This window comes from Bos grunniens, chromosome 24 (assembly GCF_055505025.1).
Source record: "Bos grunniens cultivar Pamir isolate PY7600 chromosome 24, Bosgru_T2T1.0, whole genome shotgun sequence".
In the NCBI taxonomy this organism is placed as follows: Eukaryota; Metazoa; Chordata; class Mammalia; order Artiodactyla; family Bovidae; genus Bos; species Bos grunniens.
This window is the reverse complement of record NC_141188.1, coordinates 20,468,768-20,540,856: the sequence shown is the minus strand read 5'-3', so window position 1 is coordinate 20,540,856 and position 72,089 is coordinate 20,468,768.

Below are 72,089 nucleotides of genomic sequence, written 5' to 3'. Positions count from 1 at the left end.
GCAGATTCCACCATCTGAGCTACTAGGGAAACCCCTTTGAATCTTTAGGAAGGAGCTACAGCACTTGATATTTACCAATTATTTGACCTAGAAATCTTTTAGGAAGAAGCATATATTGCAACTCTGGTCTCTGGGGCGTACTTTGGGAAGTGCCAACTTAGGAAACACCGGTGTATCTCATCTCTCATCCTGAGGCTGACTCTTCGTTGGCCCCAAGGCCCCACGGATGGGAAATGCCATCTCGGAAGACTGTGCACTGCCTTCTGGTTAGGTTCGTGCAAGAGTTAGCCATGATGTTCAATATTTTCTGTTTCATACGGTTATGTCTGTCTGCTCTCTCTCTTCTAGTAGCAACATGATAACTTTCTGAGCATTCTTAGTTTTGTATTTATTTTCAGAGCTCAGGTGATAGGCATGTCCAGAAGTCAAAGAATAATCTATCCCTCCCAACCTTTCCCTTCTCTCCTGATACGGGATACTCTTTGAGTCCTTGCTAAAACTGGGGAACTTTACACCCACTCCCATTCCTTCCCTTCCTTCCAGGGGAAGATATTTTATAGTCTCAAAAAGTTTTAAGTGTATGGAATCTGCAATGAACTCAATCTTCCAAAATGGAAATAAAGAATTGTATTCTTACTGAGAAAGTTTCTTTCTCCTGCTCTACAGTAAAATTCTACTAGTCATCAGCAAATGAGTTTGAAAGACATGGTTTGGCTTCCTCAAGAAGAAAAAAACTGAGATTAGTTAGTAACTGATTAGTTAGTAATTTAGATTAGTTAAATGTTCTGATATTTAGTGTAGAAAATAAAGTGACTACAAATGCCACACAAAATTAAGATAACAGTTTAGTAATAGGGAAGAGGTACAATATACAGGGGCTTCCTTAATGGCTCAGGCGGTAAAGAATCCTCCTGCAGTGCAGGAGACCTGGGTTCATTCCCTGGGTTGGGAAGATCCCCTGGAGGAGGGCATGGCAACCCACTCCAGTATTCTTGCCTGGAGAATCCTCATGGATGGAGGAGCCTGGTGGGCTACTGTACATGGGGTGGCGAAGAGTCAGACATGACTGAGCAACTAAGCACACACATCATGAGATTAGGGGGCAGAGACTCAAGATGTAGACTAGACTCAGCTGTACTTGTTGAATCATTTTGAAAATTCAGTTTATTTATTTGTGCTTGAGTCTGCTGTTTACCGAAGTCATAAAATCTACCCTGCCATACTTCATACTGTTGACCAAATGAGAGAAAATATTTTGAAAGGCCTGAAATGTTGTTGAACAAAATTGGAGCAGATGCTTACCATTAACATTTCTTTTTTTTTAATTAAAATTTTATTTATTTTAATTGGAGGCTAATCACTTTACAATATTGTATTGGTTTTGCCATACATCAACATGAATCCGCCACGGGTGTACATGTGTTCCCCATCCTGAAACCCCCTCCCACCTCCCTCCCCGTACCATCCCTCTGGGTCATCCCAGTGCACCAGCCCCAAGCATCCTGTATCATGCATTGAACCTGGACTGGCGACTCGTTTCATATATGATATTATACATGTTTCAAAGCCATTCTCCCAAATCATCCCACCCTCTCCCTCTCCCACAGAGTCCAAAAGACTGTTCTATACATCTGTGTCTCTTTTGCTGTCTCGCATACTGGGTTATTGTTACCATCTTTCTAAATTCCATATATATGCGTTAGTATACTGTATTGGTGTTTTTCTTTCTGGCTTACTTCACTCTGTATAATCAGCTCCAGTTTTATCCACCTCATTAGAACTGATTTAAATGTATTCTTTTTAATGGCTGAGTAATACTCCATTGTGTAGACAATTAAGTTGAGTAGCTGACCTAAATTGGTGGACTGAATATTCCCATAATAAAAGGGAGGGTAATAAAACTCTGGGAAAAGACCTTTGCTTGGTCCACAGTTTACTGGAGTAAGACACGTTTGAGAGGCCAGTAACAGAGGGAGAGTCAGTGTACTCTTTAGTAAAACAGTTTGTGAGGTTAGGTCTTGAACCATGTGTGATGTGATTCTAAGTGAAGATCTCTCTTCAAGTTAGTTGCTAAGTTAACTAAATCTTGCTTTTCTGCATCTCTAAAAGAACTTAGGAGAGCCAGTCAAAAACAATTCTGTGTTTACCATTGAATGCCTAGTTGATTTGCATAGTCAGGGGTCAATGGAGTCAGCTTTTGTGTCAGAATCTATGAAAGCAAGTTGAGGATGAAAGGTAAGGAGGTGAAAATGTTTCTCCACACACCCTCCCTCCATTGCATTTGATACCAAACTGAGCAGTGGCTGCGATATCAATACAATAGTTGTATTCCATTTATAAATATAGACAATAAGGACATTTGTATCTTGACAAACAGAGTACAAAATAAAACATTACGAGGAATGAAGATTAAAGGGGAGAAGAAAGGTAAGAAAATTTGGGAGGTTACAGGAAAAAGAAAAAGGTGGAACAAATTCTATAGAGATTTATGCTAAAGGTGGCCTTTAGGAGGCATTATGTTAAATGGGTCATGAACAGACATGGAGGACATGGACGTTCACAAAGCTCCACATGGAGTTAAGGAGTTAGTTTTGGGCTCTTCCATGATTTTGGAATTCTATTTTAGAGGACCCGTTGCTGTAGGAATGGCACTGAACGCCCTGTGGGAGTCCTAGAACTTGGGCCATTGCAGACCACATAATTTCTCTAGCGTCAGGTCTCCAAAAACTATCGAATATTGTTTTGTTTTTCTCAATTTATTTTCTCACCGTATGCTCACAACTACCAAGGAACCCCAGTGTTATCGCCTATGATAAGGAATTAATCTTGGTGGTCTAAATTGACTTGGGGCTCATTTCAGATGCAGCCATCTGGATCATTTATTCAATTTGTATATAGGTCCTCAAGCCCAACATCACACATATGGCTTTCTATATCTGTCCCGATCTCACCCTAATTTGCCTTTCATTTTCCTAAAGTTTGTCTCCCCCAGACTGGTTCTCTGTGTCCACAGCACTAGTCTGTAGTTGTTCATTAAACTCAGTTGAATAATATTTCTATCAGCAACAGTGCTTTAACTTTGTAGGTTGACATATGCATTTTTAAAGGAAATAAAAACATTTGTTCTTGACAATCTTGTAATCAAAAGCTTTTCTATCGAGAGTGTATTCTCTCAACTCATTTGGAAGCAGTGAGGTTTCACGGAATTACCTTGAGTCCTTGTTCTGCCAGGATCCTCACCAATATTTAAACCCCATTTAGGGAAACAATTGGAATCTTCTGAGTGTGAAAAGTATAATAAAAAATAAATACATTTCTATTCTTTCTATAGTTTACCTTATGGTCTATATGTTAATCACCCCCAAATGTCCACAAGCATATAGGAAAACAAGTACTTATTTAAAATCAAAACTGCTTGAATTCCAGATGGTTCAAAGTATATCTTAATCTATCTTGAGCAAGTCCCCTAATTCTGCAGGAACAAATGGTGGAATGTTATTAAAATGTTAATTAGTTAAATTTAGTCCCTAAAGTATAAAGAAAACAAAATTGCACCTACATGATTTTATTTTTACTAATGGGGGAAAGAAATTCTGATATATAAAGAAATGAGGTTATTTTAGAGGAAGAAGAAATACACGATGTGAGTTTTAGATTAAAATATCCAGGAGTGTAAAGCAAGTCTGAACAAAATTATTGGGGTATGTTTCCAACTTATTATATGATGCTATTTTCAAAATCAGCTATTTTTATTTGTATCATGAGTTCTTTCTTTATTCACATGGAAATTGGAGAAATAGAGATGCCAGCCAATGACAGCTATTGGATTTGCACAATTCAATTTTTTTCTATTGTTTAAGCTACTGGAATTGGAAAGGCCTCAAAAGATTCTTGGAATCTTCAGATTATTCCTAAATCCCTGCTTATATGAGGAAGACAGTATTTCTAATACTCTCCAAAGAAAAGACAGGATAATTTTCCTAATTTAAGTATCTGTACATTAATCTTGAAATTGTGTAATTTCAAGATAGTTGATTAAAAAAGACATATATCAAGAAACAACAAAAAGTATTGATGAGAGCCTTGAGGGTACATCAGTTTGTTGAAAACTCATGTTTTCTGCTAGTCATTTTAAAGCTATTAAATTTCATTTATATTTGTAATTGGTTTAACTACTTCATTTTAACCATATGTTTATACCTGGTTCCATTAAAAAAAATAGTAAGATACTTACTGGGCTAAATCATATAGTTTTTTTTTGAAAGTTTTAGTAAGGGGGATCCATAAAGTGTTTCTGAGCAGATATTTGATGCTGTTGGATTTTAGGAAGATTAATATAAGTAATCTACCTAGTGCATAGATTGCCTGTATTAATCTAATCAAAGTGGCAGTAGCCATGGGGCTTTCAGAGCTACTGACTTTGATCAGGACATAATTTCCAGTGCTACTTAAGTTATCCTGTATTATATAATACTGACTGTCCTTCCATACAGAATGGCTTTCTGAGTACACTTGGAGCCTTGGGTAACACTGGGTACAACTTATGAATGACAAAACCAAAGAGAGAGACAACAGCAGGTAGACTCCAAGCCTGTGGGTCTTATCCGAAGAATGCAAACTGCTGCTGCTGCTGCTAAGTTGCTTCAGTCGTGTCTGACTCTGTGCGACCCCATAGACGGCAGCCCACCAGGCTCCCCTGTCTCTGGGATTCTCCAGGCAAGAACACTAAAGTGGGTTGCCATTTCCTTCTCCAATGCATGAAAGTGAAAAGTAAAAGTGAAGTCGCTGAGTCTTGTCCGACTCTTAGCGACCCCGTGGACTGCGGCCCACCAGACTCCTCCGTCTATGGGATTTTCCAGGCAAGAGTGCTGGGGTGGGGTGCCATTGCCTTCTCTGGCAATTCTACCTTAAAGTGATTAGTCACATCTTTGACTCAGCTGAATAGGAGAGGCAGCAGTTGGTGAATCTTAAGTATGGGTCACCCATTAGAGATGGTTCTCAAAGTGAGGTGTGAAAGCACGTTTCATTGTTATGAGTTTTATGAGCAGCAGAATGAGGTGGATTCAGCTCTGTCTTTAGGCATTAAATAGGGAAAGGTGGATGCATTGTAACATTCCTTTTATACTTTATATTGTGTACAAAATTATTAAGCTGAAGTTAAGACACATTTAGAAAAAGAAAAAATACTGGGAATAGAAAAACCAGTCTCTGACGTATAGGGTGTTGGACTTTGGGAAAGAGAGAAGAGAGGGAGTAAAATTATTTTCACATATTTCTTCCCCCCTTATATATAGAAAAAACATTAAAATATCTTCCCAAAGATTTTAGGTGACTGAAATATATCCCTGAATACGGGTGAGCAGTGGTTTCTGGAATTCGTGTACAGAAGAAAGATCAGTTTATTATCTGCTGAACAATAGGTTGACTTGAGTCATTTTTATTAGTTATTCAGACAGCCTTAGAAAGGGCTACAGTCCTCGACAGAACAGACAAGTCTCTGCCTGCTAGGAGTGATGGCAAGTGGTCGAACTTGTGTGTGTGTGCTAAGTCGCTTCAGTTGTGTCCGACTGTTTGTGACCCCATGGAGTGTAGCCAGTCAGGCTCCTCTGTTCATGGATTTTCCAGGCAAGGCTACTGGAGTGGGTTGTCGTGCCCTTCTCCAGGGGATCTCCCCAACCCAGCAATCAAACCTGAGTCTCCTGTGGCTCCGGAATTGCAGTCAGATTCTTTACTGCTAAGGCACCGGGGAAGCTCAAGTGCCTTAGCTTAGCCCTGAAAAATGTAAGCTAACCAAGGAAACAGAGATAAGGGCTGGGTTTATCAGAGAGACAGTGAGTCTTGGAAAGGTGGATCGAAGAAGCAAAGTCTGAGAAAATATTTAAAGAAGGAGGACGGATTTGTCCCTATTTGTAGACAGGCTAAATAAAGCAGATGGTTGCTTGTGAAGTGTGAATTTCGGCAGGGCTCATGGCCCCAAATTGTCTTTAATGCTGGCCAATCATTGTATCAGACACCCTTATCACCAGGAAGTTCTAAGTTGAACCACTGGTCACCAGCAAAGCCTAACTGGAAAGGGAAGTGCCTAAACCTATTGCATGAATACTGTTGTCAGTTCATACATAGGGCCTCCCCCTTCCTTGCTAACAATACCCCAGTTTTGTTCAGGTACTTCGTAAATACTATTGAATTTCTGAGAAGATGGGCCATCAGTTCATTTATGTGTAGACAGGTTACTGAGTTCTGGCCAGAGATATAAAAAGACTTCCCTCTGCTGGAGGAAGTCCTTAGAAAGATTTCTCTCTTTGCTGAGGGAAAGACAAAGAAGGTGACAGATATGTCCAATTCTTAACTTTTATGAGGTCTTGAAAGGAAATGATGCCTATAATGCTGCATTCATCTTGTGACCATGAAAGGGCTAGGGACCAGCAGAAATCCTGATTCCCAACTTTGACACCCACATGGCAACCATCAACCACTGGACTTTCTTCTGGATGAGAAAATAAATCTCATTAGTATTAAGGAACTGTGGTTTAGTTGCTAAGTCGTGTCTGACTCTTTGTGAGCCCTGTCACTCCTCTGTCCATGGGATTTTCCAGGTAAGAATATTGGAATGGGTTGCCATCTCCTTCTCCAGGGGATCTTCCTGACCCAGGGATCAAACGCAGGTCTCCTGTATTGCAGGCAGATTCTTTACAGTCTGAGCCACCTATTGTATTAGACATCTGCATTGACAACCCACTATTAAAAGTTATCTTTAATACCTTAACAAGTACTCTCTGAATCTCTCCCAGCTGAGAGCAGGAGTATGTGTGTTTGAATGACCTCTATTTCCTCTGATATTCCTCCACATTTTTAGCCTACTCAGGTGGCATTATTTGCTCATGTTTTACATTATTATCTTTTTATATGTGAATAATGAAGATGTGAATATACGAGGTGTGTTTAAGGACGTCTCCCAAATGGAAAGTTGTATAGAGCATTTGGCATTTGGTTAGACAGGTAGGTAGCCATCAACATATGAAATATTCCCCTTAGAAAGTGTTGCACAAAATAGAATTTTAAGATTTGGTCCTCAGTTAAATTTAGCTTCACCATTCTGAACTCCTAAAATATAACCATGCTCTCCAGACCCATAGTTCTGCAGCCTGAGAAACCAATGGAATGCTAGTGTTTCCCCCACCAAAGTTTTCCTCACTCCTATCTGATGTTTCAATCATTTTCAGAAATATAAAGTCATATCTCAAAATGTCTATGAAAATGCTCAGTTGCCTAAGTGGCCTGAAATCATGTCACTCTCGGTGACCTTCTTTTGGTCCATTTCTTCACACTGGAATTCTATTTAAATCCTCCGTGCATACTCTTTCTGATTGATCTGCTGATATCCCTAGACACTGCATAATGTGGGACTCTACTGACAGCAAGGAGATCAAACCAGTCAATCTTAAAGGCAATCAACCCTGAATATTCATTGGAAGGACTGATGTTGAAGCTGAAGCTCTAATACGCTGGCCACCTGAGGTGAAGAGCTGACTCATTGAAGAAGACCTTGATGCTGGGAAAGATTGAGGGCAGGAGGAGAAGGGGGTGACAGAGGATGAGATGGTTGGATGGCATCACTGATCCAAAGGAGATGAGTTCAAGCAAACTCCAGAACATAGTGAAAGACAGGGAAGCCAGGTATGTTGCAGTCTGTAGGGTCAAAAAGACTCAGACACAACTTAGCAACTGAACAACAACAAATATTAGGGGATTTGAAACCCAGTCTGGCTTGTGGAAAGTTACCTTTTTCAGGTCTGGATATTGGTTACTATACCTCAGAAGACTGTTATGAAATTTCTTGTTGTGTATGGGTAGGTCTTGTGACACAGGACACTTCTATAAGATAACTAACTCTATCCCTGTTAGTATTGGGCTTGCTGGGTAGCTCAAATGGTAAAGAATCCACCTGCAATGCAGGAGACCTGGGTTGGATCCCTGGGTTGGGAAGATCCCCTGGAGGAGGGCACAGCAACCCACTCCAGTATTCTTGCCTGGAGAATCCCCATGGATAAAGGGGCCTGGTGGGCTAAAGTTCATGGGGTCACAAAGAGCTGGACATGATGACTTAGCACAGCGTTGTTCTGTTTGTATTACTCTGGTCCCATGCACATAATTGCACTAGTCCAGTTTGAGCTTAATATGCTCTTTGAATACTATGCATTAAAACATCCATGGACCTTGTTTTAGCATCTGTAACATGGAGGTTCTCTTAAACCTGTTGCTTTCTCCTCCGGACTTTATGTTCTCAAAGTGTCCATGGTCTTTCTTGTAACCACCCCCATTCTGGCCTTCTCACTACCAGTCAGCACACGGTTGTCTGATTCATCTTCCTGAAGCATGTATGGGATTGTGTCACTTTCCTAGGCAAAGTTTTTAAAATGAGTTCCTGTTGCCCATAGGTTAAAATCCAAATGTTCTCATCTGAAATGTATGACCTTCAACATCCTGCTTCTCAGATAATATCTCCTGCAGTTCCCATGAATGCATGTTTTAGTTTCTATCCAACAGCTTACCTTTTCCTATATTCATGAGATTTTCCCAAGTTGTGGTTATAGTACAGAAATGAAATGGTCCACCATCCCACCAAGTTTGATTTGAAAGTCAGAGCTGATAATACTATGTGTATACACATCAATAAGCCGTGAAATGGTTTAATTCTCACATAATGAGCCTTTCTGGGGACAGCAGAATAGACTCACAAGCAGATATTAAAATAGTTTTAGAGAGCAGAGAATAAAGGAGAGATCACCTGGGCTTTCTTATCAACCCTCCCAGATGTGGGGCAGAAGGGGAAGGAGGAATTAAGCTCCCAACAATAAAATATGGAGTAAGAATCTTTCTTATACCTTTCTTTACTTTGTATTTACAGGTTAACTTTTAAAAGAAGATTGTATTCCTTTTGGCCATATATATACAAGACTAAATTACCTTAATAAATACAAGAGTAATGAGGGAGCCCAGAATGTACATGTTGGGACCACTGTTACCACTTCCTCTGTCTCCTGTTATTTTGACATCTAGATATAGAGGAACAGAAGAAATTCTCAAACATCACAGAAAAAATTCTTAAAATAGTGATGAACATGGGCCCTTAGTGAGGATTTATTATGGCAAACCAAATACTTCATGCATGATGCTTTGTTACAAATGGACTTACTGTAAAGCTACTGAAGCTAACTAAAGCTTTAGGGTTTGTAACTGGCATAGGTCTTCCAAGCTGCTCTATGTAACTTGTGGATTTTTGTATTCTTTAGAGGTTAAAGGAATTTCATAAGAATTTAAACCCATCATCCCTGTGTTTGTCATAACATAGGGATAAAAATGATGAGTCATTGTCCTTTCTAAACTCTAAAATGTTAGTGAAGAGAGATGTATTCTCAAATGCATGAAAGGGAACCTCTTCATTGCTATGGGAAAGTCAAGGAAGTGGTGAGTGAATATAGTAAGGCTACTTCATTTGGATGCTATCTTGACTTCATGGAGGAAATAACTTTGGAGTTTAAAGAATGAAAGTATTTTGTTATGTGGTGAACAAATTAGCATTGGACATTCCAGGCAAACAGTAAATAATGTTCAAGGATCAATGAACAATAGGAGATGGTGTTGAAAAGGCAAGGTTAGGTGACATTTATGGCAAGGTTTTTTGTTTGCTTTCCTATTTGTTTTTATTTTATATAACATGGGCTTCCCTGGTGGCTCAGATGGTAAAGAATTTGCCTGCAATGCAGGAGAACCAGGTTTGATCCCTGAGTCGGGAAGATCCCCTGTTGAAAGAAATGGCAACCCACTTCAGTATTCTTGCCTGGAGAATACCATGGACAGAGGAGCCTAGTGGGCTACAGTCCAAAGATTTGGACACAGCCAAGCGGTCATCACTTTCACTTATGGAACATAAAAAATTCCAGTACATACAAAAGTAGAAAGAATAGTATTGGACAGCTTCTCAGTTGCCTCTTTTAACATCAGAAGAACTTTATAAGGAAAAAGCAGGGTCATATGTTGTTCTAATTTTTCTGAATTACTCTCCCAATATTTGGGCTGTAAATGTCCACTTCATTATAACTATATAATATCCTAAAGCAGAAAAAAATGTCCAGCTTTTCTAATTGCTCTATGAGTTGTTTTCAATTATTAAAAGCATAAATCTGGGAGATTTAATTTTTATGTGAAAAAATCAAACTCCATATATGCTTCACCTGGGCTCATGCCTTGGAAAACAATCAAAGCAGATGGGGGACAGTATGGTAACTAACTTAGTAATTGGAAATGACATGGTTTTAATCCCATCACAAATTTTTAATAACTGTGAGTCCTTATGGAAATTACTTTATTTCTCCAAGTATGAAAATAAAATGATTCAAGTGATGTTTGCTTTTGCACATCGTGATAGCCTGTTAACAGAAACTTACATGTTTTGAACATTTACCATGAGCCATGTATTATTAAACACTGTTCATGCATTATCTTATTCACTTATTGCAAACTTTCTGAGATAAGTAACATTTTTAATGTAATATTTTAGATGAAGTGTCTTACGAAAGACACCTAATAATGAGTAAAACTGGCACAAACAAGACCAAAGATCAAACTAAAGTCACCTGGTTCAGCTGGAACTCTTCACCACCATGCTAGACTGCCTTATCATACAAGAGTTTATACATCCTAATTTTCTCGCTTTCACTCCAAGTCATGCATTTATGACCAGTTTGCTCCACATACTTCACAAAATAGTGTACTATGAGTAAAACTATTACACTCGTCACCTAACTCTAATTATTAACCTTCTAAACTTACTTTTAGACAGTCCTTGTAGAATTGTCACATGATTTAATCTGTCCTCTGAGAAACTGAAAAACACAGAAATGACCAATATAGGCTTTTTAAAAGAAACTTAAGTTGCTAACAGATAGATTTACAATACCTTTGTGCTATTTTACTCATTTTGAACCCTTTCTCATACCAAGCCAAGTATCCTTATAATGAAATTCTAGTCTTATGGGTTTTCCGACTTTCCTCAATACAAGCTGCTTTTTTTATTTTTTATTTTTAACCTTAAAACTGACATTAGCTGGGACTGACTCAGTTTTGTATTTTTACTGACAAATCCATATTAATAACAACATCAATACTGTATTAAACCTGAACTATGGGAATAATTTGTAATCACGCCAAAATTAATAACATTGTGTATCACCCAGAGAGGCTCTCAGGGAGGAAAGTGAAATGGTTATTAACTTAGGTTATTATTGCAGCATTATGGACATTTAAATAGGCTATAATTCTAGAAATTTAAAGGTCAGTTTGATTTATTCAATTTAGTTTGTCATATGTTTGGAAAACTAATTAAAATCACAAACAACATGGTTATAACATTTTTGACGGCAAGCCAGAAGCCAGTATTTTGAGACACAATAAGTAATCTTTTTTTGCTGGGCATGTCAGGCTTTCTTTGCAGGTTAAAGGGACAGTTTCTTTGATTCCTCTGGTTGAGTCTAGGAAGCAGATTCTGTGGGAGCCTTTTTTTCTGGAGGCATGAACTTCCTTGTCATGGATTTCTTGCATCCAAGCACTATTCCTCAAATCCTATTGTGACTGGGTGCTGCTTCTTTTAATATGACCCAAAGATCTAAAATAATCTCTCAGAACAAAAGATTTTCTTCCGCTTCTGTCTCAGAGTGTCACATTTCTTTTTACTGTGTATATATCCTTTTGTCTTAACTAATTTTAGTGTGAAGGAGACGAATATAGCAAATGCCTCTGGTGGGGTAACAGCATCTTAGGTTGTGCTTATTTTATAACAAATTTTATAGGAAAAGGAAATAGTATGGGACGATGAAGCCTGGAAACATGGAGCATGAAAGATGAGTGTAAGAGTTTGGAAGACAGAAGACGGAAAAAAAAATGTAATAAGTGACTCATGCCAGAGTGAATCAGTGATGAAAACAGGGAGTGTCCTTTTTCCAACTAATATTAAAATGGAACTATTACATGTGCCTCTTTTTTTTTTCATGTAGTATCTAACTACAGTTTTAGAAAGAACAATTAACAAATAGTTATTAGTATCAACAGCAAAAAGAAATATGGGAGATGACATATCACTATAATTAAAGGGCAACACATAAATAAAATGTGAATAGTCTTTGGACAATCCTGATGCATATGATTAGAAGGAAATGAAATAATAGATTTGAGACCAACTTTCATGGTACTCTCAGTATTTAGCTGTCTTACATGACTGCAATTATCAAGCTATATTGTATAGGCAAAGAGCTTCCAAGTAATCCTTAAATTATTTGAATGACAACTTTATGAGCCCCAAAGCAGAGACTTCAGCCATAGAAATATCCACTTTATGTTGACTACCTAATGACAAGAAAGAACTAATAGAGAATGAAGAAGCTGAAGGAGATAAAGACAGAAAAGGAATAGACTAATGAGCTGTTCACCACTGGGCCAGATTTTAGTAAACATAGTATCTCCAGAATCGACCCCAGCTGAAAATCAGCCCGGAACTGCTTTCTTTGGAACTGTTCTGTGTCCCATTTGATATGACTGAAGGGTTCCTATGCAATTATGGAAAGTACTTTCAATTCACCTGTATATTTAAGCATATAATATATGAGTAGAAAGGGTAGTGTAAAAGAAGATGACCCAGTTCTTAGAGTTAGAGCTCATAATCTATTAAAAAAGAATCACATAGAAATATTAGGAAGTTGAATTAGGCATTCTTTAGTAAAATTTTGGGTTTCATATATTCAGAAGTGAAAACAGGAACTAAAAGTCATTTTGTTATGAGCAAGAGTTAGGGTCACCTGGAAAGGGTAAAATAGGAGAAAGGATGAGTTTGTTTCAAAATATCTTCTGAAATATGAAGTAAAGAAAATAAGATTTATAACTGGCAAATAAGTGGTAAATTATATAAAAGCATAAAGCCATACACTGTATTAAGTGAAAGTGAAGTTGCTCAGTCACATCCAACTCTTTGAGACCCAACGGACTGTAGCCTATCATGCTCCTCCATTCATGGGATTTTCCAGGCAAGAGTACTGGAGTGGGTTGACATTTCCTTCTCCAGAGAATCTTCCCGACCTGGGGATCAAACCCGGGTCTCCTGCATTGTAGGCAGATGCTTTACCATCTCAGCCACCACACTGTACTAAAGTTATACGTAAATAAATATTTACTTTATGAGAATACTTTGGGGAAAATAACCTATTGTCCAAGAAAATCTGGAGTAGAAGATGCTACTATCAACAAACAAAAAGGTAAGAGAGGGAAATAGCTATCCATCAGTTCTTCACCACACATTTGTGTGCTTGCAATGCACACACCATCATGTCAGCCATATCTGCTCCTCAGAAGGTTCGATGCATGATGCTGGATGCTTGGGGCTGGTGCACTGGGACGGCCCAGAGGGATGGTATGGGGAGGGAGGAGGGAGGAGGGTTCGGGATGGGGAACACATGTATACCTGTGGCGGATTCATTTTGATATTTGGCAAAACTAATACAATTATGTAAAGTTTAAAAATAAAATAAAATTAGAGAAAAAAAATAAAAAAATTAAAAAAAAAAAGAAGTTTATGATGAAAGCACACTGATGTCAAAATGTACAAAAATGGTGGGAATTTTATAGGGTTGGCATACTAAAGGAATGAAGCAGGAGAAAAATTGGGCATAAGGAAAAGGACAAGATGGTTGTTGTGTACTAGTCAGAGATGAATGCATGAGAGAAAAAGAGTTTTGAATCGGGTCTTGAAGGATAGTTAGGATTAAGGCAACTCAAAGGAGTGTGCTCACTGGAAAGTCATAATGCATTGGCCACTTGTGGGATTCCACAGTGCAGGGTATTGTAAGGTGAGATTGTCTTTTGCAGCACAGAATGGTTTGAACCTATTCGGACAATGTGACCCACATTGATGGAATATCCTTTGATTTGCCTGTTGTTAATATCTACCTTCAGGTTTTATGGCTGAGTGTTTTGTGTAGCCATGTCATAATTTATGTATTTTAGGATCAATGTCATGACTATAAGAAACACTCTATCAATCAAAAACAGGCTATCAGTGTTACAGATCTGAAATGGATAAGGGTGATCCCTGGGTCAGGAAGATACCCTGGAGGAGGAAATGGAAACCCACTCCAGTATTCGTGGGCTTGACTGAACAACTAACACTTTCATATTTACACTTTGTTGTATTTTTGATACCACACACATAAGTGATATCACATAGTATTGTCTTTCTCTGTCTGACTTATTTCACTTAGCATTATACCTTCCGAGTCTATCCATGTTGCTGAAAATGGCAACATTTCCTCCTTTTTATGGCTGAGTAATATTCCATTGTGTGTGTATACACACACCCGCACACGCATATAAACATACCACATCTTCTTTATTCATTCATCCAAATCGTATTTTGAGCCAATACTTTTCCTCTAGATAGATATACTCCCCCATAAACATGAACTGCATATATAAGCAAGTGAAGAAAAGTGAGACGTTGAACAGTTTACGAGTCCTTCCTATTATAGGATTCCCATTTCCCAATTAAAGACTTTTCACTATATTGCAAATTTATTAGAATATTAGTAGCAATTAGAACATCTGTATCTAGATGGCAGGTTGAGAATATATTGAAAAATACCTGTTAAATATGGACTTCATAGAAATGAAAGAAAATGTGTAATTGAATATTTATCCATGAAGAAAACTGAAAAGAAAGGACTTTCTGTGGAAGCAAACTGATATCATATCAATGAGAAAGAGTCACAGCATCTCTTTTTTGGAGGGACTCTAACTAATAAGAATTATTAGTACCCAGTAGTCATGTATGGATATGAGAGTTGGACTATAAAGAAAGCTGAGCGCCAAAGAATTGATGCTTTTGAACTGTGGTGTTGGAGAAGACTCTTGAGAGTCCCTTGGACTTCAAGGAGATCCAACCAGTCCATCCTAAAGGAAATCAGTCCTGAATATTCGTTGGAAAGACTGATGCTGAAGCTGAAACTCTAATACTTTGGCCACCTGATGCAAAGAACTGACTCATTGGAAAAGACCCTGATGCTGGGAAAGATGAAGGTGGGAGGAGAAGGGGACGACAGAGGATGAGATGGTTGGATGGCATCACTGACTCAATGGACATGAGTTTGAGTAAACTCTGGCAGTTGGTGGTGGACAGGGAGGCCTGGTGTGCTGCAGTCCATGGGGTCACAAAGAGTTGGACATGACTGAGTGACTGAAATGCACTGAACTGAACTGAAATCATACCCCTATATATTAAATAATGGAATTCTAGAACAAAATTGCTCATATTTATAAACACAATTCATCTCCCTGAGGGCAATGATAATCTATGTAATCTCTGCTTACACTTATTGATATGATCACTGGTGAAGAGATAATGAATGGTGGAAGGCACAGTAAAGGGAGACCAACAGGTTGAGGTACTTAATTACCATGGTGACAGTGGTAATTACATAGGATGTATGTAATGGCGGGGTAACTGATTTGAACTGTTCTAAAAAGCTACAAAAAGAATACAAGAAAGAAGCTTAAGGATTTAACCACTTACCTCAAAGCTTGGAGGGCATGACAAAGAATCATAAGCTTTAAAGGCGGTCTTACACGAAATCTTTCATTTATCAGCTATGGACAAAGCATGGATAAAAATTAGATGTAAGATTTGGATATACACATTTCTTAGTTGAAGTAGAAACCACATCAACTCATATGCTGAGTAAATTTATTGACTAAGGGGAAAGTATTATGTGTAATCTTGGAAGAAAATATTTGAGCAAACAAAGATGACTGTGAGAACTTGAATTCTTATGTCCATTTGGAAAGAGATCTTCTCATAATCTGAATGATCTAGGTTTCCTTTACACGGTGAAGGAAATGTTTAAAAAGTGGTGCAATTATGAGGAACAGTTGATTTATATACAGATGTTTCTGTTTTTCTTTTTTTTTCCTGCCAGAGCCCTACTCCAACACTTTCCATCTCTTACAGTATCTTAATTGAAAGTCATTCAGTCATGTCTGACTCTTTGCAACCCCATGGACTATACAGTCTGTGGAATTCTCCAAGCCAGAATACTGGAGTGTGTAGCCTTTCCCTTCTCCAGGGGATATTCCCAACCCAGGGATAGGACCCAAGTCTCCTGCATTGCAGATGGATTCTTTACCAGCAGAGCCACAGGAGAAGCCCAAGAATACTGGGGTGGGTAGCCTATCCCTTCTCCAGGGGATCTTCCTGACCCAGGAATCAAACCAGGGTCTTCTGCTTTGCAGTCAGGTTCTTTACCAACTGAGCTATTTAAGAAGTTAAATTCTGAAAAGAGAAATAAAAGAGGAAATACATGGACCAAAAGAATTTCAGGATCTTGCCAAATGAGATGCAAAGGGATAAATCAGGCAAATACATAAAGATAGGAAGCACATCCTTCATTCAGTTCAGTTCAGTTGCTCAGTCCTGTCTGATTCTTTGCAACCCCATGGACTGCAGCATGCCAGGCTTCCCTATCCATCACCAACTCCTGGAGCTTACTTAAACTCATATCCATCAAGTTGGGGATGCCATCCAACCATTTCATCCTCTGTCATCTCCTTCTCCTCCTGCCTTCAATCTTTCCCAGCATCAGGGTCTTTTCCAATGAGTCAGTTCTTCACATCAGGTGGCCAAATTACTGGAGCTTCAGCTTCAACATCAGTCCTTCCAATTCAGTACTGATTTCCTTTAGGATGGACTAGTTGGCTTTCCATGCAGTCCAAGGGACTCTCAAGAGTATTCTCCAACACCACAGTTCAAAAGCATCAATTCTTCAGTGTTCAGCTTTCTTTATGGTCCAACACTCACATCCATATATGACAAGTAGAAAAACCATAGCTTTGACTAGATGGACCTTTGTTGGTAAAGTAATGTCTCTGCTTTTAAATAAGGTGTCTAGGTTGGTCATAGCTTTTCTTTCAAGGAGCAAGCATCTTTTAATTTCATGGCTGCAGTCACCATATCCAGTGATTTTGGAGCCCTCAAATCACTGTTTCCATTGTTTCCTCATCTATTTGCCATAAAGTGATGGTACCAGATGCCATGATCTTTGTTTTTTGAATGTTGGATTTTAAGCCAGCTTTTTCACTCTCCTCTTTCTCCTTCATCAAGAGTCTCTTTAGTTCTTCTCTTCTTTCTGCCATAAGGGTGCATATCTGAGGTTATTGATATTTCTCCTGGCAATCTTGATTCCAGCTTGTGCTTCCTCCAATCCATCATTTTGTAAGATGCACTCTGCATATAAGTTAAATAAGCAGGGTGACAATATACAGCCTTGGAGTATTCCTTTCCCGATTTGAAACCAGTCTATTGTTCCATGTCCAGTTCTAACTATTGCTTCTTGACCTGCATACAGGTTTCTTAGGAGCAGATCAGGTGGTCTGGTATCCCATCTCTTGAAGAATTTTCCACAGCTTGTTGTGATCCACATAGTCAAAGGCTTTGGTGTAGTCAATAGAACAGAGGTAGATGTCTTTCTGGATTTCTCTTGCTTTTCCTATGATCCGATGGTTGTTGGTAATTTGATTTCTGGTTCCTCTGCCTTTTGTAAATCCAGCTTGATCATCTGAAACTTGTCAGTTCACGAACTGTTGAAGACTCACTTGGAGAATTTTGAGCACTACTTTGTTAGCGTGTGTGATGAGTGCAGTTGTGGGGTAGTTTGAACATTCTTTGTCATTGCCTTTCTTTGGGATTGGAATGGAAACTGAACTTTTCCAGTCATGTGGCCACTGCTGAGTTTTCCAAATTTGCTGGCATATTGAGTGCCGCACTTCCACAGCACCATCTTTCAGGATTTGAAATAGCTCAGCTGGAATTCCATCATCTCCACTAGCTTTGTCCATTGAGATGTGTCCTGAGGGCCACTTGGCTTCACGTTCCAGGATGTCTGGCTCTAGGTGAGTGATCACACCCTCATGGTTATCTGGGTCATTAAGATCTGTTTTGTATAGTTCTTCTGTGTATTCTTGCCACCTCTTCTTAATATCTTCTGCTTCTGTTAGGTCCATACCATTTCTGTCCTTATTGTGCCCATCTTTGCATGAAATGTTTCTTTGGTATCTCTAATTTTCTTGAAGAAATTTCTAGTCTTTCCCATTCTATTGTTTACCTCTATTTCTTTGCACTGATCACTGAAGGTTTTTTTTTGTTTGTTTGTTTTTTTTAATCTCTCCTTGCTCTTCTTTTGAACTCTGCATTCAGATGCGAATATCTTTCCTTTTCCTCTTTGTCTTCCACTTCTCTGCTTTCTCAGCTATTTTTAATGCCTCCTTAGACAACTGTTTTGCCTTTTTGCATTTCTTTTTCTTATAGATGGTTTTGATCTGATGTGTGTAGAGAAGGCTTAATGGGATGGCATGTTGAAATGGAATTTTCACTACTCCTTTCTGTTGTTTTTAATCAAATGTCTGATGGTTCTAAATGTTCCATCATGTTTTTATTTGACATTTCTTGTTGAGTATGGATCAGGATGAGTTTTGAGAGAAAATGCATGTCACACTCAAAAAGGATTTACCTGAAAGAAAGGATAATTTTTTTTGCAGGCATTTGGACAAATGTAGGGACATCAACAATGGTTGGTGAGCCACCCAGGCACCAATAACCACAGGCAGGAATTAATGCCCTTAGCCTGAGGAATCGGTAAGAGAAAATGGTGTGTCTGGTCACCAATGATGAGTGATGTCAAGGGGAAGCTATTCAGAAGTTGTGGCCCTAGAAGAGTGAAAACATTACAACCGTAGCAAAGCAGGGAAGAAATGGGGGATAAACACTCTTACTTCTTTCTGCAACTTCACTCTAGGCTTTTGCTAATATGTCCCATCTGACAAACCTAAACAGAAACTGGAAGCCAGGTATCTTGAGTGACTTAGTCCACAGAGGTGAACCTCTCAAGGCACACAGTAGTCAAAAAGTAAAGACCAGATGTGAGGAAGGAAACAGAAAAACCAGGACAGTCCACCTCTTTTCTCACTCAAATCTAAAGAAATTTTTAGAAGTTAATGTCATTCACTCTGAGTTTTCTGACATAAACTTAAAAGTAATTATCTCAGATTGTTGGCCTAATAAAAATCTATACATCTGGAAAACAAAATACCCAGACATCTGTAAACACATGTGCACACACACATATTCTCAGGCACACCTTTAAATAATATATTACAGTATAAGTAAAAATGGAATTTAAAAGCTATTCATAACTAATGACATGAATTAAATATATTAAAGCATGGAAAAAGTAGGTGAAAGAATTCCTGAGGAAAATGAAAAGATTTAAATGAATTTATTGGAAGGAAATCAGGGGAAAATTAAAATTATCCTCATTTTCAGATAAGATGCTTGTCATTCTGAAAAATCAATAAAACTATTGATATTTTTTAGAAAGTCCAGCAATGTTTATCATATACATACATATATGATAAACTTTAAATTTTAATTTTAACAAAGTAGCTTCTTAACTAGATAAGTAGTAAAAATTTGACATCTGCAATGATCACCTAGAAATTATAAGTAAAAAGTAAAATGCAATTCACAAAAAATCAATATTAACCATAAGAATTAATAAAAGTAGCACCTCTTATTTAAAAAGTTCAGAATGTGAAGAAAGCACCCAGAAGTTAACTTGAGAAAATGAAAAATCCATATTCTTGGATAATTAAATATTTGTATGTAAACTATGTCTCAATTTAGTCTATAATTAAAGTGTGATTCCACTAAAATATTTGGTTAGACTTACTGTTTAACTCAGTAAACTTAATATAAAATATACATCAAAGAACAAAAGTCCAAGAAGAACTCGTAAGTTCATAAAACAAAATTAAGGTTTGTGAGAGGGAGTACCTAATCACACAAGAGAGGAAGAAAAAATAAAAGCTATAGTAAAATAGTGAAACAAAGCAGTATTGGTTTCTTATAAGGACTAAAAAATGTTTCAGTGAAACATAATAAATGACAGATGCATATATTTGGAAGCATAATGTACAATAAAGTTGGCAAAACAATCAATAGGGAGGAGCAAAAATTCTTGAACTCATTTCAGAAAACTCATTTATGTAGTGGAGAATGACAACCCTGGATCACTCTGTAACACCAAATACAAAAGTGGATTACAAACTAATTTATATATAAAATAAAAATATTGCAATATTAGAAATGTGTAGGAATTCAATGTCTCTGTGATATGTAATTGTTAGAGACTTCGAAAATAAAAATTTAAAAGCAGAAATCATAGGTGATGGAAAGACAAAGCAAAATAGATAAAGGATATTACATTTAACAAAATGAAGTTTGTTCTGTGAGTATAATGCTAATTTAATATTTAAAAATCAAACAACATGATTCAATATTAATGGAATAAAAGAGATAAAATGATCTTTTTAATAGATACAGAAAAAAAAAAAAAACATTTGACAAATTTCAACAGATATTCATTCTAAAAACTCTTGGTAAAGTAGGATTAGAAAGGAGTTTCCCCTATCTGATAAAATCTACAGGTGACAGTTAACAGTGAATCTGAATGGTTCACTCCCTAGGATGAAGACAAATTAAGTCTGTTCTCACCACTTGAATTTTACATTGTACAGAAAGTGCTAATCAGTGCAATAAAGCAAGCCAAAGAAAGACAGGCACATTATAAAGGAACAAGTAAGCTGTCTTTATTCACAGATGATATGATTGCTTATTTAGACAGCCCTAGGTATACCAAATCCAATGAGAATTTAAATAGGTCTCAGGATACAAAGTCAATATAAACATCAACTGGATTTCTATATTTGTGCAAAGAACTATTGGAAAGTAAACTTTAAAAATGATATTTACTAAAAGCATTGAAAGGAGCAAATAATTAAGGATCAAATTAACAAAATATGTGCAAAGCCAGTACACCAAGAACCATACGACATCACAAAAAGATGTCAAAGAAGACTTTTAAAAATTCTCTCCAGATTTATTTATAGGCTCAACATAATTCTAATCAAAATCTCAGAAAGTTTTTTTTTTCATAAACTGATATGCTGGTTCTATAATTTATGTGCTGTACAAAGAATAAACAACAGCCAAAAAACTTAAAAAAAAAATAGAACAAATTTGGAAGACCTACCCTATCTGATTTCAAGTTTATTAAAAAGCTACATTGATCAAAACTTTCCTTTTGCTTAAGGGCTACTATATAGATCAATAGATCAATGTAGAGTCTGGAAAAAATAAATATGAGATTGTTGACCAAATGGTCCTAGGACAACTGAATATCCTCTGGTAAATAATGAATCTTGAGCTTGATTTCACACAATTTATAAGAATTTACTTGAAATATTTCATAAATTTAAACTTAAAAGCTAAAACTATAAAACTATTGGAAGAAAATATAGGGGCCACCTTCTGAAGGTGTGATAGGGGAGTAACTACAAGAAAATAAAACCAACAATTAAAAATGTATAAGTCTATCTTCCAAAAGATAGCACTAAAGTATTCAAAGACAAGTCACAGATTGGAAGACAGTTTGCAAAATAAATCTATAAAAGAAATTTTGTGCAGAATATATAAAGAACCACTCACTAGGTTAGAAGAAAATCAGTCCAGTAAAGGGCGGGGGGTGGGGGGAGGGTGGTGAAGTGGGTGGGTAACAATTTGCATAAACAAAAGAAGATATAAGATAATCATAAGCACATGAAAATATTCTCGGCACCATCAGTCTTCAGGATAATTCAAGTTAAAAATCACAATGAGATGGTAATACATACTTAACATATACGTGTGCTTGTGAGTATGCTACATCACTTCAATGGTGTTCGACTCTTTGTGATCCTATGGACTATAGCTTGCCAGATTCCTCTGTCCTAGGGATTCTCCAGGCAAGAATACTAGAGTGAGTTGCCATGCCCTTCTCCAAGGGATCTTCCCACCCCAGGGACTGAACCTGGATCTCTCATGTCTCCTGCATTGGCAGGTGGGTTCTTTACCGCTAGTGCCATCTGAGAAGCCCAGTATCATTTGAAAAGTCTAATCGTATCATATCTTGGCAAGAATCTGGGGAAACTAATACCTTTTACTTTGTCAACAGGAGTTAAAGTGGTACAACCATTTTGGAAAACATTCTGATAGCCTCTTATAAAGTTACACATATTACTATATGTAAAATTGGGAAAGGAGTACGTCAAGACTGTATATTGTCATCCTGTTTATTTAACTTATATGCAGAGTACATCATGTGAAATGCTGGGCTGGATGAAGCACAAGCTGGAATCAAGATTGCCAAGAGAAATACCAACAGCCTCAGATATGCAGATGATACCACTTTAAAGGCAGAAAATGAAGAGGAACTAAAGAGCCTCTTGATGAAAGTGAAAGAGGAGAGTGAAAAGGGTGGCTTAAAACTCAACATTCAAAAAACTAAGACCATAGCATCTGGCCATCACTTCATGGCAAATAGATGCAGAAAAAGTGGAAACAGTGGCAGATTTTATTTTCCTGGGTTCCAAAATCACTGCAGATGGTGACTGCAGCCATGAAATTAAAAGATGCTTGCTCCTTGAAAGAAAAGCTATGACAAACCTAGACAGGGTATTAAGAAGCAGAGACATCACTTTATCGACAAAAGTCTATATAGTCAAAGCTACGTTTTTTCCAGTAGTCATGTACGAGTGTGAGAGTTGGATCATAAACAAGGTTGAACGCCGAAGAACTGATGCTTTCGAAATGTGGCCCTAGAGAAGACTTTTGAGAGTCCCTTTAACTGCAAAGAGATCAAACCAGTCGATCCTAAAGCAAATCAACCCTGAATATTTATTGAAAGGGCTGATGCTGAAGCTCCAGTACTCTGCCCATGTGATGTGAAGTGCCAACTCTTTGGAAAAGACTCTAATGCTGGGAAAGATAGAAGGCAAAGGGAGAACGGGTTGCCAGAGAATGAGATGGTTGGATGGCATCACTGACTCAATGGACATGAGTTTGAGCAAGCTCCAGGAGATGGTGAAGGACAGGGAGGCTGGCATGCTGCAGTTCATGGGGTTGCAAAGAGTTGGACACGACTTTGCAACTGAACAACAGAAACAAAAAAATTTACCTGATCCTAATAAAAATCAAAACTTATTTTTAATAAAATAAAACTTTATATTAAAACACTAAATAAACAAAGCTGTCTATAAAGTATCTCCTTAAAAAAAGGAATAATGTTTATAATAAATGTCACCTGCCCTGGCCTATCCTCCTTAATCCCCCAGTTTTGCTCTCCAAATGTAACCAATTTTTGTTTTTTTGGGGTGGCATGTTTCTTGTAAGCTCCCAGTCTCAAAGAACACACAATTACCATTTTTATGTATTATTTTCGACATTATAAACAATCTCCTGCTTTTTGGAGTAGAAATTTAATTCTTTTATATTACCTTTCTCTAGCCTCTCCATCCTCTAGCCAGGAAGTGGGCTCTCACCAGACCCTGAATCTTCTGCTGATTTGATCTTGTATTTTTTAGCCTCCAGTATATGAGAAATTAATTTCTCTTGTTTATAAGCCACCCAGTCCATGGTATTTCCTTCTAGGAGATTGAATGGACTGAGATACCACTACATCAATTATTCTATCAATTACCTTTTTTTTTTTTTCCAAATTGCCTTTGCCTCAGTACTCTTGGTCTATCAGGCTGGGTTTTCTCTAGGCCAGCTTAAAAGGCTGGCCTAAGATGTGTCTTAGATGGTCTCTTAGGTGCCACAGTTTTTTGCTTTGTACCCTTATTTTCCTAGAGCTTTTATTCTCCTTTGGGGTTTTTCTTATGCTAAAAAGACCTTGTGGTGGCCGTGGTGGTTTAGTCACCATGTCATGTCTGACTCTCGCAACCCTATGGATTGTAGCCTACAAGGCTCCTCTGTCCATGGGATTTCCCAGGCAATAATACTGGAATGGGTTGCCACTTCCTTCTCCAAGAGAAACCTTATATATTAGCATTAGATGTTTTTATCTGTTGGGCTATTTAATTTCTCTTGATAACTTTCTTCTAATTTCCCCCAAATGACATGATACTTAATCTAAGGTTAAGGGTCCCCAAATGTCAGAAAGGAAGGATTTACTCCAAGATTTCAACATCATCACTCTAAGTGTCTTCAGTTATTCACTTAATTTCTGTTGAGAATAACATTCCATTGTTGTGTTTAGGGACACATGTTGGGCTGCCTTTTTTTTTTTTTTTTTTGTCAGCCCCATCTTTTACACCTGCTGTCTAGCATGTGTTCCTCCACTGAGCCCGAAGACCCTCCATGCAGGATTCTGAAAGGCAGACCATATTCCATGTGGTCCACAGCCCTATCTGGGTTCTACCAGGTCATGTCAATTTCATTCCTCTCATTTTGTCTGCTAACATGTTCCCATTCACTTTCATCTTCCCCAAAGTTCTGTGCTCTCTCATACTTGCTGTTGCCCTGCCTCATCAATATTATTGGTTTATTCCTTGTCATACCTTAAAGATTCATTTCAATATTTCAGTGGGGATTTTAGAGAAATGAGAAGTGAGAACCTACTGGGTATGCAATCTTGTGCTAGAAATCTATAATGTTTTATTATATAGTGAGGCAAGTTCCCCTTAATACTCTTCTTTTTCTAATTTGTCTTGGCTATTATTTTCTATTATTCATTCACATGAAGTTTAGAATCATTTTGTCAAGTTCAAAGAAAAAAAAATCCAATTGGAATTTTAATTGGAAATGCATTAAATTGATTAACTTGGGAATGATTGCTTTTTATTTTTAATTAAATTTCCAGGCATTGTTTTTTTAGCATTGCTAATTATAAATTTCTAAATTTATTGCATTTTTGTCAGAACATGGTCTTTGTGATGTCTCCTTTTTTCAAAGAAGTATAGTGACAAATAAATTGTCCTTAGCATCACCTGGCCCAATACTTCTCCACGTGTAGGGCATTTGACCAGCATCATCAGCAACAGCATCAACTAAGAACCATTGGAAATGCAAATTATAGGACCCTGAACCAGACTCAGTGAATCAGAAGCTCTGTGCCTGGGGCTCAGCAAACTCACCAGTGGACTCATACATACTGATCTGACTAGCCATGTAACCTTGGGAAAAATACTAAATCTAAGATCCTTATATGTAAGCTGGAGATGTAAGCTGGAAATATAACTGCCTAAACTTCATAGCATTGTTATTAGGAATCAATGAAACAATATACATGAAGGCTTTAACATATTTTCTGACATGTTGTGAATATAGAATGTTACTAGAGATCCTCATTAACTATATTATCATAACTCTATTTTTGTCCAATATAAATCTGAAATTTTCTTTGTCATGAACAATACTGGCAAATGGTCAAAGCTTGTTGAAAAAATGAGCATATTCCTCTGTGTGTATGAAATACTTGCTGTCTTTATAAAGCAGAGGTTATAATTTTGTATTTTCTGTATACTTATTTACAATTCTTTATTATTTTACTTACTGGAAATATGAAACATTCATTCATAAAATTTTCCTAATACTTTTAGAAATGTTTGCATCTAGAGATATATAGAAAGAGGTTTATTATGAGGGATTGGTTCATGTAATCATGGAGCCAGAGAAGCTCCATGATCTGCCATCTGTAAACTGGAGGCCCAGAAAAGTCAAACACAAAGGCCTGAGAACCACTGCAGTCATGCCCAAGGGCAAGAGAAGGTAGATGTACCTGAACAAGCAAACAGCAAATCTGTTCTTTCTCTGCTTATTGTTCTGTTCAGGCCACCAACAGATTGGATGATGCTGACATGCATGCAATGATGGTCTTTGCTCATCTACCAATTCAAATGTTAATCTCTTCCAGAAACGCCCACACAGAGAAATAATGTTTATCACCTACCTTGGACTCCATTAATATAGAATTCACCACCACACCATTCAGTTCAGTTCAGTCACTCAGTTGTGTCCAACTCTTTGCGACCCCATGGACCGCAGCACGCCAGGCTCCCCCGTCCATCACCAACACCCAGAGTTTACCCAAACTCAGGTCCCTTCAGTCGGTGATGCCATCCAGCCATCTCATCCTCTGTTTTTCCCTTCTCCTCCTGCCTTCAATCTTTCCCAGCATCAAGGTCTTTTCAAATGAGTCAGCTCTTTACATCAGGTGGCCAAAGTATTGGAGTTTCAGCCTCAAAATCAGTCCTTCCAATGAACACTCAGGACTGATCTTTAGGATGGACTGGTTGGATCTCCTTTCAGTCCAAAGGACTCTCAGGAGTCTTCTCCAACACCACAGTTCAAAAGCATCAATTCTTCGGCCCTCAGCTTTCTTAATTGTCCAACTCTCACATCCATACATGACTACTGGAAAAACCATAGCCTTGACTAGATGGACCTTTGTTGGCAAAGTAATGCCTCTGCTTTTTAATATGTTGTCTAGGTTAGTCATAATTTTCCTTCCAAGGAGTAAGTGTCTTTTAATTTCATGACTGCAATCACCATCTGCAGTGATTTTGGAGCCCCCAAAAATAAAGTTTGACATTATTTCCCCATCTATTTACCATGAAGTGATGGGACTGGATGCCATGATCTTAGTTTTCTGAATGTTGAGCTTTAAGCCAACTTTTTCACTCTTTTCACTTTCATCAGGAGACTCATTAGTTCTTCTTCTTCTTCATTCCACTTTCTGCCATAACGGTGGTGTCATCTGCATATCCAAGGCTATTGATATTTCTCCTAGCAATCTTGATTCCAGCTTGTGCTTCATCCAGCCCAGCGTTTCTCATGGATGTACTTCTCATGATGTAATAGAAGTTAAATAAGCAGGGTACAGTATACAGCCTTGATGTACTCCTTTTCCTATTTGGAACCAGTCTGTTGTTCCATGTCCAGTTCTAACTGTTGCTTCCTGACCTGCATACAGATTTCTCAAGAGGCAGGTCAGGTGGTCTGGTATTCCCAACTCTCAGAATTTTCCACAGTTTACTGTGATCCATACAGTCAAAGGCTTTGGGATAGTCAATAAAGCAGAAATAGATGTTTTTCTGGAACTCTTTTTCTTTTTCGATGATCCAGCGGATGCTGGCAATTTGATCTCTGGCTCCTCTGCCTATTCTAAAACCTGCTTGAACATCTGGAATTTCACAGTTCACATAATGCTGAAGCCTGATTTGAGAATTTTGAGCATTACTTTGCTAGCGTGTGAGATGAGTGCAACTGTGGTAGTTTGAATATTCTTTGGCATTGCTTTTCTTTGGGATTGGAATGAAAACTGACCTTTTCCAGTCCTGTGGCCACTGCTGAGTTTTCCAAATTTGCTGGCATAGTGAGTGCAGCACTTTCACAGGATTTGAAATAGCTCAACTGGAATTCCATCACCTCCACTAACTTTGTTTGTAACGATGCTTCCTAAGGCCTACCTGACTTCACATTCCAGGATGTCTGGCTCTAGGTGAGTGATCACACCATTGTGATTATCTGGGTTGTGAAGCTCTTTTTTGTACAGTTCTTCTGTGTATTTTTGCTACCTCTTCTTAATATCTTCTGCTTCTATTAGGTCCATTCAACTTCTGTCCTTTATTGTGCCCATCTTTGCATGAAATGTTCCCTTGGTATCTCTAATTTTCTTAAAGAGATCTCTAGTCTTTCCCATTCTGTTTTTTCCCTCTATTTCTTTGCACTGATCCCTGAGGAAGCCTTTCTTATCTCTCCTTGCTAATTTTTGGGACTTTGAATTCAAATGGGTATATCTTTCCTTTTCTCCTTGCTTTTCGCTTCTCTTCTTTTCACAGCTATGTGTAAGGCCTCCTCACACAGTCTCTATGCTTTTTTGCATTTCTTTTTCTTGGGGATGGTCTGGATCCCTGTCTCCTGCACAATGTCATGAACCTCTATCCATAGTTCATCAGGCACTCTGTCTATCAGATATAGCCCCTTAAATCTATTTGTTACATCCACCACATGATCATAAGGGAGTTGATTTAGATCATACCTGAATGGTCTAGTGTTTTCCCTACTTTCTTCAATTTAAGTCTGAATTTATTTTCTTTTTTACTTTTTCTTTATTATCTTTGTAGGTGGTATTATATTTCCACTTTTTTTTTCTCCTGAAAGATGGTACATGCATATCTTGCTGCTGCTGCTGCTGCTGCTGCTGCTGCTGCATTGCTTCAGTTGTGTCCGACTTTGTGCGACCCCAGAGACAGCAGCCCACCAGGCTCACCTGTCCCTGGGATTCTCCAGGGACACTGGAGTGGGTTCCATTTCCTTCTCCAATGCATGAAAGTGAAAAGTGAAAGTGAAAGTGAAGTCTCTCAGTCGTGTCCGACTCCTAGCAACCCTATGGACTGCAGCCTACCAGGCTCCTCTGCCCATGGGATTTTCCAGGCAAGAGTACTGGAGTGGAGTGCCATTGCCTTCTCCGGCGTATCTTGAGAAGACCTTAACAAATGAAAGACAACTTGGACAATATAAAGTTCATGTTTCTCAAAAATGTTCTCATCCAAACTGTGTTGTACAGTTGTACTCTTCGTTCCCTCAGTATTTTGCTTTGCAAATACAAGTTTGGATGACAACATAAATTTTATACCTTTGAACATTGCCTGCTTAATTTCCAGTGTGATATTTTTCTTAGTTTTGTAATTACAATAAAAATTGCCAGATGTGGATTCAAATGTGATTCTCTTTTCATTGTTTTTTCCATAAAACCTGTGAACCTTTCAGTCTGTATATACTTTCTGTGCTTAGTCTCTCAGTCATGTCTGACTCTTTGAGACCCCATAGATTGTAGCTTGCCAGGCTCCTCTGTTCACGGGGATTCTCCAAGCAAGAGCACTGGAATGGGTTGCCATTTCCTCCTCCAGGGACTGAACCCAGGTCTAATGCATTGAAGGTAGATTCTTTACTATCTGAGCCATCAAGGAAGCCCATATATACTTTCTAGAACTAAAGGAAGACTTACCTTCTAGTATATCTTTGATGCTTTCCTCTGTTTTATTTCTTTTCTCTTTTTTAGAAATACTTCTTATCTGTACATTTCATGTTCATTTTTGGTTCTGAACATGACTTCTGATTTTTTTTTTTAAAATTTTGATTTTTGCTGTCTGTATTAGTTTCTCAAGTTTGTCCTTCAAATCAGTGATTGAATCTTAGTTATTTAAAATCGATTCTTTTTTTCATATGTTCCTTCAGGCTTTGGAATTTTATTTTTATTTTCTTCTCTACACTAGTATTTTATCAATCTTCCTTTTATTTTCTAGAATTTGCATCTTAGAAGAGGCCAAACATTCTTGTATCCTATTAATAAAAACCAATCTCTTGATTGTATAGGAAATAATTTCCAGAGATTTTTCTTCTTTAGTTTTTTAATATTTTTTCTAGTTGTGCATCTTTGAATAGGTGGACTTCAGCACATAGAACTAACTACAAATATGTATTATTTCAGATTTCTCTTGGTTTACTGTAAACAGTTCTGATCTCAGTTCCTACTTTCCATTAGGCAAGAATTTACTGCAGGTTACTACTACAGGATCTGAATGTGCTCTTATGCCTATTGTCTTAGGGATAATCCAAATGGAAAGAAGAATGAAGGATGGGACTACTAATGTATCCCTTAATGCAGGTTCCTCTGACATTCTCCCTGGAACCACTCCCTTGTGACATGTGAGATCCTGCTTGTGGAGAACCATGTTCCTCATACCAAAATCTGTACGCATAAACACTTGAATGTGTTCTAAGAATTTCTGACTTCCAAATGAAGAAAAAAAATTGAGCGGTGGGAGACCTGAATGCCCGAAATGCCTGAAAAATCAGAACCTGTGCAGAATAGCAGCAATTGCACGGCTCTTTCACTTTTCATCTGAGATTTGCCCCATAAAGGTTAAAATATGAGGCTACTTCCTGTCTTTATACAAGTGATTTTTCTTTCACAGCTTAAAGCTTGTCATGCCCGAGGGTGAAGTCTGGGCAGGTTTTTCTGATGTCAACATTTTAAAACAGGAAAGTGGGGTCCAGAGAGGTTAACTAACTTTATCAAGGTCACACAGCTAACAGTAGATTTGAGAGAGAGCATCAAGGTCTTTCAGCTCATCGCGCCTTTCCTTAGCAGAATACAACACTAACTTTTTGAAGACAAGTTTGTTCACTGATAAACCTAAAGAAAACCTGATGATCTGAGGATTCTCCAACAGTACTGAAGAGTATTTTCTTTGCAAGAAATAATGTCTAACATTCCCATCTTGAATCTTCTATAAAATAGCTGCATGATTCAATTAATGCTCACCCACATCATTTTTCAACTGAAACTTCGTTGCACTGCATTTTTACCTTCTTCTAATGCTTTCCTGATAGCACTGGCTTGTGTAATTTTCTCTTATTCTGACCTCCTTTGATCCTCATTATACTCCCCTGCATACTTTGGGGTTTTTTCTTGAACCTTTTTTCCCCAGATGGTACCCAACATTTTTGCTGCAGAAGCCATGTATTATTCCATTTTCCTCCCATGCCACCTACTATAAAAGTAGGCCCACAGGAAGTGTTTACACAGTAGCCTAGCCTAGGGTACAATTCTAACATAGCATGTTCCTCTGGAGACTACTTACAGGGAAATTAAAATTTAATTAATTATCTAATAGTATCTGCGTTTTTCTTAAGTTGGCTCAAAATAGCTTCCATTTGCCTTCTTTTGTTTCCTCCCTTACATAGGCAATTTTTTCATGGATATTAAGATGTCTTCTTGTTCAGCAAACATTTCTTGAGGGTGTCCTATGTGCTGGGCATTATGCCACTCTATTAGAAAAAAAAAATGAATGGGATACAGTCTCTGATGCCAACATTCACTGTCTGTTAAGCGAAATAGACATGTATGTAAATAATCACAGCTCAATTTGGGAAATGCTCCAATAAAGTTATGCACTAGAGGAGAAGAGATCAAGTAAAATCACTTGCAAGCGTGTCAAGCTCTCTGGCTCATTCTTCTCAGAATGAAACACAGCAAGAGAGCCCACTCCCAAAGTACCAATAAAACCATAGTTCTCTGAAGCCTTAAATGTATTGAACAAACCTCACCTAATCCTGTCAATGGTGCTATTTGGGATTCTAAGGGCACTGGGACCTCAAAAGGACACCAGTAGACCATGACCAACAGCATAAGAAATAATGAACATTTTTACAATGATGAAAAAATAAATCCCTTTCCTGTGTCCTTCTAAATTTACTTTGACTAGCTATTGAACAGGCGTTTCATAGATTCAATACATCACAACATATTAAGTGCGGCTCAGCTCCCGCCACCCGCGCTGCCCTGCTGTGGACCGTCTCTTTCTGTTTGCATCTTGGCCGTCCTCTGTGCATATAAACTAAGCGTCTCCATTTCTGCTCTCAGAGTGTACCACGCCATACAACCGAGATTTCAAGAACAAATATCAACAGTGGCTAAGCCAAACATATCTTGTCAAGAGAGTGCCACTGCAGTGTAAAGATTGATTTGTTGAGGGAGGTCTTGCATATAAGTAGATGTGAAGGCAAAGACTGAGGTTAACAAGTTTCCACTGTGGGAGTTGATTTATAACAAAATAACAAAGGGACAGTTCTGCCTCTGCCAATTACTTTCCATCTCTTCTCGTATCCATCGCCACAGCAGCTTTATTCATCACCAGAAATCCAGTTTCTCCAGTGCAGATCCATGTAAAACTCTGTGGACAAAATGACTGCCCTCAGAACTTATGCTTTCGTGTAGACTAGGATAATTTCATGCCAGTCAATACTGTTTGGAGGAGCTCTCTGTGCCCAGATAGTGCTTGGATACACAAAAGGGATAAAAGAGAAAGAGAAGAGGAGGACCTTACATGGGAGGTGTTCACAGACACCAGATCTACAGACAAAAGTGTGTCAAGAGTGAATTGCATATTCTGAGTCCTTTTGTGGACCACCTGAAACTATCACAACATTGTTAATCAGCTATACCCCAATACAGAAGGAAATGGCAACCCGCTCCAGTGTTCTTGCCTGGAGAATCCCAGGGACGGGGGAGCCTGGTGGGATTCGGTCTATGGGGTTGCACAGAGTCAGACACGACTGAAGCGACTTAGCAGCAGCAGCAGCAGCGTACCCCAATACAAAATAAACAGTTGAAAAAAAGAGTTAACTGCATAAATTCCAAACACTGAGTACTGGAGGTCAGAGACGGGAGACTTCGTTTGGCCTGGAGCAGTTGGGCATGGCTCAATAGAAGAGGTGGTGATTGAGTTGATACTTAAGGAAGGAGTAGGTTGAGAGAAGGGGTCGGTGACACATGGCTGGTGACAAAGTCATCATCCTCAAGCCCAGCCCAGTAGCCTGACAGCATCAGGACCAGGTGGCTGGATGTATATAGAGACTAGGCAGCCGTGGAAATGGTTTGATATAGGTACCCACACACTCAACAAACATTTATTGTATAACTTAGGTGCTAAGGACTCAATATTGTTTTGGTGTTTTTTTTTTTTGGACACCTCCCCCTTACTCCTGTTCCTCCCAAACCTCCCCTGGCCCACAGATCAGCCCAGTTTCTCCAGGGCAGCCTCTGTGTTTCTGCAGCTGCACTGTACTTATGCTGGCTTAGAGCTCACCTTGCCTGGAAGGCATGAATTGTGGCCCCAGGGACCGTGTCTTACTGTTCTTGGCTGTATACCAAGTCTGGTGTCCCCTCCCATGACAGCAGACAGGATCCGGGGCCAGGCGTGGACTCAGGGCCCCTGTACAGTCCTACACACCTACATCGGGTAGTGGGAGGAGGGGAGATGGCTAGGACAGAAGGGCCAGTGAAATCAATCAGTTCAGTCCTTGTTTGTCAGATGGGGTAACGGTACCAGTTTGCTGGATCTGCCAAACAAAGTACCATAAGCAGGATGGTTTGGATAAACTATTGTCTCATAGTTCTGGACCTAGAAGTCCAAGATCTATCAGAGTGTTCGTGGCTCTGGTTCCTAGCCAGGCCATGAGGGGAGGATCTGTTCCTTGCCTCTCTCCCAGATTCTGGAATTTGTGGGCAGTTTTTGGCTTGTAGACAAATCTGATTTCTGCCTTCATGTTCATATGGTCTTCTCCATGGGGACCCAATATTGTTAAGAAGCCAGTTTCTATCAAAAGGAAGTTCATATCTTAATGGAAAATGCAGATAGTGAGAAGCACTTAGGTAATTGTAAGAGGGCATCAAAACCACTGTAATGTCATGAGAGCACAGAGGGGGACATCTAAAGTGGACTTGGACATAATGGAAAGCTTTTCACAGGAACTGATATCTGAGCTTAGAGAATGTGGACAGCCGGAGGAAGGGCTCAGTTCAGTTCAGTTCAGTGGCTCAGTTGTGTCCAACTCTTTGTGACCCCATGAATGGCAGCAGGCCAGGCCTCCCCATCCATTACCAACTCCCGGAGTCTACCCAAAATCATGTCCATCGAGTCGGTGATGCCATCCAGCTATCTCATCTTCTGTCATCCCCTTCTCCTCCTGCCCCCTATCCTTCCCAGCATCAGGGTCTTTTCCAAGGAGTCAACTCTTCGGTGGCCAAAGTATTTGAGTTTCAGCTTCAGCATCAGTCCTTCCAGTGAACACCCAGGACTGATCTCCTTTAGGATGGACTGGTTGGATCTCCTTGCAGTCCAAGGGACTCTCAAGAGTCTTCTCCAACACCACAGTTCAAAAGCATCAGTTCTTCAGCGATCAGCTTTCTTCACAGTCCAACTCTCACATCCATACATGACCACAGGAAAAACCATAGCCTTGACTAAACGGACCTTTGTTGGTAAAGTAATGTCTCTGCTTTTTAATATGCTGTCTAGGTTGGTCATAACTTTCCTTCCAAGGAGTAAGTGTCTTTTAATTTCATGGCTGCAATCACCATCTGCAGTGATTTTAGAGCCCCCAAAAGTAAAGTCTGACACTGTTTTCACTGTTTCCCCAAATAGGAGGAAGGGCTTCACTGACTCAATTCTTTGACTTCTAGAAGCCACTCTCTTAATCCCACAATTATACATGCTTTCTCTTATAAATATGCTGTTGTCAGCAATATTCTATTCTAAAGCTGCTCTCCCCTAAATGGAAGCAGATCTGACCAGGTCTAGATAAGCCAAACCTCAAACAGCCATTGGTCTATTCTACTCAAGAGTAAGATGCCAGTGCATTCCAGAATAAACTTGTAAGTTGTTAGGGGAAAAAAAAATCTGAGACCAGCTCATAGCCAATTAACTCAGAATATCAAAATCATTGTTGGTGGCTAGACACTTTCGTACTGTTCCCTAGGAACAAAGCAATCTCCTAACTCTGGGAAAAGGAAAAGGTGGTACCCTAAACTTGAAAGAAAGTGAAAGTCACTCATTTGTGTCCAACTCTTTACAACCCCATGGACTGTAGCCCACTAGGTTCTTCTGTCCATGGAATTCTCCAGGCAAGAATACTGGAGTGGGTAGCCATTCCCTTCGCCAGGGGATCTTCCCAAACCAGGGATCAAACTCAGGTCTCCTGCATTGCAGGCAGAGTCTTTACCATCTGAACCACCAGGGAAGCCCACGAATACTGGAGTAGGCAGCCTATCCTTTCTGCAGGGGATCTTCCTGACCCAGGAATTGAACCAGAGTCTCCTGCATTGCAGGCACATTCTTTACCAGCTGAGCTACCAGGAAAAACCCATACCCGAAACTTAGTCCCAGCTAATTTTCTCCTGTACCTAAAGTCTGACCTTAATCACAGTCAATTAATCTAAGGCTATTGGTGGCATCTTCTGCTTAGAATGTGGTTTCACTGAGCTGCCTTTTTCTTTCAGGTTGATAATTTTAATCTGCTTTGGGATTGCAGAGTTAAATGTTATCTTTGTAAGATTTAGTTATAAAATAAGTGCCAATGAGTCATAATGACCATGCGTAGGAGTTAGAATTTGATATCTCATTGTCACTGTTTAAACCAATGAGCTAACTTTTATTTAATTCCAGGCTTTTATTCCTGTTATTAAAGTTCTAAATTGCCATAAGATCGATACAGAACAATGGGTCATTACTATTTTAAATGTTATAACATAAAGATTTATTGATGTATAAGGGAGGCAAAGTTATAAAACCTAGAGCCAGAAAGGACCTGTGGCCTAAGAAATCACCCACCCTCCTGGAGTTCAGTTATCCTCAGAATATAAAATGAAGATAAAATAGAAGCCAACAGGAAACCTATCCAGTGATGAGGTTGTGTGAAAACTATAGAGAATAACATTTTAAACTGCTTTTGCAAATAACCCTCCATTTTCCATACTGAAACTCATGGACTGATAAGTTTAGCTTTGATAATGGAGCCATTTGAGCTGTTTATCTTTTTGAAAACTGAAAATGAGTTTTGAAACAGAAGCAGTGTCAAACAAGAGAACGCTGTCTAATTCTGTATTTAGTTGTAGATGTATTGGACTAAAGCTCCTTTGGAGCAAATATGGAGTTAGTTTGGTCCCAGCTAAAGCAAATGTGGAGATATGATAGTGTCCCATTAATGAATTTTTGGAGCACTTCAGATTTCCAGACTTGAGGTCACTAGTACCCAGAGATCCTGGCCCACAAGATGAGTTCAGCTTTTGAGTTTATATTAACTCTGGAAAATATCTCACTAATTCCTGCCCATAATCTCCATACTATAGAAGTCATCACAAATTCTTGAAAAGAAATGATAGGGGTAGAGAAAGAGAGAGGAGCACACGGATTCTTGATATTTGGAACCACGTTCCCTCTGTTACATGTTAGACCAAGAGGTCTTTCTTCCTACCTACCCATCTTTTTAAAACTCAAGAAATACAGAATGCTGTTAGGTTCTGATTATACTACTCCAGATAAGACATATCTACTCTTGCCCACATTAGGCATGCAACTAAACTTGCTTCCTTTTCATTCTGTTGTTGAAATTCTGCCTTCAGCCTAGTGGTGGCTTAAAAAGAAATTTTCCACAAAGAATTCCACAATAGCAGTAAAAGGGAAATATAAGTAGACCACTACCATTGAATTTGATTCATTTTTAAAAATTTACTTTTTTTTCAACAGGCTACCAATCACCTTCTTTGACTGACAAGCTATTTTGGCATGGGGGAGGAGCATAGGACTAGATGAATTCATATTCCTTCCCTTAGAGAGTTCCAAATTTCGAAAGGGAGAGAAGGTTCTTCCACACAAAATGGCCCATAAACCCAGTTGAGTTTGCATGTGACCTGATGACTCGGTTGATTGGGCCCCAATACTTTGCTTTTTATTATCCATTCATATATTTTTTATGCAATCACTCAGTAGTAGTTGGACATACATTAAAGGTAAGGTACTTATTTGCACAAGATGTTTTGAATGATGGGAACAAAGTCAAGGACAGCACTGAAGGGCCCCTATGGATTCTATAAACAACTTCTAGACACTTCCAAACAAAAGGCATTACCTATCTTACTTGCTCAGGAGACTCTAACTTCCAATGGAGCAAGCTTTTTAAGTTTTGGTTTGAGTTAGCAGCTTTATTCATCTCCTTCCTTACTACATGTCATCTCCTCCTCTCCATCCCTCAAATAAAACCTATGTTGAATCTCTTAGGCAAACATATGCACCAAGAAGCATATTATACTATCAGGCATTGCCTGATCTTGATGCTTTTGAATTGTGGTGCTGGGTAAGACTCTTGAGAGTCCCTAGAACAGCAAGGAGATCAAACCAGTTAATCCTAAAGGAAATCAATTCTGTATTCACTGGAAGGACTGATGCTGAAGCTGAAGTTCCAATACTTAATCACCTGATATGAAGAGCCCACTCTTTGGAAAAGATCCTGATGCTGGGAAAGATTGAAGGCGAAAAGAGAAGAGGGAGTCAGAGAATGAAATAGTTGGATGGCATCACTGACTCAATGGACATGAACTTGGGTGAACTCCAGAAGATAGTGAGGGTCAGGGAGGCCTGGCGAGCTATAGTCCATGGGGTTGCAGAGACTAGGACATGACTTAGCAACTGAACAGCAACAACAATGCCTGATCTACCTTGTTCTTAGGTTGGGTGACCTGCAGTTTCTGAGGAATCAGTAGGAATCTCTATTTTCCTGCTAGCATCTCCTCCTATCAAAAAGAGTTCTAGAAATGCTTATAGAGATGTAGCAATGCCTAAATTGTGTGATTTTTTCCTTAGCTTGTTATTTTTTACAAGAGAAATAAAATGAAGTCTGAGCGAGGTATATACTGATTTTTTTCAAACTATCACCCTATTACATCCTAATCTTTCAATTCTAATTGGACACACAGAAGTCAACAATCAAGCTTTATTTCCAGCTTCTAATTGGCTGTAAACTAGTGAACATGTACTTTTACTAAACTTCGCCCATCATGACTATCTACCATCACAGCATTATAGATTCAGCTCATTATAGCAGCCCACCTGAAGCTCCCCTTGCCCCTCATCCATACTGCAAAGCCAATTACATTCACAAATTTGCCATGCAATTCTGCTTTCAGCTTCACAAACTGTTACTGTGAGAAGATAATGCAAACTCTTGGCTATTACTTTTTATCTTAGTGAAAGTCATACTCCAAGTCAGTTTCCCGCTTAGGTTTTCTAAGTCTGGCTTCTCTACTAAATTCATCTGTTTCTCTGGACCTTTAATCCATATTCTCTTTTATTACTAGAATTGTCATTGCCTACCTCGCTTCTGAGCTAGTGAATCTCAGCACACTCCCACATCATGGGTGCAATTTAACTTAAACACTGCTTGTAATTGAGTCTTTTCTAAGGAGAGACTTAACAGGGAACCCATTGGGGTGGGGTGGCAATGACAGTTTTACATTTGGATGTAAAATGACTTATAGTCAACTTGAAAGTTCTCTCCACCATTTTGGACATATTTTTTCACAAGAACATTTGTCATAGTCTGCCATGTTGATGGATTTTTGCAATGCTTATATGCTGTTCTAAAAGTAGGGCTCCCTGAAGGCAGGGTCTGGGTTTTATATTTTTTCACGCTCCCCTTCCTCCAGTTAATCACATTGCCTTAGGTATAGTAGGTGCTTAACAAATGTGCACTGAATGGGTGGATTCCAGCTGCCTCTATCATTTCCTCACTTGCTGTCCTGAATTGGAATGTCACAGAAGACCAAGCTCTGCTGGGTGAATGAACTGTCCTGGAGCGCTATTTACTTCTCAAATGCAAATAACACACACTCTGATTAAGCAGCACAGGCTTCTTAAGAGGTTGGGAAATGTGCCTTTTGATTGAAGGGAGGGTGGAGTATGTCACTTATCACCCTCTAGGAAAGCCTCCACTAACCAGGACACAATGAACCATAATTCTTAATTAGAATTTACTTCTAATTTAAGAAGAGAGAGATAAAGGAGAGAAAACTTGTTCACACTGAGGAGTTAGTAAAAAAAGAGGTCATGAAATTAAACATAGCCACATTATTGAGGAAGATCTTAGTTACAGCTCTGTCTTCCACATGATATACTTCCTCACTTACTGCTCTGGGACAGGAAGATCACACCTGCAGTGTTTTAATTAATACAGAAAATAATACTTGAGCAAGTCATTTATTACTAAAATGTTTGAAACCCAGATAATATTCTGAAGATGTTTAGATTTAAGAACTATTACAATAAGTGCTGTAAGGGGTGGTGCTCAAAGCTCTTAGGAAAAACAAACAATTAAATATTAATGAATGAAAGCCCTGATGCCTGGTGTGACCGGTAGAAGAGGTTCTTTACCTTGTACCAATGCTCCTTCCCCTGGACGAAGACATGAGGGACTTTCTGACAATGTTTCTACCTTCCAGAAAGACTGGAAAAGTAACCACTGTCCTTTTTCTCTTCACTAGTTCCTCCTTCAAAAGAGAGGGACAAATTAGACTGGTCAGAGTCAGAAGCTTACTGCAACCTGTTGACAGTAATGCACAGGACATCCTCCCTCCTTCTGAGATTTGCCTGTCTCCTGGATTGGTCATCAGGGTAGTGAGCTTTCATCGGCTTCCTTCTCCCTTTTAGGGGGTTCTCTTTCCTATGTGCGGAAGAGACAACCTTTAACCGGGAGAGGTTAAATTGCAGTTGGTGGGTAATGAGATCTCCACATTCCTGTGAACTCAGTTGACCCCCAGTGAGTTGTTAATGGAGTATAAGGCCCTATTTGGGTCCTCAAAATATGTTTCTTTTAACACAATTTACCAGAAACTATTAATCACAATGAATAAAGCTGGTGTTTTAAGTCTTGGTTGGATTATTATTTAATTGTTGATTAATATTTAATTATTGCTTATTGTACCTATTCTCTCCTTAGGTTAATAGCTGGGGAAGGGAGGATGGTGGAATTATCATTTTTATCTTCTAACCCTCAGATACAGTCAAATCTGAGTTAACCGTTATATTAACTTCATTTATTTATATATATTTTTTGTCCTAGGCTTCTAAAGTGGAGATAATTTATCAAAGAAAACTATGGAATTTTTAAAGAAAAAAATTCAGAATTGTTCCATTTTTAGTTTAACTTTTCATCTCTCTGGTGTGTGAGTGAGGAGAAAGTATGTTGTGATTTGATGGCAAAGAAGAAGAAAGAAAATTCTATGCATATTTATCTTAATAAGTGGAAGAGTGAATTAATGAAATGCATAAGACTTCTGGGTAGTGTGGAAGGCCCACTCGAAGTGTATGGTCTTATATTTAAAGTGAAACCAGTTAAGAAGTTGATAGGAATCTTGTTAGTAATTACATGGCACTTCCTTCTCTTTCTCTTTCTTGAGGTTATAGCCACTCTTCTAAACCCTACCTATATTCTACACTTGTAGCTATGTATATGTGTTGTGTGTATGCATATTGTCACTACATACATGTGTAGCCCTAAGCCCCAAATTGCTTACTTTTCATGACTTTGAACTTTAAAACATATTATATATATTCTTCTGTGACTTCATTTTGTTCTATTTTGTGTTTATTAGCTACATCCACAGTGTTGCTTAGAGATGTAATTCATTTATTTCTGCTCACTGTATAGCTTTTGTTTTTGCTATTACAGAAGTGCTGAATGACCATTCTCATGTATAAATCTTAGTGTATGTGTGTAATTTCTGAGTTACTCACCTAAGAATGAAATTGTTTGCTCATAGAGTAGACATGGGTTTAAAGATAATGCCAAGTTGTTTCTCAAATTGGTGGTAGAAATTTATATTCCCTCCAGCAATGGTTTCTAGAACAATTTCAGTTGCTGAGATACAGACACTCTCTAGGCAGAAGGATAGATTTAGCCAGATTGAAGGATTGCCCAATGAAAGGGACAAGAGATTAAGATTTTATCAAAGAAGTGATTCAAATGAAGTTTCATGGAAATAAAGATGTACAGAATAGGAAGTAAAGATCTGAGTGAAAGATAAGCAAAATAGGAATAGTTTGGAATACATGAATTAGATGTCCCATTAGCTGCATTGCAGAGAGATAGGTGGTGGGGTTTTCATCCTTGGGCAGAGAACCAAATGGAAATCCTAAGAGAGTAGCTTCAGACTTCAGGTGAAGGGAGAACAAAGTATGTAGATAAAATTGGGAGGAGGGAGAAAAATCTTGCATATATCCAGGTACTTTTTTTTTTTTTTTTTTGTGGTTAGAAACTGCTCTGAGAAAGTACAAAACAGTGAAATCTAATGAATCAAACTTTTGCATTCGGGAGCATTTGAATGGTTGTGACCAGAGTGAGCAGGTGCCATTGTGAGTATATACCTATTAAATCTATATTTGAACTTCATACATGAAATAACAACAATAACATCAAAACAAAAATAAAACGAGGGTTTTAAGAAGCTTGAGGAAAGTCATTTTGTTAACAAGTTGAAAAAAAAATAAAAATGCAAAACCAGGTCCATCAACTCTAATACCCAGGGAGATTGTGTGTCTGGAGTGGTTATTCTTCAGCACTTTTATCATGGCCTTCTTTGGGATTTAAAGGAAACCAGTCTCTCTCTTGAGAACACACACAGACTTTGATAAACACTTTGATAAAAGTAATCAAACTTTTCTGGTACATTTTTTTGAGAGGGGTTCACAATGAAATTGTCACCATTTTTACTAAAAATAAATACAAGACTTAAAGTGTTGCACAGCTCTAAAATATACAAAGGCTTGAATTGAATGTAAACGTTGAAAACATCTTACAAAAGAAACCATTTTTGCAACAATTTAAAAAGTCCATATTTACAAATATTACAAAAATACAAAATGGAGGCAAGTCCATAAACCATTGTCTTTCGGCCAGCATGAACTGGTTCTAGTACCAAAAGAGTTACACTGTAACCTTCCTCATAGTTGTAAATCTTTGTCATGATCTAATTCTCTGAGTCTGCCACCACTGCAGCATATGTACTCTCTCACTGAACTTTGGCAAGAGCAAACAGCATGTTTTTGTTTGCTACAACTAGTCTATGTCCTCTACTTAGCCAAAAAAAAGAAAAAAATCAAAAAATAAGGAAAAAATATCTCCCCCACATCTAGCATGCCATTTCAGGACAATCTAGAGCCTCAGAAGCTCTATCTGTGGATCTCCTCTAGGCACAGGGCAGAAATACTGCACAGAGATTTAAGTAAGCTGTGTACTACAGGCTGCTACTCAGGCTGGGGAACAAGAGGGAGATACAAGTCCTGCTGGCCTTCCACTCACCAAACTGGGTACTGGAAAACAACTGTATTCAAAGACAGACAAAGGTACTATTCCTAATACATCTGTCTAAAGAAGACACTTTTTTTTTTTGCAATCCCAGGAAGATACGTTAGGGTCCAAGAGAGATCTTCTATTACAGATGGTCTCTGTGGTTGATTTAATCATTTCACATTATAGTTTCTTTTCCAATTGGTTCATCTTTATAAAGTTATATATGTAAGCCATTTATTGTCAGCTACACTGTGGCTCTTGCCTGTGTTCACTAGTGCCCCAGGGCTTGGATGGTACTTGCATCTTCTCCAGCACACAGCAGTTTCCTTATACATTAAGATGCTCAATATTTGATGCTTGATTGGTTGATTACCAATCAAGAGATAAGTTAAATCTAAACATTTTAAAAATAACTGATTTGTGAGTCCACTTGTAACATTTCCTTTTAGATTCCACATGTAAGTGATGTCATATGATATTTCTCTTTCTCTATCTACTTACTTCACTCAGTATAACAATCTCTAGGTCCATCCATGTTGATGCAAATGGCATTTTTTATTCTTTTTAATGGCTGAGTAATATTCCATTGTATATATATATATATACCACTTTTTCTTTGTCCATTCCTCTGTTGATGGATATTTAGGTTGTTTCCATGTCTTGACTATGGCAAACAGTGCTGTAATGAACACTTGGGTGCATGTATCCTTTAGGATCATGCTTTTCTCTGGATATATGCCCAAGAGTGGGATTGCAGGGTCATATGGTAGCTGTTTTTATTTTTTTAAGGAACCCCTGTACTCTTCTCCATAGCAGCTGTACCAATTTACTTTCCCACCAACAGTATAGGAGGGTTCTCTTCTCCCCACATCCTCTCCAGCCTTTATTTTTTGTGGACTTTTTCATGATAGTTATTAAGGCTAGTGATAGCTCAGGCTTAATAGGTGATATCTCACTGTAGTTCTGATTTGCATTTCTTTAATAATTAGAGATGTTGAATATTTTTTCATGTGCCTCTTATTCATCTATCTTCTTTGGAGAAATGTCTGTTTAGGTCTTCTACCCATTTGCTGATTGAGTTGTTTGTTTTGATGCTCTTAACAGTCATGAGGTGTCTGTATATTTTGAAGACTAATTACTTGTCTATTGCACCATTTGCAAATATTTTCTCCCAATCTGTGGGTTGTATTTTTGTCTTGTTTTTGGTTTCCTTTGCTGTGTAAAAGCTTTTGAGTTTAAGTAGGTCCCATGTGCTTATTTTTGTTTTTATTTCCATTATTCTGAGAAATGGATTGAAAAGACATTGTTTCTATTTATGTCAGAGAGTGTACTGCCTATGTTTTCCTCTAGGAGTTTTATAGTGAGGGTCTTATATTTAGGTCTTTAATCCATTTTGATCTTACTTTTTATGCACGATGTAAAAGAATGATCTAATTTCTTTCTTTCTTTTTTTTTTTTTTAACATGTAGTTGTCCAGTTTTCCCAGCACCATTTGTTGAAGAGACTGTCTTTCCAACATTGCGTAGTCTTCCCTCCGTTGTCATAGATTAATTGACCACAGGTGCATTTTCCTCTGTGTTCCAGCACCTCAAGCTTCACTTCTTTCACTAGGGTATTAGTTCCATTGAGCAAAAAGAGCTAAAAATTCTTTAGATAATACCTAAATTTTAAAATACTTTGGCCAACTTATATGAAGAACTGACTCATTGGAAAAGACCCTGATGCTGGGAAAGACTGAAGGCAGGGGGAGAAGAGGACGGCAGAGGATGAAATGGTTGGATGGCACCACCGACTTGATGGACATGAGTTTGAGCAAGCTCCAGGAGTCGGTATTGGACAGGGAGGCTTGGTGTGCTGCAGTCCATGGGGTCACAAAGAGTAAGACATGACTGAGCTACTGAACTGAACTGAACTAAAATCATAAAATAAAATAGAACACAGTATATTCTAATATAATTGATTTTCATCTCTCCTTATGGTTGTAATCTAAGACTCACTTTAAATTTCCGGGAATAAGCATGCACCAAGTCTTACAGTTAACTCTGGATCCACCTCTACGTGACCTGCCAACAGACTATTTGTGAAGTTACTTGTTTATTTGAATATTCATTGGGCACCTACAATATTTAGAAATTTTATTTGACAGAATGGTATAAAGGAATAAATATGTGTAAATTCCACCAGAGACAATTAATGAGATATGTGCCTCACTCCTGATGTCAGACCCAGTGCCAAGAGGAAGTGTTTCTTTTTCTTTTTAAATCACTCAGGTTCTTATCCTCTTCCATCGATCTGTATTTTTATTCACATCTATATCTAAAATGGATAACCAACAAGGATCTATTGTATAGCACATGGAACAGTGCTCAATGTTATGTGGCAGTCTGGAGGAGAGGAGAGTTTGGGGGAAAATGGATACATGTATATGTATTGCTGAGTCCCTTAGCTGATCATCTGAAGCTATCACAGCATTGTTAATCGGCTATACTCCAACCCCAAAATAATAATAATAATAAATTAAAATAAATAAATACAAATAACTGACTATTTAACTGGGTCTAGAGGTATCAATGCTTTTTATTTCACTTAGGCTTTTTCTTTGGAGGAGAGGTAGACACAGTTCCAAGTCTAAAAGAATGGACTGCACCAAGCTCCTGTATTGCATCTGTAACATTCTGCTGCTGGGGTGAGGTTGGAGGTGGGGTAGAGGTTGGAAAATAGTAACTTGGGAACACAAGAGAGTTGTGATCAGCAAATAAAGCAAATGTGATTATCCCATTGAAGAGAAACAGAGAAGTTCAGTCCAGTTTCCACAAGACACATGCACTGTTGTCTAAAGATTGAGAGTGATGAAAGCAGAATTGGAGATATTCAGGGAGATAAATGTGTGGGAGAGACTTATTGATGAAGCATGTGTTGAACTAAATGTGGAAGTTAAAACAGCAGAAAATGAGGTCCAGGACAGCAAATAGAGGGAAGAGACAGCATGTGTTGGGGAGGAGGAGCATGTGGGGAATAGAAAGTGAAAGCAGAGCTATGATAAGAGTCATACTATGGAGGGTGAGTTAGAATCTGAGTGATTGAAAATAAATAAATAAAAAACCATTTCCTCTGGGCACTAGGGACACACTCCTGAGTCTTGACATCAGGAGTGAGGTATAGATTTCATTAATTATCCCTGGGGGACTCTACAAATATTTATTCCTTTATCTCACTCTGTCAAATCAAACTGCTAAATATCGTAGGTGCCCGATGAATATCCAAATAAATAAGAAATTACAAGAATAGTCTGCAGGTCATGTAGAGGTGGATCCAAAGTTAATTAAGACTTGGTGCATGCTTATTCTCAGAAGCTTAAAGTGAGTCTTAGATTACAACCATAAGGGGAGATGAAGATCAATTATACTGGAATTATACTGTGTTCCTATTTTATTTTATGGTTTAGTTTTTTCTAAAGAATTTTTTGGTTCAATTTCTGGGGCCTTGTCATGGATTCTTATCATTCAGTGTCCAGGTTTGGCCTCCTACAGGGAAACGGTACCATTCCCAAAGTGGAAGCCATAGCTTCTTATGTTCCAGATTCCAGAATGCTCATAACCTCATCCCACCCAAATTGACTGGACAAAGTTAGTTATAAGTCCAGGCCAGAGTGAAGACTGGATAAATGGACTCTACATCTAATGGGAAGAGTTATGAAATACCATTGCCAGGATCTCCAACCTACAAAAATTATCACCTAAACTCGGTGACCCACTGTCTATGAACTTTTTAAAATGTAAATACTGAAGTTGATGATCTCTGATGTCTTTTTATTTCCAAAATTAAAAAAAAAAGTCTAAGAAGTTCATTTATTTCTGAGGGAATAGAGACTGGGGATCTAGCACTCTCTCAGGACCACATGGCAGGTGAAGGGGTCACTGATAAGGTAGCAGCCTGTGCCGGGGCTCTTCCCATGCTGTAGCTTTGGGCCTGGTGGGGATTTTTCCAGCTTTATTGAGGTATATGATCAATACAATTGTAGCATATTTAAAGTGTACACATGATAATTTGATACACATATGCATTAGAAAATGATTCTCATAAATATTTACACATATCCATCATCTCCCACAGATACTTCCCCCCCCGCTCTGAGATCAGTTAAGGTATACTTCCATTGAAAATTTTTCAAATATGCAATATTGTGTTTTCAACTATAGCCACCATGTTCATTCATTATATCCTCAGATTTTATTTATTTTAAAATCCAAAATTTGTGCCTTCAGCCTCTCCTCATTTTCCCCACTCTCCAGCCCTAGGAAACCATTTTTCACTCTGTTTCTAAGAGTTTAACCTTTAAAACTGTTTTTTAGATTCTACATATAAGTGATACTATGCAATACTCATCTTTGTCTGGACTCATAATCTCAATAAAACACAGACAAATGCTTTTAATCAAACCATTGGGATTGATATTTGCATCTCCTCTTAGTCTCGCTTCAGATCAACTAAAAGAGAATCTTGAAGAGTACAGCCCAAATCAGTATTTTCAGCAAGGACCCCAGCTGACTGACTCAGATGGCCATTGATGTTTAAGAACCATGACAATATTGTTTACTATCACAGATATAATAAAGAGTGAACTTAAAAGTGATTTGCACACTCTAAACCTCAGGTTTCTTATCTAGAAGATCATATTAATAATCAGTTACTAGAGTTTTTGTGACATATACATGAAAAATTTTGACAGCATTCAATAAACTTAGACTTGCTGTTGTTTTGTTACATTTTTACTATGCTTATTAAAAATGGTGACTATTAATAGGAGATTAATATGAGCTCCATAAGGGTAGGGATTATATGTGGTTTAAAACTATATTTAGATTCATCTGGCATATGGTAAGTGTTTAATGGTTTTTTGTTGAAAGCAAAATTGATTGGAAAAATTACTTTAAAAATCATTTGGTATTGCCAACCATTTAGTAAATGTTCAATACATGTAATTTACTATTTTTTAGTAGAAAATTCTGTCCAGAATATGTTTCAAATATTCTCTTCATTCACCATTTACACATGTTGTTTAATACGACTTTAATAGTTTACCATGCTTCTCACGCACACTGCAAAATTGATGCATGACCCCTATTTTTGGGTAGAATAAACTGCTAAGAAGTGACAATAAATGTGCACGTGAAAAGATAACAATATTTAACCCCTGTAAAATCATCAGATTCAATGGAGAGTTCTGCATGTGACCTAACAAATGATACCGTTTTGAATAACAGCAAAGATTGTACAGAGGAAGCAAAAACTGTGGTGGTCCTGGAGAGATTCAGAAGGTAGAGTTTGGGGACAGCATGATTGATGGTGTAGCTATAGTAATAAACATGGATTTTTATAGGGAAAATGAGGAGCCTGTATGGGATGGAGGCACTGGACAAATGTGGGAGGTGAGACAGAAGACAGAGCTAGTTCTGCTTGTGGGGATTAGATGCCAGGAGCTTCTGAGGGATCTTGAGGAAGAGAATGTCATTACCAAATGTAATTTTGTCGTTGTTGTTTAGTTGCTGTCATGCTCGAGTCTTTTACAACCCCATGGACTGTAGCCTGCCAGGCTCCTTTATCCATGGGATTTTCCAAGCAAGAATACTAGAGTGGGTTCCCATTTCCTTTTCCAGGGGAATCTTCCCAACCCAAGTATCACATCCATGTTTTCTGCATTGGCAGGTAGATTCTTTACCACTGAGCCACAAGGGAAGCCTCATAAAATGTGTTGGTTTTTGAAAAACTAATTTGAGTTGTTTTCTCTGAAGGCAGGAGCCAAGCAAACTCTATCAGCATGAAAATTTCTCCAGGTTTTGAATCCCGCTCTGATCTCCGTCTTATCCTAGTCCTCAATTAAATCTTCAGTCATAGAACCAGGTGTCTTAGCTAGGTGTGAAATACTATGAAATTGGTAGTAATTAATGACTATTATGATAGCTATGAGTTATTAACAACATTAGAAAGAACAAGATAATGTCATCATTACATCTTTATAACAGTGTGAGGGGACATGAAGAGAAAGACAATTGCCATAATGATAGCTTTTGTAATGGAGAGATAGAAGGCATTTCTGATAATAGACTTCTGAAAAAAGAAAAACTGGAAAGTGTCTACGAAGATGTATGAATGTGGAAAGTTGTTAGCAATCTGGGCGAGTAAGAGAAAAAAAAAAAAAAAAGCCAGCTATCAACATAGAGAAAGTTCCAACTAACTACATGCTCTGACAGCATTAGCACTGGTCAGCAAAGCTTCCAGGACTGCAAGGGGCAAGAGGTGGAATGTCAGAGCTTCCTCCTATTTGGAATGGGCTGGGGGCAAGCTATAATATAGTCTACAGCCCTTCAATATATCCAGGCACATATTCTCTCTAAGGAAGGAAGTGTATTTAAAACTCCAATTGTGAAAACATACAATCTACTAATGAAAACACAAAGGACTAATTCTATTTAAAAACTATAAAACGCACATGACAAACATTATACATTTTTACTGATAGACTTTTAAAAATCCAAGTAGTTGTTTTGTGCTCTGTGTTGAGTAAAGAATCTACCTGCCAATGCAGGCAATGCAGGTTTGATCCCTAGATTGTGAACAGCCCCTGAAGGAGGCAATTGCAATCCACTCCAGTATTCTTGCCTGGAAAATCCCATGGACAGAGGAGCCTGACAGGCTATAGTCCATATAGTTGAGAGTCAGACACGACTGAACAGCTGAGCAGCCGCAGCAGATGAGATGGTACAATATGGTGTTAATATAAATATCTATTTTCCCAAATTCATTTATATATTTGATACTCCCGAAGGGACTATTAATTTTTAATATTTATTAACATTTTTATTGAATTTGACAAACTCTCAAGTATGTATGCAGAGAAGGCAATGGCACCCCACTCCAGTACTCTTCCCTGGGAAATCCCATGGACAGAGGAGCCTGGTGGGCTGCAGTCCATGGCGTTGCTAGGAGTTGGACACGACTGAGCGACTTCACTTTCACTTTTCACTTGCATGCATTGGAGAAGGAAATGGCAACCCATTCCAGTGTTCTTGCCTGGAGAATCCCAGGGATGGGGGAGTCTCTGGTGGGCTGCCGTCTCTGGGGTCGCACAGAGTTGGATACAACTGAAGCGACTTAGCAGCAGCAGCAGCAAGTATGTATGATGTTCAAGAACATCCAACAGGTATAAAATGAGGGGTAAAGTATCCTTCCAAATAATAACATATACTAAAAAAGCTGTAACTAAAACAATTGATATTGATATAAGATGAATGGAAGACAAAATCTAAATAAAGAAGCCTAGCCATAGGATTATGTAAATGTATCTAGTTGTATAGATGATATTTTAAATAAGGACCAAATAATAGACAAATTATTTTGAGATATTTGGATACTCATTTCGAAAAAGTAAAATTAGGCCTCATATTTGCATCATTTGTGTCTGGCTTACAAATAAGCCAAAATGTTAAAAAAAATTACAGTAACATTTAGAATTGTTTAATCAAATAGTAGTGAATTATTTCTATAACATTGAAGAAAAAGCTATTTAAGCATGATAGATATCCAGATGTCAAAAATATTGAAGAATTTGATGCATCAACTATCTTTATTTTTTTTTAACTATCTATAAGCAAAAACATAATGGAGAAATTTAAAAGGGAAGTGAGAAATGAAAACAAATATTTTTAATCTCTATTAAAATAGTATTCAAAATATATTAAGAAAAGAAAAAGCAGGAAAATTAGGAGAAAAAAACAGGGAAATTATGTAAATAACATGTTCATAGAAAATAAATTAAAATAAAAAATAAATATGTAAAATGTTGAATTTACTTTAATACAAAAATTATAATTAGTAGATACATAGCCATTTCATAGATGGCATTGTAAAGCATGATGGTAATCCAATGGGTGAGAATTTGAGAAAATAAACATTACCTTTGATGACTGTGGAAAATGGCAAATTTTTTTGTGATAGTTTCTATTTTAAAGTTGATTGGACAAAATTAACTTTGTTTTCTGGTGTGCCTTTCAATGCCTTTTAAGCACAAATAGATATGCTGTATTGTATTGCTGTATAGTACATCATTATATGGATATGCAGATTGTTTAGATATTCTCTCATTTAAGGACATGTCTAGTGATTTTGCCCTTTCTTTCCTAGTGTTGTAATTTGTTTCTTCTCTCTTTTTATTCTATCCTGCCAAAGGATTGGTAATTTCATTCATCACTACATAGAACCAGCTTTGGGCTTCACTGATTTTCTGTATTGTTTTTCTGTTTTCCATGTAGTTGTTTTCAGTTCTACTGTTTATTATTTCTTTCTTTCTGCTCGTTTTGGGTTTATTTGCTCTTCTTTTAACAGTTTCTTGAGATGGAAGCTTAGGTTGTTGATTTGAGACTTTTCCTTTTTTATGAATTATTTTAATTGGAGGATAATTACTTTACAATATGGTGATGGTTTTTGCCATACACAAACATGAAATGGCCACAGATATATATGTGTCTGCCTCATCCTGAACCCCCTTCCCACCTCCCTCTCTACTCTTTGTGTTGTCTCACAGCACTGGCTTTGGGTGCCCTGCTCCATGCATGGAACCTGTACTGGCCATCTTTTTTACATATGGTAATGTACACGTTTCAGTGATATTCTCTCAAATCATCCAACACTTGCCTTCTCCCACTGAGTCCAAAGTCTGTTCTTTATGTAGTCTATGTCTTTATGTAGTTTATGTCTCCTTTGCTGTATGTAGGATTGTCAATACCGTCTTTCTAAATTCCATATATATGCATCAATATACTGTATTGGTGTTTCTCTGTCTGACTTACTTCACTCTGTGTAATAGGTTCCAGGTTCATCCACCTCATTGGAGCTGACTCAAGTGCATTCCTTTTTACAGCTGAGTAATACTCCATTGTGTATACGAACCACTACTTCCTTATCCATTCACTTGCTGATGGGTATCTAGGTTGCTTCCATGTCCTAGCTATTGTAAATAGTACTGAAATGAGCATTGGGGTACATGTGTCTCCTTTCAATCCTGGTTTCCTCAGTGTGTATGCCATATGCCATATGGCAGTTCTATACCCAGTTTTTTAAGGAATCTCCACACTGTTCTTCATAGTGGCTGTACCAGTTTGTATTCCCACCAACACTGTAAGAAGGTTCCCTTTTCTCTATACCCTCTCCAGCATTTATTGTTTGTAGACTTTTTGATGATGTCCATTCTAACCGGTGTGAGATGAAACCTCATTGTGGTTTTGATTTGTGCTTCTCTAATAGTGAGTGATGTTGAGCATTTTCATGTGTTTATTAGTCAGCTGTATGTCCTCTTTGGAGAAATGTCTGTTTGGGTCTTTTGCCCACTTTTTGATTAGGTTATTCTTTTTTTTTTTTTGGCATTTAGTTATATGAGCTGCTTGTATATTTTGGAGCTTGCTTATCTTATTTTGTCAGTTGTTTCATTTGCTATTATTTTCTCCCATTCTGAGAGCTGTCTTTTCACCTTGCTTATAGTTCCTGAATTGTGTAAAAGCTTTTAAGTTTAATTGGTCCCATTTGTGTATTTTTCTTTTAGCTATTACTTCTTTTCCAACAAAAGTACTTGAAAATAAAATTTACTCTTAGTCTTGCTTTAGCGTCATCACACTGATTTTGATAAATTGTACTTTAATTTTGGTTAAAAGACTTTCTAGTTTCCCTTGATCCATGGATTATTTATAATTATGTTTTTTAATTTCTAACTCTTTGAAGACTTTCATGCTATCTTTCTTTCATTGACTTCTAATTTTATTCCATTATCATTGGAAAATATACTTCGTATGATTTCAACTTGCTTAGAATTGTTAAAGTTCATTTTATGATCCAGAATATAATCTATCATGATGGATGTTCCATATTCATCCTATTATTGTTTGGTGGAATGATCTCTACATGCCAATTAGACCCTGTTGATTGAAGGTATTATTCAGTTATTTTACATCCTTGGTAATTTTGTTGTTTATTAGTTCTATCTATTGCTGGGAGAGGGATGATAAAATCTCCAATTATAATTTTCCTTTCCGTTCTGTTGATTTTGTTTTTATATTGTTTTGTTGTTTTATGTATTTTGAAGCTCTCTTGATATGTGCATGATGTACATTTGGGATAGTTATGTATTTTGGAAAATTGACCTTTTCCTTATTGGGTAATGCCATTTTTGTGTCTGATAATTTCTTGTGCTCTGGTGTCTACTTTGCCTGATTTCGCATAGTTGCACCAGCATTGTGAGTGTGTCAGAGTATGCAGTGTGTGCATGGAACACACATTTCTTTTACCATCATTTAACTTTTAATACACCTACATCATTATATTTTAAATGATTTTTTGAAATTATCCTGGCACAGCATATGGTTAGATAGTGATGTGCATGTGTGTGTCATGCATGTGTGTTTTAATCCATTCCAACAATTTGTGTCTTAAAAAATTGGCTCGTTCAGACTATTTGTATTTAACACAATTATTGAAATGTTTGGATTTAGGTTTACCATTTTATTAATTATTTTGTTTTCTCCCTTTGCATTCTGTTCTTCTATTTCCATGATTCTACTTTCTTTGGAATATTTGAGCATTACTAAATATTCCAGTATACTTTATGTATTGTGCTTTTAATTATATCTTTGGGCAAAGATTTTTAGTGAGTGCTCTAGATTTAAATATATATATATATACTCAATTTAACAGAGTCAGTATTTTGCCGATTCAAACGGAATACAGATATCTTACTAAATCTTAGCATATATAGATTTCTTTATACAGATTGTATTATAGTTGCCTGTATCTTGTCATGTTAGTTGCTCAGCTGTGTCTGACTCTTTGAGACCCCATGAACTGCAGCCTGCCAGACTCCTCTGTCCATACAATTCTCCTTGCAAGAATACTAGAGTGGGTTGCCATTCCCTTCTCCAGGGGATCTTTCCATCCCAGGATGGGCAGATTCTTTATTGTCTGAGTGATGAGGGAAACCCCAGTTGCCTGTCTGGAGTTAATTACATAAATCTATAGTTTTAATCTTTTAACAATTTTGAAATTTCAACCATAATTACATCAAATACATTTTACAGCATTACTTTATTTCTCCTCCTTTCTGGGACTTCAGTTTCACAGTTAGACCTTAAAAACTTTTTCAAAATCAATTGTCCATGTAAATGCATGTCTATCTTTTGATTATATACTCTGCTCCTTTAATTTTATGTCCATTCTTATCTCAAAACACAGCCTTTTGATTACTCTAGCTTTTATATAAAACTTGTATAGTAAATATAGTTTCCCAATTTTTTAAATATTATTTACTTTCCAGAATGTTTGTATTTCCCTGTAAATTTTAGAATAATAATAAATTTCAATACAATAGCTGCTTGGGACTACAATTTGAATGGATTAAATCTATTAGTGCTTTTGGAATTGACATCTTAATAATAGTGTCTTCCCCATTCATAGACTTGGTATATCTTCTTATTTATTTATTTCTCTCAGTGATATTTGCTGTTTTCAGTGACAGGTCTTAGACATATGTTGTCAATTTTATCCTTAAATTGTTATTGGCATTTAACGATATTGCAAATGGTAAGTTATGTTTAAATTGTTAAATTTTGAATATATAAAAATGAATAGAAATAGCTTTTGCAGCTTTATTAAGATATAATTAATATACTATTAAATTCACCCATTAAAATGTACAATTAAATGGGTCTTTCTGGTTTGTGGGACTTCTGGGACCTAGTCAGCTTATCTGACTTGTTGCTCACAATGTAGAACATGTTTTATTATCTAGCAGTGGCTCATAAGGAAACACACAGGTTTCTGAAATTATTTTTCTCATAATTTCCTTTTTTTGGAATTCTGCTCTGTAACTTCTGGCTACCTTAGACTCCTTGAACTTCCATCTGTCTTTTCAACTTAGTGAGGCATCCACATTCTCCTTAGAAGTTATTCCCCATCTCAGCATGGAATGTTTCTTCCAGAACAAAGTCTTAAATAAAAGCACACATGGAGATACATATATCATTTGTAAAGTATTCAAAAGTTATAAATCAAGCTGTGCTCAGTCGATCAGTCATGCCTGACTCTTTGTGATCTCATGGACTATAGTCCGCCAGGCTTCTCTGTCCATGGAATTTTCCAGGCAAGAATACTGGAGTGGGTTGCCATTTCCTACTCTACAAACCAAGCTAACAAAAAGTTAAATAAGATAAATTCTATTAACTTAGCAACAATAGCAAAATAGGAATCCGAGAGGTCAATTTTAAATGTAGAATTCTCAGAATCCTTGAGTTTCCATCTTTGCCTGCTCTTTCTTCTATCCACTTGTGTACTTGGACTAACCTCTTGAAAAGGCCTGTCTAAGCTCTGCAAGCAAGCTTATGGTGCGTATACCTCTGGCCTTGTCTGCCCCCGTGGGTGGAAGTAGAGTTGTAGTAAGGTGGTTATAAATGAAAGTGAAGTTTTTACATCTTTGTTTTCACTGTATACCAAGCGTGGTTTAAACACTTTGCAAAATGAGCATTTTCATATATTTCTTATAAAATTAATATATGTACATACATAGATGCACATACAGAATAAATCTTCTCCACACATGTAATTTTTATGAGATAGTGTTTTGAATTCATAACTGAAACTGCCTCTTTTTTCCCCTCAGTAGAAATCCATTTAGTAAACTTAACAATCTGAGCTAATGTAAATTGTTAGTATACATCTGTGTGTGTGTGTTTGTGTGTGTGTGTGTGTGTAAAAGAGGAGGGCTGAGAGAGATAGAGAGAAAAAAAATCATGTAAGAATACAAATGGACCGTTGTGACTATTTTAGCAAACTTTACTCGCTAAAACACTGCTTGGTGGAAAAAAGTGAAGTTTGATGTAGATCTCTCCTTGAACCATATTCAGTTCAGTTCAGTTCAGTCACTCAGTCGTGTCTGACTCTTTGCGACCCCATGAATTGCAGCACTCCAGGCCTCCCTGTGCATCACCAACTCCCGGAGTTCAGTCAAACTCATGTCCATCGAGTTGGTAATGCTATCCAGCCATCTCATCCTCTGTCGTCCCCTTCTCCTCTTGCCCCCAATCCCTCCCAGCATCAGAACCATATTAAATAAGTGCAAATATGTAAAGCACTCAATTCTTGATTATAAGAGTCACTCAATAATGTTAGAGTTCTACTTTTTTCACTGTCTTCATTTCTCAGCAATTGCATATATTAATGGCACCCACATGGATTAATTTCTCTATTTTTGCAGTCTAGTCTGTTAGTTACTCACAAGGGAAACATTTCAAGCCTTTTAGAGATTGGAGACGATGACAAAGAAATCTAAACTTGGTAGTAGAGGAAGCCTCAAATCAAATTACATGAGTATAGACTTTCTTGCCCTCTGCTCTGAGCTGATGTTATTCAGAAAGATAGGTAGTATAAAAACCAGACCAATAAATTCAGAGAATATGGCCCATATAAAGAAAACTCTAAATGGGAAACACAGCTAATTTCTCCTAAAAGAGCTAAATTTCAATTATTTAGCTTCCATCTGATATCTATAGAAATAGGGACTTGGTAAGAATGGAAGGATTTGATGTCATCTCAGAAAATCCATTCCACCTTTCTCTTGGTGGATATGGCCTGATATTTTAACATATCCTAAGCTTCTAGATAAATTTCAAGAGACTATCTAGTGTCAGAGCAAAATAGTGGTTCCTTAGAGTGGTTCCTTTTTCAGAGTTCCTTAGAAAAGTGTCTCTTCTTTGACTGGACTGAACCTGGGCCCTTTCCAAGGTGTAGGATGAGCACCTTTGCTTTTTTTTGCAGTTCTGTATGGCTCGATGACTCTCAATCTCTGACCCTCCACCCTTTCTGTGCTGATCAATGTCTTCACTCCTTGAAGGTCAGAGCTTCTGCAGACTGCCTGGATTAAGGTCTCCATGTCAGAGCCTGTTATCTGCTGCAGAGCCCCTAATGCCATTAGTAAGAAAATGAAAGAAGCTTCCAAACAACCTTCAGATCGATGCTAACGTTGTAACTTCCAACAGCTGCTGCTCAGCTCCTTTATTTGTTAAGACCTCCTCCTGTGTGGAACCTTCTTGACTCAAGTTTAATTCTGTCCATTTAACAAAGATGTTTTGAGCAGCTGCTTTGTACCCAGGCCTGGACAAAGCCTTGGGAAAGTGAAGCATACAGGATGGGGGGGGGAGTTCTTTCCCACCTGATAATAAGTATCCAACTGGAAAGAAGGAAATCACAAAGCATATACCAGCTTGAGTATGGTCAAGATGATTTCAATAATAAAATGTAAATTTGGAAGTTAGTCTGAAGAGGAATATTGATGCTGGTAAAGAAGGAAGAAAGAGGCAGGACTGCTGTTTTTTGGACGCATGGTAGAAAATTCAGCACTTTTCACTGCACTCAATTTCTAGCTCTTTTCTATCAAGACTTAGCTCAGGAATAACACAAAAACTCCCATGGAGCAACTCTATTTATACTTGAGGGTGCTTCAATTTCTTATAGTGAAAGGAGGAGGAAGAAAGTGGTATAAAAAAATCTAATAGTTGTTTCCTTTATTTTAGGAAAACAGGGTAACGGAAATGTGGTCCTCTTTCACCTAGTTCATGAAGTTCTAAAATGGAATCTCTCCTATATTGATATAAAAAAATCGATAGGCAGGGATTTTAGCATCTGGCAGCCTTTCTTCACACTGCCAGGTGGATGGTTCTAGAATCGTGTCTCCCTATCTTCTTGTGGGTCAGCCATGACTGATGCTTTCAAGGTCTTAACAACCCTGAGAATACTTCTTGGAGAAAATGAAAATACTTATCTGCCCATTCAAAATTCTCAGCAATCTGGGCCAGGCTCTTGCTTTTCCAATCTCATCTTCTTTCCCTGTTCTATTCACATCTTCTATTATTGACATACTCATCTCCAAAATATCTTTTGTACATCACATGGGCTTTATTTGCTCACCATTTCTCTATCCTGAAGGCTCTTTCTCAGTGTTTTCTTCTCTTTACACCTACTCTTTTTTTATATAGCCCAGTTCAATCTAAACTTGCTTTACCAAGCTTTTGCTGGCAACTCACATGCATGGTGAACTCTAATCTCTCTGAAATTCTGATTTCTGACTTTCTGAACCATTTATTTGATACTTATATTGTACCTTCTGGCATTTCTCATTTTGTGGTGTGCACTCATATTTAATTTTCTGTGTAGAATATCCTTCCATTTATGTTAACCTAGTTTCTCTTATTAGGACATAAATTTTTATGTATGGAGCATTTATTTTTACCCTATGTAAACTTATATTACATCGCTCCATCAGTCTCTATTGGATTAATAATAGCCTAAGGAACTCACAGACAGGCAAATTTTTTGCTAAAGTATTTCCACAGTAAACAAAAATGAATTTTATATGCCCTGCTTCTAATAGTTGATCTACATTTCTATAACTGCTATTTCTCTGGAATCTATGCAAGTTCTTTATGTCTTATAGGATCCCATACTCACCTGGTTTGCTTCCTGCTTTCTGACTACTGTTTCTTTCAGAAACTTTCAAACTTCTGTTTTTTCTTTGTCTCACTAGCTCTAAATTTAGAGTTCTACTTTTGGACTTCCACTATTCTCTACCTACACTAATTCCCCAGATAATTTAAACCAGCCTCATGTCTTTAAGTATAATCTTTAAACTATTAACTTTCAGCTGTATATCTCAAATACTGAATTCATGAATAACTGCCATGAACTGCACATCTGCAAATGGATATTGAATGAACATCTGAAATTTAACACGTCCAAACTTGCTTCCACCTCAACTGCTTACATAGCCTCCTTCATTTTAGTCTTCCCAATGTCAGACTTATTCCAATTGCTTATACTTCAAATGCTCAAGTCTTAAAAAAGCGAAATGTTTTATTATGGGAGATTTCAAACAAATATAAAGGAAATGAAAAAATATAATGGACTGCTTTGTAACCATCACCCAGCTCCAATGAGTATCAATATACTCTTCTTATTTTATGTAACTTCTGCCACTCACCAGTCCCAGGGGACACCTGAGGCAGAGCTTGCCTTTTCCCTGACTCCTATGCTGCTGCTTCTTGTTCTAGAAAGTCCCAGTTGACCTCCGAGGGTTCAGGGTCAACCTCAATCAGTGCAACCTTAGCTGATGTATTTCAGAAATTTCCCAAGCCCTGAAAATGCAGCACCTGCCCACCTGCCTGGTGGATACTACGCCACTGTGCCCTGAAAAGCTGGATCCATGAGGAAGGGGTTTTACAAGCATCTAATAGTTTTCCAACCTCCTTTAGAGATTTGGGAAGAGCTGGCACTATGTGCTAGGGATGCCACTATCGCTCTCAGCAACATACGATGTGCTTGCCCCGCAGTGTTTGCCTGCTGGGTTGCCACAATGGCCCTGGTAGAGCCGCTTCCTCATGGATTTGGCCGGCTCCCCAAGCTCAGCATCCAGCCCTGACCTGTCACAGTGGGCCATGCTGCCAGCATCCCTGCTCTAGCACCAACCTGGGATTCACGGTTGGCCCCAAAGCCAGCCTGGGGAACAGAGTTAGAGCCCATAGCCCGATGCTCTGTTAGCTCACCTTGGCTTCTCTGACTGAGACATCTCTACAGTGAAGCCTGACCTTTTACAACACCGACAGTTTAGGGTGGGGGTTCATAGCAACACTTCGCAGTAGCAATGAGCAGTGGACTAGAGATATCACTTACTGCCAGCTAGCAGTGGTTCCCTCACGGAGAGACGGAGTGGCCTGGAGGAGGAAGTTAGATTCGCAACTTGGAGGCTTCATATGAGGTAAAAACTGCGCCCACAATACTATCGTCCACCTCACCAATTGTACTGGGCAGCTGGAGCTGGTGCACTGAACTAAGAATTTGCAGATTATGACTGCCATACTGAGGGAGCACCGGCCACCCACACTGGTTGACCCGTAGCCCCCTGAGCATCCGAGCTCACACTTCCAGGAAGTGGAACCCACGGATTCTTTTGATTGATGGTGCACTTTTAACACACCCATAAAGAGGAATTAGAATCACAAGATTTATAACTTATGGGTCCCAGGATGGGGCTGGGTTGCAATGACCCAGAGGAAGGGCAGTCCTTTGTCCCTGGTCATGGGGGAGAGAGAAAGAGATGGAGAGCAGAAGAGCAAGCCCCTATTATGCATAAGGAGGTTGGGGTCGAGCTCACAAACTTTGCAGACTTGACTGTGAGTGGTTATATTTACAAGTACCCCTGGAAAAGTAAAGTGGGAACTTATAGCCAAAATCCTAGATTCAAGGCCAGACTCTGAATGTGGAGAGGGTGATCATATTGCAAAATGACAGCAATTTGGAAAAAGAAAAGGTTTTTTTTTCTTATGCATCACTCACTTAGTTTTAGACTTGTATTTTCAAGGTAAAATTGATATTCATTGAAAAGCAAAAATCCTGACTGTACGATTTTTGATGACTAGATACATCTTTGTTAACAACACTCCAATCAAGATAAATTACATTTTATCAACACAGAGAGTTCCCACATGTCCTTTTAAAGTCAACCCCTTGCATCAACTAAAGACCACCACTAGTCTGGTCTTCATTCATATTTTGCATCTGTCAGTAGCTTACTTTTTAAATAACTGCGTATTCTTTGTATGAATATAACACAATTTATCAATTCTCTTGATAGACATTTGGATTGTTTGGGAAATATCAACGAAGCTGCTATGAATAGTCTTCTTCAGATCTTTTTTAAGGTCATATGTTTTCACTTATCTTGGCAAAATATCCAGGAGCAGGAAGACTGGATGACAGATACGTATATATTTCACCTTATGAAAGACTTCCACAACTTTTTATAAAATAGTTGAGTAATTTTATACTTCACAAATAATACATGATCATTGAGGTTACTCTAATGACATATTACTCTGCATGTCTGTGTATGTGTGTAAATTTGTAACAAAATTAATTTTCTTTGAAAAATAAGAGACTATTCAAAAATTCTATTTTCTTTCATGCCAGTTTTTGTAGGTTGTTTTTCAATAGGTTCTTTTATTTCACCCAAACTACCAAGTGTTTTAGCAAAATGTCACTTAAATATTCTGTTATTTTCCTATTGATATTTCCTAATCTGTCTTGCTAGGAATTTATTGGCTTTATTGACACTTTCAAAGAAATATCTTTTTTTTCTAATTTTTAGAAATATTTTTGTCTGCATTTTAGTTTTTTTTGCTTTATTACTTTCTAATACTTTAAAATTAAGTTGGTTTTCATATAATACCTTAATTTAAGTTTGAAATTTAAATAATTGATTTTAAATCTTTCTTAGTGTTCCGAGCCCTGTGTTAGTTGTGTATTCTCATTACTGTTCATTTGGATTTTTTTTTCAATTTTCCTTTTTATTTCTTCTCTTTTGCTTTCCTTTTTTTTTTTTTTTTCACTCATAGGTTATTTGGAAGTGTCTAATTCCCAAAATATGTAGCTCTCTATGTACATTCTTTTGGTTGATTTCTAAATTAATTCTGTGTTCAAAGAATATGTCCTATAATATTGATAATTATTGGTCCTTGTTTTATTTCTCAACATATGGCTCTGTCTTATTGAATATTTTGTATGACCTTGAAAATATGGTATGTTCTTTTCTTGTTTGGTTTTCTATTTGATCAATATTGATTAGATTAAGATAATGTATAGTGTTGTTTACATGCTATGCACCTTCATTAATATTTTATCCATTTCTTTTACTTACTGTGGTGGTGGTTTGGTTGCTAAGTCATATCCAACTCTTGCAACCCCATGGACTATAGCCTGCCAGTCTCCTCTGTCCATGGGATTTGCCAGGAAAGAATACTAGAGTGGGTTGCCATCTCCTTCTTGGGATCTTCTTAACCCAGAGATGGAAATCACATCTCCTGCCTGGCAGGCAGACTCCTTCACTGCAGGTGAATTCTTTACTGACTGAGCTATGAGGGAAGTCCTTGTTACTTACCGAGTATGGATATTAAAATTTTCAGCTATCATTGTGCATTTTCCAATGTCTCCTTTTAATTTTTAGCTTTCCATTGAATTCTTCTATTGGCAGTTTAAGTATACTATTTTGGACTGTTTTTAATAGTATCTTTTGGAATTACTCTGTAATGATGTTATTCTCTGTTTCCTCCTTTCATTCCTCAGTGTGTTGACTCTTCATCAAAGCCTGTTGTGTATACCTTTGAAACTAATCTAGAAGTTGACTTCATCAAACCATCTCCACTTGCTTGTAAATTTATGTCATCATCAGTTCAGTTCAGTTGCTCAGTCGTGTCTGACTCTTTGCAACCCCATGGATCGCAGCACGCCAGGCCTCCCTGTCCATCACCAACTCCCGGAGTTCACTCAAACTCACGTCCATCGAGTCAGTGATGCCATCCAGCCATCTCATCCTCTGTCGTCCCCTTCTCCTCCTGCCGCCAATCCCTCCCAGCATCAGAGTCTTTTCCAATGAGTCAACTCTTCACATGAGGTGGCCAAAGTACTGGAGTTTCAGCTTCAGCATCATTCCTTCCAAAGAAATCCCAGGGCTGATCTCCTTCAGAATGGACTGGTTGGATCTCCTTGCAGTCCAAGGGACTCTCAAGAGTCTTCTCCAACACCACAGTTCAAAAGCATCAGTTCTTCGGTGCTCAGCCTTCTTCACAGTCCAACTCTCACATCCGTACAGGAAAAACCATAGCCTTGACTAGACGGACTTTGGTTGGCAAAGTAATGTCTCTGCTTTTAAATATTCTATCTATGTCATCATACTCTTTCAATAAAAGCTACTAAGATTATTAATTAATTTCTCTATTCTTTCTCCTTTTTAGTCTTTCCCAACCAACAGCTAGAGCTAAATCCTGTTCAGCTGAAAGTGAGATCATCTCCCTTCTCTGTTTCCCACTACACTCAGCTTGAAAGCTAAAGTCCTGCAGGAAATGCAAAGCCTATGTAATCTGCTCCATCTTCATTCAGTTACCCCTTTTTACTTATCTTGTGCTTATCTTCCTCCTTAGTCACTCTAATCTAAATAAGAAGAGATCTTTGTTTTTTCTTTAAGATATTGATTAGGTTTCCATTCAGGGCTTATTTGCTATTCCTTCCACCTGGAACATTCCAGGATTCCCATGGTGGTTGTTTTGTTTCTTCAGATTTTCAATAAAATGTCATCTTCTCATTGAGTCTTTCTCTAACAATCCTACCTAAAATTGCCATTCCTTTTACCCAGTCACCTCATATCCTTCTTTCTATCGAGCACTTGATTTTAGTTTTCTATTGAGCACTTAGAACTATTTAAAATGGCATTGATTTTACTTATTCATTTCTCTTCCCTCACCCCATTGGTGTGGTGTAAGCTTTGTGAGAGAAGAGGTTTTTGTTGGTCTTGTTCACTACTCTCTCCTTCCTGCCTAGAAGGCTAATGACACAAGTTGAAGTGCCAGGTAATATTCTCAGGCCACGATTTTTTTTTTTTTTCTGGTACTTCTTAGTGGTCTTGATTTAATAATCTTTTAATCTTCCTTGATAAATAGTGAGCTAGTCTTACTTTGAGTATCTTTAAGTGAAGGTAATTTTGCTTCCTCCCTGGGTATCTTGTTTCCAGAGTCCTAACTGTCCTAATAGTTACAAAGTTTTTCCTAATAATTAACCTAATTCTCCCTCTGTTGAAACAGAAGCCCCATTAGCTCTTACTCTGTCCTTGTTGACTAATGAGAATAATTGGTCTCTGTCCTTTTTATAGACTTGTCCTTCTGTATTTGTGGATATCTGCTGTACTTCCCCTCAGCCTTTGGTCAAGGAAGTGTGTCAGCAGGATGGCCACGTGGGGACCAGCCAGGCCCAGAGCAGGCATCAGCAGCTCATCCCCCTACAACAGAAATGAATGGCAAGTCTTTTAAATAGACAGAGCGGTTTGGGGATTAAAAAGTGCTCCTAACTGGGTTTGGATCCAGGTCTTCCTTTGAAGAAGTTTAAGACTTGAGACCAGCTACAGATCTAACCTGAAACTTCATTTTTATCAACAGTTTGGATAATAAAGAAGCCTTTTCTAGAGTCCCTCTTCTTTTCTCAGAAGATACTTTCTAGATGTCAGTTTTCATAGATGCTTTTGTAACTCCACACAGCTTCTAACTTCCTTGCCTTAGGTTAGTTTTCTAAAGTATTTATTTTATGTTTGCTAGAGTTTTGTGGAATAGTCTCTATTCTAGTTGCCATTTTGAATTTCCTTAAATTTGGTATTAGCTTCTTGGGTTAACACAAGGTTGTATTTCCTGAATAAATATCTATGTATTTATTTATTTTTGGCTGTGTTAGGGTCTTTAGTTGCAGCATGTAGGATCTTCCTTGCTGTCTGTGGGATCTTTTCCTTGTGGCACGAAGGTTTTTTCTTGTAGTCTTTGTTGCTTGAAAGCATATGGGATATTAGTTCCCCAATAAGGAATCAAACCAAAGTCCCCAGCTTTGGAAGGCAGATTCTTAACCACTGGACCACCAGAGAAGCGCCTGCACATTTATTTATAAGTGTAGCCAAAGATGATACAAAGAACACAATTTCATTTAATTGATTGAATCATCATCAATCAATTCAATATCCTCCTAAAAAAAGGCTGATAAGAGTGATGAATGGAAAGAACCTTGACACATAGTTGGAAGATATAAGTTGAAATTCCAAATTTTTAATTTAATAGCAATGTGGCCCTTGGAAAAATTTCTGTTACTGAGCTCCAGTTGCCTCATGTTTAAATGAGCTTTTTAGATCAGATAAATCTAAAATTCTTTCTAGTTCTTCAGTTTTATAGTCCTGTAGAAGAGGCACACACACAACAGGAAGAGAACGCAGGCTTTCCTGGTGGCTCAGGGAAAAAGAATCCACCTGCCAATGCAAGAGATACATGTTTGATCCCTGGTCACGAAGATCCTCTGGAGAAGGAAATTGCAACCCGTTCCAGTGCCTAGGAAATCCCACGGACAGAGGAGCCTGGCAGGCTACAGTCCATGGGGTCACAAAGAGTAAAACACGACTAAACAACAACAATGGAAAAGAAAGTGTGAGAGTTAATGTTAGTCTCTCAGTCATGTCTGACACTTTGTGACTCCATGGACTGTAGCCAGCCAAGCTCTTCCGTACATGAAATTCTCCAGGGAAGAATACTGGAGTGGGTTAGCTATTTCCTTCTCCAGAGTATCTTCCTGACCCAGGGATAAGAACCCAGGTCTCCTACTAGCAGATTCTTTACGGTCCGAGCGACCAGTGTAGCCATCCAAAAATCTTATTTCCACAATGTTTAAGTTTATTGTCCATATATTTAATGTTAATTATCAAGGTCAGTGGAGAGCTATTGTAGACTAGAGTTCACAGTAGTATGGACTAGAAAGTAACCCTTTGAAAAGACCGTGAATAAAAAACTAATTCACACTAACTTTTTGTCCTTTTCAAGATGACTGCTAGATAATTTTTATTATGTGGTAATGAGACAGATTGAGGGACTTTTGACATTTTTTCCCATGCTTTATGCTGCAAGGTTTGGTTTGAAAGTAGCCAGTGAGCAAGCAGCTGGTATTTTATCTCAGGTCAAGATTTCTGGCCCTGTCAAATGTGTCATGGGGGAAACTTCAGTTACAGCTGCTTATCATTCATGACTTGTCACCCAAGATTAACGCCATTGACTAAGACTAAGCTGGTGACATGTTATAAAAACTTATGATGGTGCTCACTGTAAATCAAAAGTCACTGCTGGTCTATCTGTCTGAGTTCTGTTTTCTGTTGCTTCAACACTTTTGTCTACATCATTTTAGAGAAGGTCAAGCTGCCAACCATGTCTTCTCACTGCATGACATAAGGTGAGAAAGTCTGAGATTGGACAGCAGAAATGGGTGTAAGACTTGACACTTCCCAAGGTAAAAGGCAACATTATAGCAACAGAGAAGGGGGCAGACTTGGAAACAGCAAGTATGGGTTAGGAAGATAAAAAGTTTAGTTTTGGACATTTTGAGGTAGAGATGCCTAGTGGACATCCATGAGGAATTGTCTACTACTACTACTAAGTCACTTCAGTCGTGTTCAACTCTGCGAGACCCCACAGATGGCAGCCCACCAGGCTCCGCCGTCTCTGGGATTCTCCAGGCAAGAACACTGGAGTGGGTTGCCATTTCCTTCTCCAATGCATGAAAGTGAAAAGTGAAAGTGAAGTTGCTTAGTCGTATCCGACTCTTCGCGACCCCATGGACTGCAGCCTACCAGGCCCCTCTGTCCATGGCATTCTCCAGGCAAGAGTACTGGAGTATTTAAGGGAGAGATCAATAGTATATTTCCTAAGTGCTATCTTTATCCAGTTTTGAAGTCATGGCCAATAATTCTCAGTTCTATCCTGCCCCTTGTTTTCTTCTCTTATTAAGTTCAAATACATCTGGATTACACTATATACATACCCAAATTCAAGAGGTCCCCAGACACGTAATATCCTGGGACAGTCCCCTCATTCTTGGACCCGCAGAATTACTCAAAACACCCAGACTTGAGGAATCCAGTGAAACTAACTAACCCCACAGTATTTACCATAAATACACCTCCTTTTACAGTTCTAGCTTGCAGTTACCCTGTCCCAAGACACAACCCTCTGGGTGGTCCTGCATGGTGGCCTTCTCTCATTTAGATCTGTAAGTAACAAAGAATTTTGCCTATTCAAGTGTTTTTGTTTTGTTTCTCACCATCAAAAGAATCTTTAAATCTTGTAGCGAAAGTGTTAGTCTCTCAGTCATGTCCGACTCTTTGCTACCCCATGGGACTGTAGCTCGCCAGGTTCCTCCGGGCATGGAAATCTCCAGGCAAGAATCCTGGAATGGATTGCAATGGCCTTCTCCAGGGCATCTTCCCAACCCAGGGATCCATCTAGAGTGTCCTGCATTGCAGGCAGATTCTTTACCATCTAAGCCACCAAGGAAGCCCTTAAATCCTATAACACAAGGTCAAAACTGGAAATACAAATGCAGAAACATTTAGTATCAAACACTGTCCTGGTACATCATAGGAAACAATTAGGAAAGCATTAACAGCTTTATCTTTAGTGTTTTACTGTTGCTGTGATTCAGCCCTGGATAGCTGGGTGGTTGATATGGCTTGAATCTTCCCCTTAAGAGGCATATCCTGGCCTTATGAAATGCCCATCAGCTTAGGGACCTCAAGATGACTACTGTCATCCTTCCTGTTTCACCTTTTCTGGCTCTCTTGCTACTTGAGATATTGTGATGGTAAAATCATAAGATTTGCTAACATGACTGATAAGAATCAGAAGATCAAGTGGTAGATCTCAGTGTATTTAAAAGAATATCAACCAGTCCCTTGCAAAGAAAATCAATTCCAAAGCATGTAGCAGATGGACTGATAATCACAGAATCCCTTGGTAAAATATTGACTGACCTGACTTGGATGTATGGATGGATAGACAGATAGATAAAAATATGCATATAGATATAGATAGATGTATATAGAGATCTGGTGCCTTTGAATAGAGGGTGATCAAAAGAAAAGTTTCAGAAACAGCAATGTTTTCTAGTGTATCTCACAAAAGGCTTAGACAAGGAAGAATCTCTCTTTCCTATCTTATTTCTAGCCACCCCCTCCTTCTCCACAGATAAAACCTTTACTTCCATACACATATTTATACCAGCCTCAGCTCTGACCTTTACTTTCTTTCTCTGATTATAGATATACAGGAACCTTATCACGGTTAACCCCTTTCAGTGCTGCAAGCCTTTGACAGCATGGATTCCAATGGAATTGCAATAAGTTGGCCTACTTATCTATAGCATTCCCAGAAAAACTGAATATATTAGAGCTTCTATTTGGATTAACTTGTGGTTCTGCTATTGATTTAACTTATCCGTTGGTCTTTTATACACTTATGTTTTTTATGTTGTATTTGTTTTATCAGCTAATTAATGGACATATCCTACCATTAGTTAAACCAGCTTTTTCTTTCTATGCTCATTCATATATTACCAATCATTTGAAACCAACCTCACCATACTTCTTATTTCACGGCATTTTTTGACTATTCTAAGCAGATCTGAATTTTATCAACTTTTAACTTAAATTGCAGAGAGAGACTTCCCAAACTACATACAGAGGGAACATAAAAGATATCTTAAAATATTTCCTGTATATTAGGCATACACAGTCTAGGTGGGAAGTTCAGAATAAGAAATTAAATGGTTAATGAGAGGTTGGGTGATGTAAAATGACTCTTAGACAATGTATATTAGGGGTATATCATCTTCAAGTTTTAGAAGTGATTCTGGCTTTCAAGAAGTGGATGTCTCAAGCCTGTGCTCACTGTATGAGAAAATATAATCATGTGCTATAATTTCATTTGGATATTGAACCTCAAACGCATCTCATATCACAAAATAGCTTCCTTAGTAGGGAGATTCCCCTTACACTCTCTGCTTTCTCTGGGGTCCCCCAGGATGAGAAACCCATGCAGAATGGCATTTCTATTCTTGCTCATGCCCTTCTGGGGGCTTCCATGTTTTCTCCTATTTCTCTGTCTTTTCTCCACTTTGCCCTTCTTTTCTCTTTGTCTTTCTTGCCTTTGTTCTCTTTCTCTGAGGACCCTTCTGCTTGACTCTGATTTCCTTTGACTTTCCAAATTTAATTTTCATTTTCTGAAGCTCATTCATCTCTTAATAATTCATATATGGAGATTGGGGTCTGGGCAGAAAACTATCCCACCAAGACTTCCTAAAATAAAGATGCATTCATTGCCTCTCAATGTCCTCACTTGCCTTAGAAAGTTGCATCCTTTGGCGGTTTTGTGACTCAGGAGTGATAATATTTAAGGAGGAAAATGAGCCATTTTTCATCAGTACCACTCCTTCCCACTTGCATTAAGATGTGATTGGGAAAAGGGGATTAGAGAGACCAACACAGCATTTGAGATGTTGCTTACTTAAGTTCACAAAGTCTGCCTTTTCAGTTTTGGTTTAATTCTTAGTCAAAGTTTTTGCTTAAATCTGCTTAATATTGGGATTTTTGACATGTCATGATAAGGTTCTTTTCAATTTATAATTACATTCTCTATCTAATCATGGATGGTTGGAACTTTTAAGTGTAGGGCTGACTTTTGTTCCTCAATTAGAGAGAAGAGATTTGCACAAATATGCCCAGAGGAGCAAAAACACTGCCTTATATTGTAATATAAAGCCAATATTTTGTATTTAAATTCTTTATAAGAAAAATTTGAAAGATTAGGGATATGGATTTATGAGAAAGGTATCTTAAAGGAAAAAGAGGGAAAATGGATTTGATGGGAAAACTTCTTATGTTTTATAAGATAAAATCTTGTTCTACTCCATGTATTTTCTAAACAAGTATCTTGAAAAACACAGTGTTTTTAAGTATTAGGAAACTGGGATATGCATTATAGAAAATGCCATCAAAATATTTTTGTGGGTGATTACATATATACACATTCATAAACATGTTTTTTTCATACTTTCACAAATATACATACACATACAGAAATATATGCACACATGAGCAAACACGGACACTCAGATTTAGGATGGACTGTCAGAGGACTTGGCAGTGTTCATTAATCTTTGTTTGGCAGGGTTAGTGAGAGGGCTGTATTTTTTCATAAGGAATTACTTTTTTATTTGGTTAGAAAATGAAATTGTTACAAAATTATGGGCAGAAGACCTAAAGAGACATTTCTCCAAAGAAGACATACAGATGGCCAACAAGTACATGAAAAGATGCTTAGCATCACTAATTACTAGAAAAATTCAAGTCAAAACTACAATGAGGTATCACCTCACACCCATCAGAATGGCCATAATTAGAAAATCTACTAATATTAAATGCTGGAAAGGGTGTGGAGACAAGGGAACCCTCTTGCATTGTTGGTAGGGATGTAAATTGATACAGGCACTTTGGAGAATAGTATGGAGGTTCCTTAAAAACCTAAAAATAGAACTACCATATGGCCAACCAACCCCACAATTGGGCATATACCCAGAGAAAACCATAGTTCAAAAACACACATGCACCCCAATGTTTATTGTCATCCTATTTACAATAATCAGGGCATGCTGCTGCTGCTGCTGCTAAGTTGCTCCAGTCGTGTCCGACTCTGTGTGACCCCATAGACGGCAGCCCACCAGGCTCCCCCGTCCCTGGGATTCTCCAGGCAAGAACACTGGAGTGGGTTGCCATTTCCTTCTCCGATGCATGAATGTGAAAATTGAAAGTGAAGTTGGTCAGTCGTGTCCAACTCTTAGCAACCCCAGCCCACCAGGCTCCTCCATCCATGGGATTTTCCAGGCAAGAGTACTGGAGTGGGGTGCCATTGCCTTCTCTGAATCAGGGCATAGAAACAACCTAAGTGTCCATCAACAGAGGAATGGATAAAGAAGAATGGCACATATTTACAGTGGAATATGACTCAGCCATATGAATGGGACTCAGTAGGATCATTTATAAAGACGTAAGTGGACCTAGAGACTGTCGTACAGAGTGAATTAAGTCAGAAAGAGGAAAGCAGAAGTCGTATATTAACGAACGTATGTGGAATCTAGAAAAATGGTATACTTGATCCCATATGCAAAACAGAAGTTGATATAGACTTAGATAACAAACATATGGACATTGAGGGGAGAATGGAGATGTGGGATGAATGGGGAGATGAGATGGATTCATATACACTATATATGAAATAGATAACTAATGAGAACCGACTGCACAGTTCAAGAAACTCTACTCAGTGCTCTGTGGCAACCTAAATGGGAAGGAAATCCAAAAAAGAGGGGAATATATGTATACAGATAGCCTATTCACTTTGTTGTACAGTAGAAAGCAACACAACATTATAATGCAACTATATTCCAATAAAAATTAATAAAAAAATATAGTTCTATAAACTTTTTCTTTGTGACTTCAATTAATTCCAGTTCATATAGAAAAAATAAAACTTGATTCTTCTTCCTTTTTAATGTTTTTTTTTTTTTGAAAGACAGTCATCATGTTGCCTCTAGCCTTTTCTGTTTTGTCTAAGATACCTTGTTCTTCTAGCTTTATGTTAAAAGCAAATTTTAAGGATGAGGTAATATTCACTATAGATTTCAAAAACCATATGCCAATGAATTCAGAACTTATTTGTAGTGAAAATAAATTGTCTATTTTATGACACATAAAATATTCTCTATTAATATCTTTGTATGAGCTATCCTATATATTTCTTTCCTCTGATCTCAATTTAAGGTGTTGTTGGATATTTAGCTAAGATAGCTAAGACCTGTGTTTCACTTTGTGCTTCACTTTACTACAATTTTCTGATTCTCTCTACTGGGTAAATACATATACTCAACACACCATAATACTTAAGATATTCTTTAAGTGCCTCTACCTAGTACATCCATTCTGACTCCTCTGACAACTCTCCATCAACTTTGTCTGGAAGTCAGCTAAAGCTTCACTATAAAACTATTGGAAATTTAAATAAATTTAATCATTAAACAAATTAAATACTAACTAAATAAGGTAAAGGGTCAACTTCAGAAACTAAGAGGTAAAGAAGCATAGATGAAAAAAAATGCCAAAAATATAAAAAATCAATTAAATGAACCAAAATCATTTACATGAAAAACAAGAAATTTACAGCAATAAGCAAGACAAAGAGTGTTGTCTTGACAAATAAGCATATGAAATTAAAATGTTCAACATCATATGTTATTAGTGAACTACAGGTTAGATAAATGAGATATCAGTACACAGCTACTAAAATGAGATACAACTACACATCTACTAGAAGCAGCTACAGTACATCTATAATATGGAATATTATTCAGTGACAAAAAGAAATGAGTTATCAAGATACAAAATGACACTGAGAAAACTTAAATGCATATAGTTAAGTTAAATAAGCCAGCTGAAAAGCTACATGTATGATTGCAGATATATGATGCTAAGGAAAAATCGACAGAGACAGTAAAAATATCAGTGGCCACATGGTTATGAGAAGGAAGAATAAGCAGGAAGAGTTCAAGATTTTGGTGGCAATGAAATTATTCTGTATGATACTGCAATGATGGATATGATATTATAACGGTCACACATACTGATATAATGCATATACACTGGCATATATTGACATTAAATATTGGTCAAAACTCAGAATTGTACAATGAGTGAAAGTGGACCTATGGACATTCAGATCAGATCAAATCAGATCAGTTGCTCAGTCGTGTCCGACTCTTTGCGACCCCATGAATCGCAGCACACCAGGCCTCCCTGTCCATCACCAACTCCCAGAGTTCACTGAGACTCACGTCCATCGAGTCAGTGATGCCATCCAGCCATCTCATCCTCTGTCGTCCCCTTCTCCTCTTGCCCTCAATCCCTCCCAGCATCAGAGTCTTTTCCAATGAGTCAACTCTTCGCATGAGGTGGCCAAAGTACTGGAGTTTCAGCTTCAGCATCATTCCTTCCAAAGAAATCCCAGGGCTGATCTCCTTCAGAATGGACTGGTTGGACCTCTTTGCAGTCCAAGGGACTCTCAAGAGTCTTCTCCAACACCACAGTTCAAAAGAATCAATTCTTCGGTGCTCAAGCCTTCTTCACAGTCCAACTCTCACATCCATACATGACCACAGGAAAAACCATAGCCTTGACTAGATGAACCTTTGTTGGCAAAGTAATGTCTTTGCTTTTGAATATGCTGTCTAGGTTGGTCATAACTTTCCTTCCAAGGAGTAAGCGTCTTTTAATTTCATGGCTGCAGTCACCATCTGTAGTGATTTTGGAGCCCACAAAAATAAAGTCTGGCATTGTTTCCACTGTTTCCCCATCTATTTCCCATGGAGTGATGGGACCGGATGCCATGATCTTCGTTTTCTGAATGTTGAGCTTTAAGCCAACTTTTCCACTCTCCTCTTTCACTTTCATCAAGAGGCTTTTGAGTTCCTCTTCACTTTCTGCCATAAGGGTGGTGTCATCTGCATATCTGAGGTTATTGATATTTCTCCTGGAAATCTTGATTCCAGCTTGTATTAGATGATAATACTATATAATATATCAACATTTGTTAATCAGTTGTAACAAATGTGTATGAGAGGAGATGGAAAACACTTTGTATTTTTGGATCAATTTTTTTGTAAACCTAAAATGGTTTTAAAAAATAGAGTTATCAATTAAAAAAAATCACTGGAGCCTATTATACAGAGTGAAGTAAGTCAGAAAGGAAAACACCAATACAGTATATTAACACATATATATGGAATTTAGAAAGATGGTAACGATTACCCTATATGTGAGACAGCAAAAGAGACACATGTAAAGAACAGACTTTTGGACTCTATGGGAGAAGGCAAGAGTGGGATGATTTGAGAG